The 72,089-nt window shown below is 39.5% G+C and overlaps 1 long non-coding RNA gene across 2 annotated transcripts; it reads right to left on the bottom strand.

The window, feature by feature from the left end:
- Positions 1–31,888: 31,888 nt before the first annotated feature.
- Positions 31,889–56,967, bottom strand: LOC140707990 (uncharacterized). Of its 2 annotated transcripts, XR_012088117.2 has the most exons (3): positions 56,846–56,957; positions 53,057–53,192; positions 31,889–31,996 (listed from the first exon to the last, which is right to left on the bottom strand). It is a non-coding gene; the product is annotated as an uncharacterized LOC140707990 (long non-coding RNA). The 2 variants fall into 2 exon arrangements; XR_013537193.1 differs by lacking the exon at positions 31,889–31,996 and having other exon boundaries at positions 44,214–53,192; positions 56,846–56,967.
- Between the last annotated feature and the right edge of the window lie 15,122 nt (positions 56,968–72,089).

Below are 72,089 nucleotides of genomic sequence, written 5' to 3'. Positions count from 1 at the left end.
ATCATTACCAGCTCCTTTCTCTTGCCATCAGTAGAACTTGGCACAGAAAAGAATCTAGACCTTCTATTTATTTATTTATTTATTTATTTATTTATTTATTTATTTATTTGTGTGTGCTGTCTGGATGAAAACCCTGGTGCCTCCAGATCAAAGAAGGCCGATGAACTGCCAAAACCAGTAACCTACATGTAAAACATGTGCTTCATTTATTACCACAATTTGAAAAGTTTCCTGCTACCGCAGAAGTGCAGGCTTCATTAATTTATGATCCAGTGCTGCGGAATATTGGGAAGTTTTTCCAATGAAATCTATTTTATTTGTTACAAGGGAAAAAAACAATTCTGGGCTGGTTGTTTTTTTTTTTATGCTTCCTTTTTAGCTTCAATATGTGCCTTCACATAGTGTATGGTTTTCTCTTATTTGGCAGAGCATGTATGTAAATAAGGATGCAAGAATATTCTGATATCTGTCCCAGCACTTCAGGACTTAGGCCAATGTGTAATCCTTGCTTTCAGCATAACAGATTCAAAGTACTATTTAGACAAGCCTTTCTTTCCAGGGTGTGTTCCATATTGTTTCCTTACTTCCCCAACCAGCAGAAAGTTCCAGGGCGGAATTACAGGGTCAGTTTGCTTTGGGGAATTAATTCCTTGAGATGTAAATAGTGTTTTGTAACACCTTGCTGCCTTCACCAAAACAAGTTGAATAGATGCGGCGTAAACAGACACAAAGTACTCCATATTAAATTCCTGTAGCTGCACAGCAGAAGTGCATGGACTCAGAGCAAAATAGGTTCAAGTTCCCCAATTTAGTTTATCCCTCCCCCCCCCTTTTTAACTGGCACTCTGAGACATTTGAAGTAGAAAGCATAAAAAGGTTTTAGTTACAGTGAAGAGATATCAGCAAGCTATAAGCATGACTGTTTTGAGCAACAGGCCCCAACAGGCTTCTGACGGTTAGCAAATAACAGAGGGGGGAAAGGCTAGTGCTGGACATAGTAACAATCACTGCACCGAAAGGTCCCTCCCAGCCACCCCTACTAAAGGGTGCATGCAAGTTGTAAAAACTCCAACACAAAGATAGTAGAGATGCCAGTTGAATTCTCCTTAGTCTGGCTTTCAGAGAAACAGAGGCGGCCTCCCAAAATGACAGATCTTGTTTGAAAGCCTTCAAATTCTTCATAGACTGACAAAAATTGAAGTCATAGAAGAATTTGCAGTTCCCTCTTCCATCTATTTTCATCATTATTTCTCATCCCATCATTAACTCTCATTAATTCATTGAGGGTGCACACCAGAAAGGACCTCTTGAAGAGGAGCAAGTTCCCCTAAAGAGGCCCCTCCATCTGCCAGAGAATGGCTCCAAGAAGCTGTAGAGCATTTCATGTTCTTTTACTGGAAGAGAGATTTTCCAGAAGATACCAATGATGATGAGCCCCTTAAAGCTCAGAAGAAGTCAGTGTGAAAGACAAGCCTGCATGACCCAGTCACCCTAAGTCTCAAAGCCTAGGTTTCATTGGTTCTTAACACTAAGGTTCCTTTTTTGTCTGAACCAAACCTATAGGTGTATCTTGACTTGGACTGAGCAGAGGGTTTGAGCTCAATAGCCTTATAGGCTCCTCCCATCTCCATTATTCTATGATACTTTGAAATATGTTGGGCTGTTTTAAACCCATACAATATTTTTACATTATCCTGAGACTTCATGTGTGATCAGACATCTGGAACAGTGAGCAGCTGATCACACGAGAAAGGTGTGCACCTGATCACACCTATAACAACACTTCTGTCTACTAGGAAACTGCTTTAGCCCAGCCCCCAAAAAGCAATAGCTCTAAAGCTGGAGCAAAAAGGCTGGAGTGCAATACCCCAAATGGCATGTACAGTGGTGCCTCACTTAACGAGTAGAACGACGAATCCGCATAGCGAGGAGGTTTCAGCGATCGCATACCGATGGCCCCTATGGCCGAAAATCGCTTTGCGATGATCGGTAAGCGTTTTGCTTACCGATCTTCGCAAAGCGATGCCGCGGATCAGCTGTTCGGCGGCTCCAAAATGGCCGCCGGAAGTCCCGAAATGGCCGCACGCAGCGTTTTCGCCCCCCGCCCTCGCTTACCGAGGGCGCAAAAATGGCTGCCGGCTATGGACAAACTTCGCTGAACGGTGAGTTTTGGAGCCTATTGGAACGCATTAAACTAAGTTTAATGCATTCCAATGGCTTTCCCCGTTCCGTACAGCGATGTTTTCACATAGCGAGGGTTAATCCGGAACCGATTAACCTCGCTATGCAAGGCACCACTGTAATTGCCAGGACACTGAGCCCACTCGATTGCTCCACAAGCAGTCTGAAATGTGATCTACAGTATTTCCTGATACAGTTGCATCCTTTGTCTTTCCTTCACATTTGGGTCCAGTGGACATTTCAAGGTCCTTTTGATCTTTCTTGTGTTTTAGTAACAACCACACACAATCAACACGATACCATGGAATGCATAATTAGGCTCTAGGAATGGTTACTATCTCTCCAAACAATTTTTGTTCAGACGAGTTAAAATAGTTTTGAGAATGTAATCAGGTACTGTACGGTATTTGGGACAAAGCAACATTTGCATTTTATGGTTCACTTTTCTGAATCCATTACTTCTGGATTGGAATCTATTTCTAATCCCAAGTCAAAGATACAGTGTCTGAGCATGTAGTTTCAGTAGGTGAGCAGGTGATGAAGGGAAATCACAGACCAAACAAGCTTCTGTATTTTTCTTCCTGTCGTGTGCACCCCAGCTGCTCTTTCAAACAGACTACAACAAAAACAAGTTCAGAAGCACGCTATCTTAAAATTTAAATATTCTATATACACGGCCAGCTGGACTGCATTCAGATATTTGATACTTCCTCTGAGTTCGGCCTTTTGGGGAATGATTACTTGTTTTGCATTAATGTAAAGGGAAGCTATTTGATCTCAAAGCTGCTGGACACAGGGCAGGAAAATACTCAAAGAAAATTGTTGTCATGATTGTCAGGGAAAACATGCATCTGGTGCAATTGGAACAAGATATGCATAATAAATTAAAGTATTTTGTGTTTGCAGCAGCAACGAAAACACTTCTTATATGCCAATTGGCTGAAGTGATGGGCTGTCATAGCAAGTTCACAAACATTCTACTGAGGGAATGAAACTGCCAGCAAGAAAATATTAACCCATTAATTAGCTTACTTTGAGTGAGTCATTTAGGCTATTAAAAGTCATTAACACTGAAAACATGATTAGGACTAGCAGCCTGTGCTGCAGGGTCAGAAGACCAAGCAGTCGTAAGATCAAATCCACGTGACGGAGTGAGCGCCCGTCACTTGTCCCAGCTCCCGCCAACCTAACGGTTCGAAAGCATGCAAATGCAAGTAGATTAATAGGGACCACCTTGGTAGGAAGATAACAGCGTTCCGTGTCTAAGTTGCATTGGCCATGTGACCACGGAAGATTGTCTTCGGACAAAACGCTGGCTCTATGGCTTAGAAACGGGGATGAGCACCGCCCCCTAGAGTCGAACACGACTGGACAAAAATTGTCAAGGGAAACCTTTACCTTTACTGTAGTACATTCTGGGAGATGGACAAATAGACAGGTGATAAGCCAAGAAGCAAGGAACAGAGGAAAGCAGGCAATGAATTGAGAAAGGGAAATATACAATATACTACAGCAGTGGTTCCCATATTGTGTCCCCAGATGTTCTTGGAATACCAGAAATCCTGGCCAACATAGTTAGTGGTGGAGGCTTCTGGGAGCTTTAGTCCAAGAGCATCTAGGGACCCAATGTTGGGAAGTGCTGCACTATGGCAAAACACAAGACATAGATGAAAAGGAATTTTTGAATAGAAGGATAATTCCTCTATAATAAGAATATAGCAAGAGATTCTGTTTCAGATGTACCTGAAAATGAACTCTGGTATATAGTCAATATGGCTATCATCATGAAGATATCACCCATTGTTCTGTAAAATACAGAGTGCCTGTATACACAATATTTAAAATACTTATTTCCAAAGATGGTTGTTTTATAATTTAGAAACTTCACTGACAGCCTGAACTAATGGATGGTTACTTAGAATTCAGTTCCAGTGGTCTCAGTGAGATTTCTTCCCATGGACGGTAAATATAATCTCACAAGTTTGTACTCATTTCTTTCAAAGTCATTTCAATCCCCCCAAAGAAGACTGGTCACAGTGAATGCATGTGTGCACGTGCAAGAGAGGGCAGAAAAATATTACACAATGCACTTGGTGTCGGTGAGGAATCTTTTATTCATGGAACCGCTTATATGCCATATAAGTCATAATAATTCAAGGATCTCCCCCTCCCCTCCCCACTTCTCCTGGAATAATGGCTTTGAAAGAGAAACCACATTCTCACAGGAAGTCCTGGTGTTTCCCAGCACAGTCTTCCCCAGTGGTCTTCTCATTCATCAGAAGAGACCAGCAGAGATGACAGGAAGAAATTATTTCTCTGAGATCATGGTGCAGTATCATGGGGTGCACCAGATCCCCATATCAGTATATGGTTGCTGAAATGAGCAGTGTTCTCTCCTCTCTTGCCACCTCATATATCTATAGTTTCTGATTAGATGAGACCCAAATCTTATAGGGTTTAGTAAAAAAATATCTTTCTCTCTGCTTGAAAGGAAAGGGAGGGGGAAGAGAAAGAGTAAGAGAGACAGAATCCGCTCTGTGAGTGTGTAATTCCGTCAAGCAGTGCTAGTGACCTTGTAAACCAGGAAAGGAAGCATTGATTTTAATGGCAGCCACAAATCCCTTGCATCACTTTGAAAAATACACAGGTTCGTTTGATATTGTAACAGGGATTCCAGATTTCACCCTGTCAATTTGCTTTGCTTTCTTCTCCAGAAATGCCTACATGGAATACAAGCCTTTGAAGCAAATAAAATACTGTGGTAGAAAACCAGCTTGCTCTCTGCTAAACCAAGGGAAACGTAGAAAGTGAAAAAAAATTAGCAAGTTTGAGTTTGTTTATTTGAGGTTTCTTTTTTGAAGGTAAAACACTATTACACTGGAATCAGTTAGCTCAAGCAAGTAAAGAAAACAGTAAGGTGGTCAAAACATAAAGGAAAGCAAAAGAGATGAGGAAAGTTCTGACATAAAGAAAAGAAGGTGGGGGCGGTATGCCCTGACGACTGTGAGGCAAAAAATGGAAAATATTCATCAAAAGGCAGAATTGTCTAGAAGACAACACACAGATCATGGATGAAAATTATACCAGAAGCATTGTTTTTCAATTCATGCATTATGGATCCCCCTATATTTGGGCAAGTTACATGTCTGTTTATGATAATGTTTGATTTTACAGTGGCTACTCTAACTCAATATGTCAATTGAAAGCATAGCCTTCTCCACTTTCAAGGCTAATGTTTGTAGGCATTCCTAATGTTCTGTACATATACATATACATATGCATATACGTGTGTGTGTGTGTGTGTGTGTGTGTGTGTGTGTGTGTGTGTGTACATGTATATATGTATATATGTATATATGTATACAAATATATATGTACACACATGTGTGTGCGTGCGTGCTGTTTCCTATTGACTTGCACTGGAAAACTGAAACAGCTCTTCCTTTGTTTTTGCACTAATGAATATAAAGTTTGTTGACAGGATACATCCTGAAGAGAGGAATAACCCTGCCAAATTTCAAACAGACACCTTCAGGCACCTATAAATTTTACTTTAACTTAAGAAAAAGGCTAGAACAATTTATGTCTCTATCTGATTCCGTTTCTATTCTGGACACATATCAATCTGGAAATTTGTATTGCTTGACCCTGCAACCCAGTCTGCCTGTTTGGTTTTGATCCAGACCTCACACAAATCAGTTCAAAAATAACTTGGTTGGTGATTTGCATTTCTTCTTAATCCACTGCACAGACCAAATAAAGAACTTCCTAGTTTGCACAAGAGGAGGTTGAGGGCGCAGAGGTGGCATACATAAGATGTTCTAGGGAGGTAGAATTGGGTTTATAGCTTGCCAGGACTGATTCAAGCATCAGAGCAACTGTTTGTTTAGCCAACAATACTGCGGTTTCTTCACATGGTGATATTAATTAACACTGTCATAGAATGCTAAACTGAGCTGTTAATGCATGCTTAGGGAAGTGGCTCTGTTCTGTTGTTCCAACCCTTTTGGCATAGATGGAAACAATAGGCAGAGTTGAGCATGTGTTCTATGAAATAGTCTAGTCCAAATAGAGTCACCATCCACAGATGTTTAGCTACAGGGAGTTAAAATGAATCAAGCAAACAGCCCTGAACTATGAAGAGTAGTTCAGCAGTGGAGCAAGATGATTAGCGAAATGAAAATATTTTGCACTTTGGAAGAAAAAAGTCTGCAAGCGTATTCGGGACAAGAAATATTGCATTAGGGGAAGTTGTCCATTTTGAATCTTCCAACTAGTGTCAGTGCCAACCACCAGAATGTTTCCTTTACATATTTTAATCCTTTTCTGCCTCTGTGGCTGTTCTTCTTGCATTTCAAAAGACCACATTTTTATTAATGACTTGGATGAGGGATGGGAGGGAATACTTATCAAAGTGGTGGTTGAGACATAATTGGGTGGAATAGCTAATGCCTTGAAAGACAAAAACAGAATTCAAAAATATCTTGATGGGCTCAAACACTGGGCTGAAAACAACAGAATAAAATTTAACAGGGATAAGTGCAAAGTTCTATACCTAGGGAAATAAAACCAAATTCACAGTTACAAGAACGGGGATATTTGGCTCAGAAATACTGCCTGCGAGAAGCACCTTGTAAATGTTGTAAAACACAAGGTGAATATGAGCCAACAGTGCAATGTGGCTGCAAAAAAAGCAATTTATATTTTAGGATGCATTAAGAGAAATGTAGTCCCTAAATCTCATGAGGTACTATTTCCCCCTCTATTCTGCACTGGTTAGGTCTCATCTTGAGTACTGTGTCCAGTACTCAAGATGGCCACCGCACTTTAAGAATGATGCCTACAAACAAGGATGATCATCGGAAACGAAGCCCTATGAGGAAAGACTGAAAGGACTGGGCATGTTTAACACTGAGAAGACTGAGGAGAGATATAATAGCACTTTTCAGATGCTTGAAGGATTGTCATACAGAGAAGGGGCAGGATCTGCTCTTGATCATTGCATAGTTCAGGACACGTAATAATGGGCTCAAGTTAGAGGAAGTCAGATTTTGGCTGAAAATCAGGAAAAATGTCCTAACTGTTAGAGCAGTATGACAATGGAACAAATTACCTCTGGAAGTGGCGAGTGCTCCAATGCTGGAAGCACTGAAGAGAAAATTAGACAACCATCTGTCAGATCTGCTTTGCTTTGCTTTTTTTAATGAGCAGGGAGTTGGACTCTGTGGCCTTATAGGCCTCTTCCAACTCCATTATTCTATGATTCTGTGATTTAGCATGAGGCAAGTTCTTATAACACAACAGTGTAGAAAGGCAGAGCAGCATTTGGGTGGAGATATTTTTATAGTCTTATTATGTGCATCTCATCCAAATCACAGGCCTACTCTCATTTTTATACATGCGCTGTATCTGTTTAAAAGATCGCATGGATTCTTATACATTTGTGCATGAACTGGTTTTTCTTTCTCTCTTTCTCTGTGACCTGCATAGCTGGTAATGTTCACTCCTCACCAATGTTTCATTGAGTCACCTGCACTGTGCTGACGTAGCTCATGGACTGGGAAGGTGACTTTCCTTACCTCAGCTTCTTAGGGAGAGGCCTCCCTAACACAGTCCTTGGTACAGTTGGTTTTTAGACTACGGTTCCAAGAATGCTAAGAGATTCTGGAAAGTGGACTTCAGTAAGTTCTGGTGATCTTGCCCCCATCAGCACAGTAAGCTGTAATGTGGTGGCAAAGCCTTGGAGATGTGGAGGCTCCAGATCAGTTGTACCTTTGAACTTTAGAGGGCTGTGCTTAGGTAACTTTGCATTGTGCTCTCAGTGACTGTATCCAATTTCTGCAGAAGCCAGAAACAGCATGGATTATTGTTGGTTTTGGAAGGTGGGGGTGGGGGTGGCATACTTTCTTTAAGAAGCTTTACAGTTATTGCATCCATCATGTCTACTATTCTCCAGGGACACATACTAGGCCTGGATTGGGATCAAGGAAACCAGTACAAACCAAAGCAAGCATGGATTACTGTATAATATGAAATGTTCCATTGATTGAATAGTAAGAGCCTTTATGAGAAAGCCAAATTTCAGGCACATGCTTGGTTTTCAAAGGGTTAAAAGGATTTTCTGCCACTTTACTTATGAGAATTCTGAACCATGGAGGGAAATGTATTCTACCAAAGAGAGAGAGAGAGAGAGAGAGAGAAAGACAAAAGCTTTTTCACTCTCCCAAATAATCTCATAAAAAAGATTAATAGCTTTGGAGTAGATGTACATTTTTTGAACTTCCTTTTTGGAAGTTGCACAAAGGAACAACTGGGTTGTTTGTGGTTGTAGAAGATTCAGAGGTAGGTTTATAGAAGAAATGCAGGTAGCTGCCAGAGACGTGCAATAAAATAAAATAACATTATACAATATCTTTGCTCCCTCTGCTTTTTTTTCCTTTCCTCCTTTCCATATTTTTTATTATGAAGCTGTTGGTGTTTTTTCTGACCTCCCTCCCCATAATGTGCAACATCAAATCAGCACAGATTTAAATCATATTTAGAAGAGAAGAGAAAAGGAAAAAAACACAACCAAAGGGCATCTGATGTTTTACAGACATTCCAACACCTTCAAGGAAATTTGAACTCGCACCAAAGAATCTGATATTCATTTGGATCTCCATCTGCAGGGAAGCACATGTGCACACACAATACACATTGAACCACTACGCTGGAAAAAATGGGGGAAGAAAACCCTCCCTTGTCTTAAATTATAGCAGCCATCTACCATTCTTGGGCAACCGCACAAAAGGTTCGGTAATTTCAGACATCACACAACAGCATGCATTAATTTGGTCACAGAACCCTGTTTTCCCACAGGGATCTCTCTCTTTTTTTTGTCACCAACAAACATACACACAGACAAAGGAAAACAAAATCCTACTGTCCTGGGTAAGCTGTGGTGAGACAGATGCCAAACTGCACATTCTCAGCATGAAGTTAGGTTGAGAAGAAAGTACAGGGACCGGCTTGTGAGACATCTCCCTAGAGATACACTCAACCTCTGAAAAGTTGCCTGCTGTTCAAATTTAAATCTAAAATGTAGACTGATTGCAATCAGCCTGTCAGTCTTTGCTTGGCTTTGTGACAGAGACGGTCAATCACCAAAGGTTTTGGCACGTTCCCATCCTTGGACCTTGGAGGGCTCAATCATCGCTGCTGTCATGTTCACCCTAAAATTTAGATGGGTCGGTGGGTATTAGAGGGGGTTTTGAATGGATTGTTGCATTCTGTTGTCTTTAAATGTGTTTTAGTATTGATTTTATTTACTGTTTTTAATATAATATTTGTTTAATCCACCTTTTTAAATATTTGCGTCCTTACTGTTTTTAGCATTTAAATATTGTCTGCTGATTGTTGTAAGCTGCCTTGGTTCCTTTTAAGGAGAAAGGCAGGGTTAACATATTTAAAATAAATGATTAATAATAGTATATCTAAAAATATTCCCTGCTATTTTGCATTTCTATAAGCCACTTTGCAAACGTATTTCTCAAACTCTGCCTTTGAAGACTTGGAAAATAAATTCAAATGGCGGCGTGTGAGCTGTGCTAAGTTCTCCAGCTTTGAGGTGCATTATTGTCATATGTAGAACAGCCTACCAAAATGAATGGAACATTCATATTTTAGGCTTAAAATAATTCCTCTTCCAACTCCTCCTACCTCCAGTTCCATATGATGCAGTTTTTTTTGTTTCTATTCAAATCTTGCTTTTTTTTCCCCGTGGGAAGGAAATTGCTTTGTAATTGAACATTGCAGAAGTATGGAATTCCTCGACTTGTTAAAATGACCAAGCCCTTCTGTGTTGAAAAGCTCGTCCTCAAGGCACTAAATTTTCCATTGCAGATTTTCATGCAGATGCACTGTCTCATCATCCCATGGAAAGAATCTATTCTACAACTCTCAAAAATAAGTTTTAAAAATGCAAAGGAAAGCACATTCCTTCCTTATACATAGGAGCTGAAGAAACTGAGGTGTGGATGATCATGGAACAAAGGAAGGCTAATCACCTTAGAACAAAGGCGCCTTACGGCAACGCCCTGAGAGCTCTTTTTATTAACTTAGCATGAGGTACATAGTATGTTGTCAGAATTAAGATAGGATACTAGTTACCTAATCACAACTAGGATTGGCTGAAATAACTCTTTGATCTTATGCTCTACCTCTAAGCGAAAGGGCAGAATAAGGGGTAACCCTGCCTGCTTGCAGTTGCCACTTCCTGCCAGGAGTGTATGCACGTCACTGAAACAGAATGCAGCTACAACCTTTAAGCCAAAGTTTCCCACACTGAGGTCTCATGGAATTATGTGGACTGTGAAGAAATTCATGTAGATGCATAAATCTCTTTGTTCATATATACACATGTCTACTTGTTTATTTGTATAAACTTGTTCATATGTACAGTATATACATATATTCGCATATATATGCACACACACACTGTTAACTCTTGTTATCACTTTAAATGCAGTTAATAATTTGATGCTTTTGAACTGTGGTGCTGGAGGAGGCTCTTGAGAGTCCCCTGGACTGCAAAGACAACAAACCTATCCATTCTGAAGGAAATCAACCCTGGGTGCTCACTGGAAGGACAGAGCCTGAAGCTGAGGCTCCAATATTTTGGCCATCTCATGAGAAGACTCCCTGGAAAAGACTCTGATGTTGGGGAAGAGTGAAGGCAAGAGGAGAAGGGGACGACAGAGGACAAGATGGTTGGACGGTGTCATTGAAACTCCCAACATGAATTTGACCCAACTCCAGGAGGCAGTGAAAGACAGGAGGGCATTGTGTGCTCTGGTCCATGGGGTCACGAAGAGTCGGACATGACTTAATGACTAAAAACAACAAAATAGTTAGCACATGGGTTAGTTAGTCAGTCAGTTAGTTAGCTAGCAAATTTACAAGCTAATTTGTTAGCTAGTTTACCATTGTGGGCCGAAAAGTCCTTAGATCAATGGAAGGGCTGCTTTTATGTATTATCACCTTTACCATCCAGTTTTCCAGACCTACCTGTAGCTCATCCTCCCTTCACAAGAGAGTAGAGATTGGAATCTGTCCCAGATGTGAAATGATGTGACTACTGTGAGTGAAGGAATAACTCCCTTGAACAGACAGACAGACACATAAACAGAAAGACACACAGAATGAGTGAGTGAGTGAGAGAGTGAATGAGTGAGAGAGAAAAAGAGACAGAGACCTTTACTCCATCTTTTGTAGATTGCAGAATGTGAGATTTTTTCAAATATGGGCAGATATATAATTGGAAGGAGCAAGGCAATAATGGCGTCAGAAGCAGCATTCCTTCAATTCTTTTCAGACCACTCTCCCCACCCAGCAATATTGCAGCTTTCCATATATCTGTCAGACGTTTGTAGGGACTGTCAGCCTGAGGCAACAAGAAGTGGCTGCATTTTTGAACAATGCGGCTTTGTCACAGCATTTTTCTGTGGTTCTTTCTTCTTTTTAAAAAATCTGTAGAGAGTTCTGTTTCATAACTTATATTGTGTTATTTTAAAGAGCTGCGTACCAGATTTTGGCATTCAGCCGCCCTTCCCCATTCCAAATTTATTTCAAAGGCTTTACATGTGTTGAGATTTTAATTGTTGCAGACCACTTTGAACCCCATCTTGGCTGAAAAAACAACAGGCTATATATAAACGTGTTTGAAAATGTATCTATCTTCAAAAAATGACAGTTAATTTTTCTTGAATATAGCAAACAATTGATGGATAGCACAGCACTTGCTCAGCTGTAATGAATGCACTTATATAATATTAGTAACAGCAACATATATGATATTCTAGGAACTCTCCAGCACAAGTTCCACTGAGGAGAAAGGAACATAAGTTGAAGAACACAAACACTTCGCGAACTTTCCCCCAACAAAACTGTGTCAGTCACTGTCGCTCCCCTCATGGGTCTATCTGTATAAGAATGAAATGTAAATTCAGGCCACATGTGTTTTACCGTAAATGTCCTTTAAGAATCAGGGATTTGAAATATCATGAACTGATTTTTGTAAGTCAGATGATATTCTAAGCATGTCACCTTTCATATTTTTCTTCCTCAGCACCTCACGTACCTCTGCCAAGCACAATTGCTGTTAACCTTTCTTTTCTGCCAAGTGCAGAATAGCTTATAGAGGAGGGATACATGAATTTTTCACCACATTTCTTAATAACACTTCCCTGTTACATTTGTCTGATAAAAGAATGAGGAAGAAGCAAATATAAACAACTGGAAAATAGAGAGGAGAACTTACTTTTTACTTAGGTCTACTTTTTTAATCATGGATTTTGCCTTATGTTACTTGCGCTTTGTTCCAAATTAGAAGATGCAGAATGACTGACCCTCCACCCTTCCTGCAGCTGTGTAGCCGTTATAACTTAAAATAATACTTTACAGCTGAGGCAAAGGGCTGGAAAGAGTACATATGGTTAGTTATATATGGTATCTTTCGGGCCCAACACTTGCCTGCTATTTTCTAGGAAGTGCAAATATTGATGTTCATAGCACAAAATGCCTTCCAAAAGTACACATCTTCTGTTATTCATGCTGCCACACCAATGGGGTTGTGACTCAGCAGAGCTACCAGCATAGGCTGCATGTTTCTACACTCTGCCTGGTCAAGTGACCACATTCTTGCTTTGTACAGTTCTGGACCCAACAATTCTAGATCCATTTTAGTTTATAATATCACTTTGTAAGGCACTAATCTATATCAACCAAGATAATCCCTTGTGGGCGGGATAATGCTGTTCAAGTGACTAGACATCTCACTTCAAAGGATTCTGTTTAGTGTCACGTCAGCAACCAGTGGGACCTCCGTTGCAGTGTGAAGAGCACCCATTTAGTAATCTAGCTTGGCAGCCAATCTTACCATTTTCTGGAGCATTCCATTCCATTCCTGTCTCCAAACATGATTTTTGAATGTCATCTCTTTACAAGAATTGGTCAACATTCCATGGCCGTTGACTATGCTCAGTTCTCACTAGGTTGTTTAAGGGTTTTCCATATTTTTTTTAATGCTTCTGTAAACCTTGGGTTTCTTCCAAGGCAACTGATACATCCCTCCTGTGTAAACATGGTTCAGTTTGGGCTGCACACAGCCCATGTTTAGAGACAAAATTTGCCATTCTCTGAGGAATAAAGGATTAGGGATATAAATAGTAGAAGACAATTTTCAGCAACAGAATTTCTGAAATTTCTCACCATGACTTTCATAATCTAGTATAAGTTCAGTAACTTCCACATCAGTACTTTGGTAAAATTATTAAAGGTATCATTTATAGCCTGGTTAAAAAGAACATAAACAGAAAAGTGAAATCTACAGGAAACATAACCAATATATAATATGAATTGCTAAATGGCTGGTTTATTTGGTGTCTTTAAGTGTTTTCAGAAGTTGTTTCAGGACATATGAAACTACAGTAGAAATGGACACTGCTTATTAATTATATATGGCACGTAATGAAAAAGTTATGAAACAAACACTTTAAAGTTTGACAACTAAAGCAGATTTTTAAAATCCCACTTCTAATTTTAGTATTCAGAAGCAGAATCGTTAAACAGGGGGCAGATATTATAAAGGTCAATAGAAAAAGTGGTTTGGAGATTATAATTCATGGTCTTTTTCAATCCCTCATTTTCCTTCAGGTTTAAGAAAGGACATTACTCAGAAAGATGAAGCCACCACTTCTGTGTTTTGTTCAGTAATAATTACTATATTACTCAGATCAAATGCATTCTGATGCTCTCAGTGACATATACTCTTGGAAAAGTTGAGAAGTTGATGACTTTTTAACAAGCAGATTACTGAAGCTGACAAAAGATAAATAGCTATCCATATATTAAGGCAAGCAGTCAACATATTTTTGACCACTATGTAATTTCTTGATTCTGGATATGCCATGGTTAACAGGCAGTTAGTGGAAGATAAGCATTTTTAGACCATATTGAGTTCACAAGTTCTGTTATAAAAGAAATATTGGCTGAAATTGTGTACCATGGGGATGACCTCAGCAGCAGCAGTAAATTGTCCCTGATTAAAGGCTGGCTATTTTGGAGAGCGTGCAACTTCATTACATTGTATACAAGTTGTATGCATCCTGGAATTGTCTTTAATCGGGGGCAATTTGCTGCTGCTGCTATGTCAACCTTGTTGCACATATGGAGCTGTGCAACAGGATTTCAGACATTATATGGCAACAAAATCCAAAAGCTGCCTAGAGTGGTCGAAATGACTAGATAGGCGGGGTATAAATACAATAAATAAATAAATAAAATAAAATAAAATAAATTTTGAAAGAAAAAAACATCCTAAGGCTAATTGTTGCGTGCTTAAATTAATACTCACTAATGTAAAACGTACACTTAAAATCATTCACTTTTTTGCAATAATTCATTGAAAACACAAAAGTAATCAATGGTATATAAACACCTAGATTAACAATATAGATTATTAGGATAAAATTGTTGCCCTGCAAGAGACGAGATTGCCAGACTCGGGATCTGTCAAAGAAAAAAAACTTATCATTCTTCTGGCAGGGAAAATAATTGAATGAGACCAGGGAACATGGTGTTGGCTTTGCGGTCAGAAATGCTCTGCTCTGGTCCATTGTTCCACCTACTGAATGACGGTCATGGAAAATGATGGGAAAGGGAGTGGGAAGGGGAGTGTCATCAATCAAAAGGAGGACAAATTAAAGTGATCCAAAGGCTTTTCTGGATCCTTCTCATGGGAGAAAAGAAGTCAATCAGTGTGGATAGAAGGATCACTCAAGTGAGAGATAAAATATATTGCATTAAGGATAAGAATACTTCTTCTTCTTGGACGAATAGAATTAGAAGGATGTTGATTTAAACAAGCCTCGTTAGGGGTCTGGTTATCTTGTGTGTGAACATTTCATTCTACATGGCTTAACATTTTTAATATTTTACAGTTATTGCAAGTCCAGGCCTGCGATTAGGCATATTAATATAGCTGTCTGGGTAGAAAATTTTGGATGTTATGAAAGAGAAACTAATTCCTAATCATTTAATGTATTGTTACTGTTATTGTCATTCTGGTACTACTGTCAAGAACAGAGAAAAGGAATTCTTGGATTTTCTGGCTTATTCACCATAATTATTTGGGTTGACCTGAGTGCCTGAGGAATGTTATTTGATGTTCTGCCTCAGGCAGCAGAATGCCTTGGGCTAGCCCCGAACCAATGAGAATAATTGAGAAATGTTAAAATCAAGCTGTGTTCTCCATTTTGTGTTTTGTCTGAAAGGATATATAAAGAATGAAGAATAATAAATAGGTAAACAGCTAACACAAAATGTATTACATATGTAATCTACATGTTAAATATAGTTTAAAACCTGGAGGCAGTTCTTGAAAAGAACAGGCGTTTTTCCATGGTTTCTCCCCTTTTCCCTCTCCTTTAGACCTGATAGTGCACAATTCTCCATTTTCAAAGATCTGGAAGGGGCCACTAGAGGTTAAGGAATGAATAATTGATGTGGATAGGCCCAGGTTGAAAGTATTTCCTGCATATTTAAAAGGAATCTATCAAATTAAAACTAGTCTTCATCAGGGCTTCAAATTTTGTTTTTATTGGACACAGAACAATTATTCAAATCTAGTTGTTGAAAAGACCCCATTTAGTATCTAGTGGAAGCAAAAGCATCACAAAATATAATAGTCCCAGTATAAGATTGAAGCCTATCCCTTGTACCACGTGTACTTGCTACTTGAATAATTTGAGTTTCTCTCAAGTTGAAAAGTATCTCTCTCTCTCTGTCTCTCTAACTGTTCTCTGCTTATAGTACAACCAGATTTTAGCTGATTTGCATAGTTCTTGTGAGGGATATTAAATGGCAAGCAGAGCAGTTTTGGTGGCTGGGGTTTTTACTTCCCTATTGAGTAAGCTTGGGTTCACATGGGATTTGCATATGGAAGGAAAGGAGGGCAGAATGGGATGGAACACCTGAATATAAGTGTGTGTTGGGCTCTATAATGAAATATTGGAAGGAGAGAGAATACCAGATTCTTGGAAATATTCATAAATAACTCTTATCCCAAAGCCTAATAAAGACCTAACAGGCCCAAGTTCATATAGACCTATTTCACTATTAAATCAAGATGCAAAGATATTTACTGCAATACTTGTAAATAGAATTAATTAAATTTATTACAAAATATATTAAAGAGGATCAGAATGATTTTTTAAAGGGCAGGCAAATGGAAAATTTAACTAGGAGGGTCTTGAATATTATATATAATATAGAAAAAGATAAATTGAAGGCAGGCATTTTATCATTAGATATATTCAAGGCATTTGATTGCGTGGAATGGCCAACATTAAAGATTTTGTTAAAGGGTTGGGGTTTTGGAAATAAGTTTAGGGGGATAATAGATCAATTGTATTTAGAGAATACCTCTGTAGTAATAGTTAATGACGGGATGACAGAACAAATAGCTCTAGGCCGAGGCACTAGACAAGGTTGCCCTCTTTCTCCAGTTCTGTTTTGCTTGGTTATTGAAATGTTGGCAAATGTAATAAGGAACGATGACTTAATTTAAGGTATGGGAGAAAGGAAGAAAACAAAGATTAATTTATTCGCTGATGATTCCTTCTTGACAGTGAAAAATCCGTTAAAATGCATAGATTAAATTAGAATTCACTTAGAAAAATTTGGAAAAATAACTGGATTATGTATAAATTGGCAAAAATCCGAATTAATGTTGTTTAACCATAGTAGAGTGGAACAAGAAAGGTTTGTTGAAAAATATGATTTTAAAATATGTAAATCAATTAAATATTTAGGAATAGATCTAGCAAGAAATATCCAAAAATAAAGGAATATAACTATAATAAACTAAAGGAAGTGATTAAAAAGAAATTACAGGAATATGGTAATCTTAAACTATCCTGGTTTGGAAAGATTGCATTGATAAAAATGTTGGAAGGATGCAGACTTACCCACTGGTATTGCTGAAGGAAGAGCACAAACTGTCCTGAGCACACATATTGCTTCCAGCTTCTTCTCTCTGGGCAGAAAGAAATGCAAAATCAGTGAGCTTCTCATGGATTCCAAATGGCCAACACACACTTATTTTTTTAAAGTATTTTTATTTTCTATAACTATAACATAAACAAAAACATATACATATAACAAAATGCCTTTGAAAAATGGATGCTTTGGATAAAAGACTTGGTCACCCCACCTTAGCTGTAGTTCTGATGGCAAGGAACCTGGAGAGGGCTGTTCTGCATTCCCCGGATCTGTGCTGGAGATGTGTGCAAATAGTGGTCCACAAAAACCAAACTGGCTTCCTCGCTACCCTCCATTTGTCCTTGGCTCCAGTTGCAACTTGCCTTCCAAGCACTTCCGTGTTCACAATAGGACAGCCTCAGGCAGAACAGAGAACCAAGACCTGTCTCTAAACCGCTATGTAAGTGAGAAGAAATTCTGATACTGGTTGTTGTGAGTTTTTCAGGATCGTTGGCCGTGTTCTGAAGGTTGTTCTTCCTAACGTTTCGCCAGTCTCTGTGGCCGGCATCTTCAGAGGACAGCACTCAGAGGACAGTCACACCAGAGCACAGAGTGCTGTCCTCTGAAGATGCCGGCCACAGAGACTGGCGAAACATTAGGAAGAACAACTTTCAGAACACGACCAAAGAGCCTGAAAAACCCACAACAACCATTAGATCCCGGCCGTGAAAGCCTTCGCGAATAAATTCTGATACTCTTCCAAGATTTTCAGAAAGATAGACATTCTAAAGAAAAGCAAAACCTTGTCCTCTTGATGGCAGGGGACACCTCCCCCCACCTTGAAGTTGGGAAAACAGTTGTCTGTCTGTCTGTCTGTCTGTCTGTCTGTCTGTCTGTCTGTCTATTTATTTATTTATTTATTTATTTATTTATTTATTTATTTATTTATTTATTTATTTATTTATTTATTTATTTATTTATTTATTTATTTATTTATTTCACCCTTCTCCTTAGATGAAAGATGGCTTACATGGGTAAAAGACAATATTTAAAAGCTAAAAACTGTAAGTATACACATATTTTTAAATATTATATTAAACATGGTAGACAAAATCAACACCAAAGACACATTCAAAACAGCAAGGCATGACAATCCATTTAAAAATCTCTCTCAGACCAACCACGACCAAGGGAAAGTCTGCCTGAAGAGAAAGGTTTTTGTAGGCTTGCAGAAAGACAGCGAAAATAGAACTCCAGTGGGAGGGTGTTCCCAGTATGTAGGAGCAGCAACAGAGAAGGCCCTCGCCAATGTCGACACCAAATGCACCTGTGGAGGTGGTGGGACTGAGAGACCTTGGGATGAGACAAGGTGACCATGGCCAAGCTGTGGGAGAGAAACCTGTCAGTGCCACCACAATATACCTGCTCAGTTGTAGATGATGGGTGTGCTCGTGATGGGCTGGCCTAGCACAACTCAGACAGTAGTGGATGGCAATAAGGTTGCCAGGTCAGTAATGCCCCTTTCCATGTCCTTACAGCTGCTAGATTAGCATGGGCACAAGTATGGAAGGAGGGAGACCCACCAAAAGGCGAAGTGATTATCAAAAAAATATTAGAGTGCGCTGAAATGGATAGACTTACAAAGAGACTAAAAGGGCAAGAAAAGTCAACTTACTATGAAAGCTGGAACATGTTCTACGAATGGTGGAAAGCAAAAACTTTGTAATAAATAGAAAATGACCAAAAGGAAAAATGAGGAGAAGACATTGCTGAAAGAAATGTGTTATTATACAAAAGGCTTGTAGGCTAAGCTCTACAGTATGTATCGTTTGTAGATAGAGATGCCCCAGCCACAATGCATTTAGCAAAAGCCCACATATATGTCTTTTTCTAACTGACTAGGAATTATGACAAAACTAATGCTTCTCACCTTAACAGGGGTATGCAAAAATAAAACTAAGTCATAAAAGGGTTTTTTTTTTCATTGCCCCATCTCCCCCCCCCCCAAAAAAAAGTAATGCCCCTTTCACCAAGATTCAGGGCTAAAATGTGAGATCAGAGGATGGAATCTGTCATGCCACAGGAATGGAGTGTTGTGACTTTACAGCTGCAACATGGCCTCGGGACTACACAGACCATATGATTCCAACTACTCATACATGCAAATTTAAGCAGCAGAGGCAGCAGTTAGGTATGAAGAGAGATTGCATCAGACTTGGAACTCCACATCAGGCAAACAAACTAATAAGCAAATAAACAAACAAAACCCTCATTTCTCAGAATAATGACGAACTTGGAAAATGAACCTAAGGAGGATGAAGCAGGCTCAGTGACCAAAGAGGACACACTGACAGTTGCGGAGGGGGAGACAAAAACATAATGGGGTGAGACAGATGCTATGGAATAGGTGCAACCCTGATCAGGAGCACTGTACTTAGGGGTGTGTGTGTTGGAATTCCAAAAGTAAATCAGCATTAGAACAAAAAAGCCCACACCAGTCTGACTGCTTGAGGTGGGATAACGTGGGGCAAAAAATTCTCCTGAAGTTTCAAATGGATAGATACCTCTCTGCCCCACATCATTCCCTGGGCTCATGTAGCATCATTCCCAGGGGCCTTAGCAACTTTAGCTCCTAAGCACACCAAGCATGGGCCAGCAATTCTTTTTAAAAAGTAAAGTTGAAAAGGAAAAATAAAAAGTAAACAGCCTTCAGAGCACCTTTTAAAACATTTGAACTCTCCCTACAATTTAAAAATCAGACCATGTTTGCCCAGTTCTATTGAATCCCTTCAAGTTCCAGTCTGACCTTTTGATACAAAGTTCTGGGGAAAGTGGGAGAATGATTTTTATGCTCACATCACCTGTGACCTCCCATTCCCTATTAGCCAATAGGAACCAAACATCCACTGACATGCAATAAAAATGCATGAGAATCTTAGCAATTTGCCCATGGAAACTCGATCTCTTGTTGATCTATCAAGGCTTCCTCTTCATGGTGTCATCAAAAAGTGGGAGTAGGGGAGTTTCATCTGTGTTACAATACAATCTTCATATTAAAGAGCTTAGTTAAATCACAGAGGTTTCCATGACCTCATTCAATCATTCTCTTATGACTGCTACAGATATCCATTCTTTATTTGGGGGAATTTATAAAAGAAAAGGGCTTTACATTTCAAGATTACTTTGGCAAAGACATTAAAACCAATTATTACTCTTGGATATACTATTCCTGTGAGTAGTATTGATATAATCAGTAATTTTGTTTATATAATAATTGTGGATAGATGTTATCCTCAGTTGGTTGTGGTTTTCCAAATGTATTTGTTTTATTTTGGATCTGCTTACTTTGACCAGTTACTGTTTACATGAAAAATAGTAATTGTGGTCAGAGATTTTGAATAAGAAACCTTAAAGTGTAAGGTTAAGGCAGAGCTTGAAACATTATTTTTAAATAGGAATGCACTGCTTTATTCTTTACTTTGTGGCAGTCCGGTTGTCAGTATCACTCACTATGCTCCATTTTTTAAAATTAATACCCTTGCCTTGCATGTTATTAATTTATTGCATTTAGTTTATTTTTATTTATTCAAAATATTTTTACCATGCCTTTCTCCTTAAAAAAAAAACCCAGAGTGGCATACACCAATAAAACACAATATTTAAAAGCAAAAACAGCTAAGTATACAAATATTAAACAGGAATGAAACAAATATTATATTAAAAACAGTAAATAAAATGAATACTAAAAATGCGTTTAAAAGCAACAAATAACAATCCATTTAAAAAACCCTCTCAATGGAAAGAGACGGGGCGCATTATATAAACTAAAAGAAAACATATTGATGAGAATATAGTTTATATTCCCGATGGTGGTGGGTTACATTGTATATTTGAGTTGTGATTGTATTTGTCACTTATGTTTTTGTTATATTTTGTTAGATTAAATAAAATGAAATAGAATACTCGCTCAAATAGTCAATTACTGTGGGAAGGCTTGCTTGAGGAGGAAGGTTTTCATCTGCTTGCAGAATGACAGCAGAGATGAGGCCAGCCTGACCTCCAGTGGGAGGGAGTTCCAAAGTCTTGGAGTAGCAACAGAGAAGGCCCTTTCCTGTGTCCCTACAAAATTTACCAGTGATGGCGGTGGGACTGATAGGAAGGCTTCCCTTAATGATCTCAACAACTGGGCAGGGAGACGGGATCCTTAAGATAGCTTGAACCCAAGCCATTCAGGGCTTAATACGAGGCTAGAACCAGCACCTTGAATTGTGCCTAGAATCTCAAAAGTGTTTATAAATTTTTGTGCCTCAGAGGCTGGCCCAATAACAGGATGATCACCAAACAGCCTTTTAATTTTTCCCTTCTTTTAAACCATGTGGCGACTTGTGCTTTTTGGACGGTTTGCAGAAAGGCAGGCTGATTAACCATCAGGCAGCCCTTCTGTGCTCACAGTACATGTGTGTATTGTTAAATGGTGGAAGAAGAAATTCATTGCAAGTTTCCAGTCTAATAGGGCATTTTACTATGTCATCACAGAAACTTCAAGAGATCTCAGTAAAATCTTTATGTAAACGGAAGAGGAAGAAGGGGAAGTGGGGAGAGACGCCCACCACCACCAGAACTTGAACAGATCATGAAGTGATGACATGGCCGGCTTGCCAAGCATCCAGACTTGGCATGGGTATGCTCACCCTACATTTCAGCACACTTTCCCCATCGTGTCAATCTTAAAAAACATAAGGTAAGCAAAGCGGCCATTTCTCCTGACTTCCTCTGTAAGCAGGAGTCTGATTGACCAAGTATCAGTTGAAAGGAAACACAAACATAGCCCTAGCAAACCTTTCCTTGGCATTTGGGCTGAAAAAAACAACACAACGCAACCAGGCTTTCCAGTCCTTAATCCTCAAATTAAAGTGGCTGCGAATAACTGCATTCGGTCAAGCTCCAAACAAATCAAAAGTATCACCTTACCGACTTTGTTACAAAAGGAGGCTGAAATATTTTCAGCTCATATTTAAAGTTCATGCCAAGATCTTAATGTCAGTCTGTTGCAATATATATGGCAAATATTCCAAGAGCTAAGATGAAAATTGCCCCCTTTTTTGCTGTCTAATTTCCACAGAAGGAAACAATCTTCCTTAAAAGAAATCCCTGTTTCCGATTTGTTATTTACATCCTTTAGTAACTGATCATTTGAGGCAAGCGCTGTAAGCCAGGAGGGGATGTTAAACATTTATGATGGATGATGCTGGTGTAACAACACGTCTACTTCCTGTAGGGGCCAATGAATATGATATCCTAACACCTCAGTAGATAATGTTTTAAAAAATTAAAACTGGGACAATGCAATTAACTCACTCCATTTTCATGTTTGGAACTGCAAGGCTGTTCAACAGTGTAATCTGATTTCTATTTCAGGTGAAAACAATATTTAATAAGGTTGGAGTGGGAAGATAAATAAAGCAGTCCCTGCACACAGACCTAAATACTTATTCAGCTTGATCCCATCTCTGCCAAGGGGGGCTGGATCAAGAATGATCAGGCCACCTGAGTGGTCACCTCCTTTAACTATAAGTAGGGCCAGCCCATTTCTGCCGTATAACCCATTGGCAATATGCAGGTATATGTGGAAATAGAGAGGTGCTATTTCGTACAGGCATAGGATTTCACAAAATATTTTAACATTTATGTATTATCGTACACTTTTGTTAGACTCAGTCTGATATGACTAGTGTTTCTACATCAGTAGGCCTAAGGCAACCAACTAGCCTTTGATCACTGCATAATTGCTTTCCATTGTGCCAACTTTTTCAACTTGCTATTCAGTGGCCTTGGATATGATTTTGGCTTGTGTGATGAAAATGTTAGACATCTTTGTTCACATGTAATAGTGACAAGTTCTAAATCAAAACTCAAACTATCCTATAATCTGATACAGCTGGAAGCTACCTTAGACCAAAGCAGACCTTTGGGTCCTCTTACACAGTTTTGTCAACACTGACCAGCAGCAATTATCTATGGTTTCAAGCAGGTGTCCTTCCAGCTCTACTAGGAGATAATAGAGATTAAACACGGGATCTTTTGCATGTAAAACATTGGCTCTACCTGTCAGCTACAACTTCTCCAAAGCAATCAGTTGTGTAATGATGTTGGAAGAGAAAGGAAAGTGGTACAAACTATAGATATACTAACCCACTCCCTCCCAAAAAAGAATTGTGGCACCTGTAAGACTAATAAATTCACTTTCCTGTGAACTTTCACAGATTGTAGTTCATTTTTTTAGCCACAGTGGCATCAAATGAAGCCACTTGTAATCCATGAATGGTCAAACAGAAATAAATGTGTTAATTTTTAAAATGCTGTTCTATTTTTGTTTTTATCACTGCTGAAACAGAGTAAAATGGCAACCTCTCTGAAAAAGAAAAGTAGGCATAAATACTATGGAGTTTCTGCATGTTCTTTGTCATACAGACATCTCTCAAATCACAATCTTATTCTTGGCCAAATCTTACACAATATGGTTACTGTGTGAAAAACAGTCCTTGAGTTTCTTGTGTGAAGGCAATATAAATATAAATGAGAAGTATGTTGTTAAGTCGTGTCCAACTCTTCATGACCCCATGGACCAGAGCATCCTGGGCCCTCCTGTCTTCCACTGCCTCCCAGAGGTTGGTCAAAGTCATGTAGATGACACTGACTTCGATGACACTGTCCAGCCATCTCATCCTCTGTCGTCCCCTTCTCCTCTTGCCCTCACACTTCCCCAACATCAGGGTTTTTTCCAGGGAGTCTTCTCTTCTCATGAGATGGCCAAAGTATTGGACCCTGAGCTTCAGGATCTGCCTTTCCAGTTGATTTCCTTCAAAATGGATAGGTTTGTTCTCTTTGCAATCCAGGGGACTCTCAAGAGTCTCCTCCAGCACCACAATTCAAAAGCATCAATTCTTCGGTGGTCAGCTCTCACTTTCATACATCACTACTGGAAAAACCATAACTTTGACTATGTGGACCTTTGTTGGCAAGGTGATGTCTCTGCTTTTTAAGATGCTGTCTAGGGTTGTCATTGCTTTCCTCCCAAGAAGCAGGCTTTTTTTAAATTTTGTGGCTGCTGTCACCATCTGCAATGATCATGGAGCCCAAGAAAGTACATTCTGTCACTGCCTCCATATCTTCCTCTTCTATTTGCCAGGAGGTGATGGGTTTGGTGCCATGATCTTTGTTTTTTTGATGTTGAGCTTCAAACCATTTTTTGTGTTCTCTCTTTCACCCTCATTAAGGGGTTCTTTAATTCCTCCTCACTTTCTGCCATCAGAGTGTTATCATCTGCATATCGGAGGTTGTTGATATTTCTTCCGGCAATCTTAATTTCGGTTTGGGATTCATCCAGTCCAGCCTGATCCTTTAAAAACCAACAACCCAGAACACCAGCGTATAATCCAACAAAGCATCCAGATCTCAGCATTAAATGGAAACTTTTGGAGAAGATGATCAGCCATTTTCTTCATCGTTTCTGTGATTTCGTCTAGCTGAGGTAAATACAGACTTCACCTTTCTTCTCTCAGCAGCTGGGATGCATCAAGCACATTAATTCAGAGTCTATAAAAAGAAAAAGGCAGTAGCCAAATGGATGGAAAAAGATGTCATCAATAGAAGTAACGCTAATGTGGAGGACTGTATCCTTCACTGAATAGCTTCTGAATGACCTCACCTGCTGAACTAGCTGTTAGTGATTGAATTTCCTGTCACAAATATAAGGAAACAGTTCCTATTTCTTGATACAGGCAGAAGAGCAAATTATTTCTTTTCTTTCTTCTTTGTTTTTTATTTCCAAGGTTTTGAATGCTTCTTCTTGTGCAGTTTTGAGGAAACCAAAACACATGATAGGCCAGGTTTGTAATGCCATTTTGTACTTGTCTACTCAGAAGCAAATCTCATTGTTTACAATGAGGTTTACTTTTATGAAGTATACTTAGGACTACAGTTTTAATCATGAATCTGAGAAGGGATACAATCTACATAACAACAGATAATTTTGAGAAGCACACTCTAAGTAACCTTTCAGGCAGCAGGAGGCCCCGGTCTAAACTGGGCGGTGGCATGGTTCATCCTGCAGTAACTGGGTGAGGCATTTCCCCCATCAGTGCCTCAGACCGCAAGCTGCAAACCAACAGTACTTTCAGATGCATATGTTTTATACACAAAGAGAAAATGAAGCAATATGGGCCCTAGTTGACAGCAGCAAGAATTTGATGCAATTACATGGTTTATTTGTTTATCAATCACAGCTAATTCTTGGTGTGATGGGGTCAAGGCTGGATCATGTTTAGAGGTCTCATTTTAGATTTTAACAAATAGCATATGCAAATACATTCTATGGCTTACTCACTTGTCATCCCTTCATTCAAACATGGTCACAGTATTTTTGACTGTACCATTGTTGACCCTCTCAATGAATGTTGTTGTTGAACTCCCGTTCCAGTCAGTTCTAGCCAACCTCACCATTGGTGGCATACAATGGGAGAAGAGTGTTGCAGAATTTTCACTTTTTAGTTAAATACCTCTAGCTGTGCAGCTGAAGTGCAGGGATCCACAGAACAGAACAGCTTCAAGGTTAGTCCATTCTTTCTCTCATTAGCTGGCCCTTATAGTCTCAATAACTAATTCAGAGACATTTGTAAGAGAACAAATAAAAAAACATTCCATTTATTGAACAGATCAAATAGCAAACTGACAAACATGACTGCTTTCATGAACAGACTTCAACAGACTCTAGAAAGGGAAAAAGCACTGATCAGAGAGAGAGAGGGGGGGGGCTCTCTTTGAATTCAGAGGCAGAGAAGGACCAATTGCTTAGTGCTGGATAGATTGACAATCATCCCAGTGCAAGTAGGTCCCTCCCAGCAACACCCTCTCCAGGCAACATGTGAGGTTGTAAAAACTCCAACACAGAGTTCACCAGCACTGGGAAGGGTTACAATTCCTTGCCTTGGTCTAACTTATTTTTTTTTATCATGCAAGGCTGCAGTACTCTCACTATAATCTCTGACATTGTCATCTTCTGAACAGGTGACTCTATGGTCACCAACCACATCTGAGGGGAACAGGTTTGAAGCAGCCCATCCGGTTATTTTGAAATCCGAATTCTTATTCTGGAATGGGAGTCCAGATTTTTCAAGGTTCTGCTTCAGATGAGGTTCAGCACAGGCTGTCAAAGACTGGTTCGCATGTTGGGGAAAATATTGCAGGGGTAATAAAAATTCTGACTGTTTTCCACTAGAGATTAAGTTTTATTCTTTGTTTTTCATGGACATTTACAGAGGACAATCACCTGAGTAGATTTACAAGTATAGCTATGAGATTGTTTCCAGGACTTTTCTGTTCTGTATATAGAACCAACAGGAGGAGTTGAAAAGATTCTGGCAACAAAAATGCTTATGAAGCACCTCTGACCAAGAGCAACACTTTACACAAGACCACAGCAAAAGGTATAATTTTTGTTCCCATTGACAAAAACATAAATTTTCCAGGGGATGTGGAAGTCTTTGCTAATACCTCACACATTTCTATTTTTCTGCTCTAAGCTATGGGCAGTTTTATCTTTCATTCGCCTGCTGTGATTGCACCACATATTTATGTTTGCTTCCTCTTCTGAAAGCTGGCCAGCATGGAAACCTTTGTACCAATGTGGCAGAAAGCCAGTCAGCAGCAGATGTTTTTCAAGGGAAATGAATGGCTGCCATACTGTAATTCTGTGATATGAGGGTTTTTTCCCTCCCCATAAAGTCACTGGCAAATGGTAGATTCTTGTCCCAGCGCAGCATTAATCAAGCCAGCATTGAAGCTCCTTTGTGCTGAACTAAGTTTCATGATGCTTGATCAGAGAATTGGTGCCGGCACTTGTTTCTTCTCCTCTCTCATCCTTGTGGCAACTGTTCTTTGTGTTTTATATTTGCATCTTTGAGAGGGGTGATATCATCGTATCATCCGGACTTGGAAACTAAGTAGGGCTGGACTTGGTGAATGCTCAGATGAGAGATCACCTGATAGGATTAGTGAAGAAGCTTACCCGAAACCCTGGAGACCCACTTCTGGACAGGGTTTTTAATACAGTGCTGGATGGATCAATGATTTGACTCAGTATGCAGGAGCTTTCTGTGCCTCTATATTCCTACTTTCCAAGTATTATGTCAATTTATAAGGAAAACTGCAAATTGATCTTGAGTCCTCTGAGTTGTACTTGCCCTCATGTTGAGCACTTTGGTTTACCCTAAACTTTCGTATCTAGTCATAACTTGCCACTTGTACAAAGACTGTCAAGATCTGCAGCAGGAGAGCAGGGCAAGACGGAATGCACAACCTTGTTGTGCTCAACAATGAGGCAAGGGAGAATTGGCACAGCCACAGTACTAATCCAAGTGTGAACAGACCTTCTGTAGGAGACAATCAAGTTCCATTGAGCCTACAGATTGCAATGCTCAGATATTGATCTGATGTTCTCTCCTCCAGAGCTGAATAATGCTCTGGTGGGGCTTCTTTTCCCTCCTCTCCTGGTGGGCAGGTGAGAACACCAATAGGTGTTACCCACAAGGCTGGCAGAGGGTGGGACCAAATGTCATTTGTAAGGCCAGTCCGCACCCAACCAGCCCTCTTTCGCTTACCGCAACCTGCCCAGCTGCCCTGGCGCCAGTGTGGCTGTTGTGGTCACTTCAGAGCTGGATAGGAATTTGGGGCCTGTCTTATTTAATTGGCTTGAAAAGGTTGACAGGTGTATTTTCACCACACTGCTGTACCCATGGGACATTGCAGGTCTAATTGTAAGTGTTGCCATGTTTTAATAGGTCACAGTGGCGGATGTGCAGAATGGGAAGTGAATATTGTTGAGTTCTCAAGAGGCACAAGGGGGGCACAAGATGCCCCCAGCATCACAGCAACTAGGATACCGATGTTAACTTGATGGGGTGCATGGAGACCCAGCTCTGGACTCTAAGTTCAAGAGAATTGGATGGTGGGATGATGGGGAGGTTCCTCCAGTTTAGTCGGCTGGGTGGGACCTGTTCAGAGGATGGCTCTGATCAGGGGCTTGGGACTCGCCCATCTGGGGACAGGGAAGGAGTAAAAGATATCCCTGGTGCCTGCCCCAGTGATTCGCACTACGTTCAGGCCCCTCTGCAGGTTGAGGGAGGTTGAAAGTAAGAATTAATAAAGTGTGGCCCTAATTAACCCCATCACCTGTGCCCGTTTCTTTATTCTGTGAGTGGGAGGGGAATATTTATTTATTGTTTTTACCTCTCTCTCTCTCTCTCTCTCTCTCTCTCTCTCTCTCTCTCTCTCTCTCTCTCTCTCTCTCTCTCTCTCTCTCTCTCTCTCTCTCTCTTTTTTTCTTTGAAAGAGTTTAGGACAATGTCCATGATTCTCCTTCCTTCATTTTAGCCTCACAATGACCCTGTGACACTGGTTAGGCGGAGAGATGCTGACCAGGCCCCACAATCACCGAGACAACTTTGTGGTTGAGCACAGATTGAACCTGGGTTTCGTTGGACTTCATCTTCCCTGGCGCTAACCTAGCTGACACCTGTCATTGTCTCGCACTGACTTTCACTAACACTTTGCAGTGCTTTAGAGGGTTCAAAGAATTTCTCATCTGTTTGCTTTCCTATCCTCAGAGCAGCCCTGTAGGTTGGGCAGGATAATTATCTCCAACATGTAGAAAGAACTCACGCAAATTCATATAGTGAATTAATGACAGATGCAAGATTTGAACATCTCTCCCCCACTCCACGCAGTGTCTCTCCCAAAATGTGACAGAGTGGGAGCAAACCATAGAGGTGGGATGCTATGGCTGAAAATAACCAGAGCTTGAAAGCTACTTTGTAAAAAAAAGCATTTACTGTGACCCTCACACTAACATTTCCAAGACTGAAAGAAGAATATTTTTTTTACCTTTATAATTGCAGTTTTGAAAAACAATTCTCTACTTTCCCATTATTTAAAAATTCTGAACGCTTTTACTCTCTATAGCAAACTTAAAAATAATTCATGCTGCTTTTTTGTGATACAAAACATACCTACATGATGAGGTCATTATGCTATCAAAATAAAGAGAAAGTCAGAAAAGGAGTAAAACTGTACTTGATTGTGTTACAATCATGATTTTACACAACAATAATATAAGGGTCTTTTCAAAAAACAGACTTTATTGGCATTTTTCCCAATTGCCCGGCAACATTCTTTTTTTTTCTTGCCTAGTATTGTTCTTTTTTTTTTTTCCTTTCCCTGTGGAGATTTTTTTTGTCCCTCCCGAAAGCTATTTTTAGTATCTTTTTGTACCAGTGGGGCAGAGTAGAGCCCAATGGCTTTTCCCATCTGGCATTGATGCCTGTGGTGCCATGTCCCTGGGCAGAAGCTTTCAGCAAACATACAAAACAAATCAAAATGAAATAACTTGAGCAGATAAGTGGATTTCTTAAACATTTCTTAAACAACTTATAAATACAAGTGGGTTTCTCGAAGAAAAGAAAAGTAGATTTTTGAAGATAAAAGTTTGGATGCAAATCGTGGGAAGCCTAATGGTTTTTTTAGCACTAGGTGACACAAAAGCAAAGTAAAGTGTCCTGCATATATACCACCCCAGAGGGTTTAAAGCTCTCTCTGGGCAGCAGGTTAGGTACTCATTTTACCAGACTTGGAAGGATAGAAGGCAGAGGCAACCTCAAGCCAGCTACTTAAGCCCAAGGTTGAACTCAAGTCATGAGCAGAATCTTCACTGCAATAGTGCAGTTTAACTACTGTGCCACAAAGCTCCTCAAAGGCTGGTACAACAAATATAAGATCCCTTATTTATTGGGGATAAGAAGGTCTAGTTACACCAAACTCATTATTTATAACTGCTCAATTTTAAGCTAGAACTGTTGGATACAACACACCAAGGGAAGTTCATAGTAAAGAAGAAATGTAGATGGATTTAATTCAATCATATGTTGCTGTCATTTTTATAAAACAGTTTCTCCTCAATGAAGCTGAACCGCACATGATCTGATATGGTCAGTTTGCCATAATGTATTAACACATGAAACCCATCACTTTTCTTGGTAGCAAACAAGAACAGAAACTCAGAACAATTCAGCCATTGCAATTGAATTTTGGTTTGTTCAAGGATGGACTCTGAATGGATGTAAATCTGCCTCGTTCCAAACTGATTCATTCCAGGTGAATATCTGGCTGTGATTTTAAGTTAATTTGGACCTATAAATCAGAATGAATCTTGGTAGGTGTGAAACTTAAAAGGAAGCCAATACTTGAATAAATGTCTGTGACATGAAAACTATTCTATTGTTTCCCCATTTGAAAATATGCACAGACATGAAATATAAGTTTCTCGTGACTTACAATCTGCTCCTATGGATATCTACTTAGTAGCAAACCCCTTGGAGTGAAGTGTATACTGCTCAGCAAATGTACTTAGATGTCTCACCCATAGTCACATACTTGAATCCTTGGGCATGATTAAAGAAACCATTTACCTGAAGCAATATATAAACAAAATGAAAATATGACACTGGGAAATTACAAGGAAACACAGTGAAATTGTTATACAGTTGGGACATATGTTCATTGTTTTATTGTTTTGTCATGCAAGTTCAGCTGAGAAAAGCAAGCACTATAATTTGGACCATTTTGCAATTGAGATTAAAAGGGCCTTTGAACTTTTTTCCTATTTATAACATGTATAACATGTTGTTAGAATGAAGAAGAGCAACTGATAGTACTGTCTAATCAAGATTGCTTTTCAGCTGTATACACACAGTGTGAAAATACACAATGAACTGTACTGCTTGATATATAAGGAAAGTGTTGAGGGATACTGGAACACTATTTTTGAATCTTCCGTTGGTTATTTTTTAAGGGAGGAGGCATGTATGCATGTTTATGCGCTCACACAGAACACACATATACATTTGTACATTTCTATACCTTTCATCCCCCTCCCCTTGTCAGTTCTTTATGTCTGCTACATTACTTTACAGATCCCCGAGGTTTTATTTATTTATTATTTCGTTGGACATTATGTGTCCCTTGATATTACATCAAAGCCGGCTGGTAGAAACCTTGGAGCCAGTCACTCAGGGGTAGGAAAAGAGAGACCTCAAGTAACCAGGTGTGGCTATCAGGTGTAAGTCATTTTGTTCCTTCAAGAAGTGCGTTTTTATATGGTCTTGGTTTGGTTTTGTGTTTTTCCAAACCCCCCCAAAAGGGGAAATGGCTATGAATAGCTCAAGGTGGGGTTTAACGGATGTTTGTGTGTGTGCACAAGTGGGTTTAATGTAAAGATGCCATCTTTATGCATCACAAATATTGTGCTTTGTTTCAATCTAGTTTTGCACTCAAACAAGTATTACAGTACGCAGGATATATTTCTCTCCAATTTTAGTATATGTACTAAAAAGTAACTGGCATGACCCGTACCTTACCTGTCCCTCCACTATGTAGGCAGTAACAGATTCACTGTTTCCATATTTTAGAAGTAGTTAATTATAAGTAACTACGTCTTTGTAACAAAGAGAGAAAGGAAAAGCCACATGGTCCTTGTACACAGTCTGAAGGCAAAGGTGGTTGATAACTTTTTTTTAAAAGACTGCTAAAAAAAATCACAAACCATAGGCTAGCTGGTGAATCTGCATGGGTCTTTGTCAGGCTTGGCATCATACAGCTGGGTGTGGTACAGAAGAAAATTCCTTTTGTAGGATGTAGGCGACTAGTGCTGTAACTGTGATGGGGTGAATAACCCATGGAACCAAATCTAGAGGATACAAAATTCATCAGCTATTTATTCCTTGGTTTGGGTCACCAGACATTCACAAGCCTTTCACCTCTCAAGGAACCAAATACACTCACACTATGCCTCAGGCCCACAAACCACAAGATCAAACTGCTTGCCTGCCTGCCCGTCTCTTCTCCACCTGGCATGGCTCAGATGGAGTCTCCTGCAGGGACTGGAGGCAGGGTGCGCGCACAGGCATGTTTCACACTGCTTGCTCCCATGCTAAAATTGCTAGTTAAATGTGTGGAAGTGACTCTAAGGGGTAATGGATGTTCACACTATGTTTCTATTTAAAATGCGTAACAAAAATCCTTGCTCCTTTAGTAATGGTATTTATCACCCATTCAGTTTTCTTCTGGAACTGCTCCCATGTTTGAAGTTCAAGGACAGAATAGATTCAGTCTCAGCTCCTGCTCACAGGCTGCCCACCAAAACGTCACTTCAGAAACTTGAAGAATCTGTGGAGCAGCATGAGAGGTGGATTGGAAGCATAGGCAGCTGATGACTGAAGAGGGAGTTCCCTTGCCCGATTTTGTGAGGAGGTTCTCCCCCGCTTCTCAATTCATGAGATGCCCCCGGTCAGCCGGCGGAAGAAAGAGTTGACAGAAGGGATAATCTAGTTGTGTAGAACTGAGATGTCATTGAGGTGTCATTCAAATAAATTTGTGTTGTGAAAAAGTGTAATATTGATTTCATCGCTGATTTTCATTCCCTTAATGTGAGGAGGGAAACATCCCTGTCTTTGATGGTGGGCTGCTGCACCTCTCAACAGAAGTGGAAACCTTTCTCTCAGAAGAGGGTGCTTACTGCCAATACTCGAACAACCTGGCCCAGTTACCAAGGGTGAGTTTGTTAAAACATTCAACTAGGAGAGAAAAAGGGGAGAAATGGAGAAAGCTTCATTAAGGGATGAGTAAGCCTGGCTATACGTCACCCTTGTTGTAGCATCTCTGGCTTAGTGTATTTCGGAGGAATCTTTCAAGTTATGAATGAACATGAGATGGCTTCTTTGAAGTATTAACCCGGGAGGTCAGGAATGTACAGGAAGAATTGTCTGTAGAGGTAGAAAGTTCTATGTTTACAAATAAGTCCCTGTTATATGCCATCCCAGCTCAATAAACCCCTTTGTTACAAAGCACCTTCCATCTACAGCAGTGGGTCCCAACATTTTTGACACCAGGGATTGTTTTAGTTGAAGACCATTCTCCCAAGGACCGTGGGGGTGGCGGGTTTCCGTGCATCTGTGCAAGGGTGTGTTGTGTCTGTGTGTGCATGCAGGGTGGGAGGGAGGGGCATGCATGCATGCATGCGAGAGGTGTGCATGTGTCTCTATGTGCATGGGGATGTGTGTGCGCGCATATACATGCATGAGTGCAGGTGGGTGGGAGTATGCACACACATTCCTTCGGCCCTCGAAAATCTGTCTCGGTGGCCCAGTCCTTCTAAGGCCACAGACTGGTACCAGTCCATGGCCTGGGGGTTGGAGACCCCTTCTCTACAGTATCCTACTAAGGAAGAGTGGAGTATGGGATGGCTTGAGGCAGCCAGGGCCAATTCCTGCAATTAATATTCACACTTAAAATTGACAAATTGATTTTGCAAGCTGAATGATAAGCTACATTTGGAGAAGTAATATTCTGGCTCGAAATAAGAAAAAAAGAACAACCACCAAGATGTGTAGGAGCTAGGGGTCTGTGATGGAAGTTGTTGGGAAATTTGGTTATTACTTCACTGTCAAGTATTGTAGTAATAATCTCTTTTTCTGGCCTGTACATAGTATTTTAGGAGGTGTCGCAGAAAGGATCAACAGTTGAAAAGTTAATTTCCTGCCCAAATGGATGACACCTTTGAGCTAAAATAGGCATCTTAGAAGCACATGGGATCAAAATGTTTCTGTTTTATGGAGAATGCATTTTGTCTGTAAAGCAGAGCACTAGAAATTGATGCACTTAATAATTTGGGGGGGGGGAATAGCCATTTCTTCACATCAATTTTAGGAACAATTCACAGCAGGATGAGTGGGAGAAGGAGAGATGTTTCATTTTACTGGCACTCTGATGCTAAATATTTGCAGCAGGATATATCCTTGCAACAGCTTCCTTATGTCATCAACACATCACTTAAAAAAACATTGCAGTTTGGAATATTGGCAGTGATGGAGAAGTCCGTCTGCTCCATTTTCAGCAATTTATTTCTTGGCATAGTAGTCCTACAGTGGCACAATCCTATGCAAGTTTACCCAGAAGAAAGTTCCTATGCACGTGTGCATAGCCAAAGAGTGAGTTTTGGAACTTAAAGAATAATACAAGAAGGTCAGCCCATTCTTTCAAACAGAGGACTGTCCACCTTACATTTCACCCTCTTCCTTTGTTGAAAGTCATAGATCTACAACATTCCAAAGCAATTAGCTTATAGATATACCAAGCAGCCGGACCAAATTATGCACAGAAATATATGCTTTGCTAACGAAATAACTCTTCTGCCATTCATGGTTGAATAGCCCAATGCTGTGCATCAGCTATGCCAGAAGTTGGACAGATGTAGTGTTCCCCTAACCTGTGAGAAGTTGCATCCTCACCACTAAATTTGCAGTAAAATGCAGTGTTTTACTTTTAACGACACTGTTTACCTTAAAAGAAGATGCACATTCCCTTCACACCTTCTATAAAAATAGATTTTTTACTTCTGGGAAGCTTCTGCAAAAGTTCTTGTGAATAAGGCATATGGGGAAAGACCTTGTTTTAAAGGAGGAATGGTCCTTTTAACAGAGAAACATTACTTTTGTGCTGATAGCATAGAGAGCATGTACCATCTATCCCTCTTATTCACATTTATTATGAAGTAAATCCCATTTTGTCAATGAGTCTGAGTTCCAAGTAAACAATCCTTCAGGAGCATTAAGTTATTACATGCGGTTTGCAGAAGTCAGAAAGATTACATCAGTGTGACCTGCTTTTTCTCCTCATCATCATGTAGATTCTGAAGAAACGAAGCATCTTATTTTCATTACAAAAGAAAATTAAGTATGGATTCGTCATAGTAAATGACAGATAGTGCTGGCTAATTAAATACACAACTTGGCTCAGCTCAGTGGGAATGGGGCTTGACTAACCATGTTGTGAATGTTGATGTAAACAACAAAATATGGTTTCACAGGGCCCCAGTCAACCATCTGTTGTCCACTGTTGTTATCCAAGAATGTACCCGTTCTACCTAGAATGTGCCATGGTGAGTGAGTCAGTAGCCTTGTGGAAACCTAACAGGAATCTTTGTTACATTCTTGATTTAAGACTTGGGGAAAAATTGCAAGAAAGCCAAACCAAACATTTTTATGGGATTACTCAGATCCTATATCCACCTCATTTTGGAAAAAAGGTGGGGAGGATCTAAAGCATCATAGGTAGAACTGTTGAAACAAATATTTGTTATTATTCTACCTTGCTATGTTTTCATTAAATGTCATGTACAGCCAGTCACCTAAAAATGCATACAAAAGTGACAGACAGCTGCTTAGATTTCCCACCATGGTACTGACAGGCAGTCTACTGTCAGAAAAAAAAAGTAGCAGGCTGACTGGCTTTCCAACAAGTGACTTGTCAGTCTGTGGGAAAGTAGGAAGGTGCCTCATATTTAGTCAGATCACTGGACTAGGAATGGGCATCCCAGTTCATCCCAGTTCGTAAGAGCAGCAGCACAGGTGCTTCTGCTCCCCTCCCCTGCCTCCTCGGGCTCAATCATCTACTCACCAGGCCCAGCAAGGTAGCTTCCTGCACCTCCTCGGTTGATCTTCCATCCCACCAACAGCTCAAGCTTCTCTGCCCTGCCCTCTTGAATGATCTCCCATGTGAGGAAATCAGATGGGACATGTACCTCTCCAGTCTGTTACAGGTGGTGTTTTATCTGCATAAGAAAGAAGATGTATTTTGCTATGCTCCAGATTGCTTCAAGGACATGCCAGGCAGAGCCTAAACACTCCATTCCATTCCTAATTGCTTGTCACCAGAGGTTTTTATGGGAACTGAGGGGAGGGGTTGAAAGAAGTTACATTATGAGAGTGAAATTAATGATTAAAGGACTTGAGTTTGATTGGATAACACCATTCTGGGGGAACAGGGATTTTAGATCTAGCAAGGAATTAGTTAGAGTCTTTGAATACTGCTGCTCTCTGCCTGCAGATGATGGATCAGGCCTAGAAGTGATGTTGTAGAGACTCAGTCATGAGTACTTAACTGGAAAATAGTTTTACTTAGTAGTCAGCTTTTATTATTTGATGCCGTTTGCTTTCACATAGGGCTCATTTAATTATCTGAATATGAATTTCTTGATGATTTTGCATTGTTTTGAAGCTGTACAACTGCCTTTTAAAATCCTTTTGCTTTTTAAAATAATGTTTAATAAACTTTTAAATATTTTACCAAGGTGAGATCCTTGGGAGAAAAGAGGCTGAGTGTCTAAAGAAGGTGCCTAGTCAAACAGCCCCATTCACTACATCTAAGTACTGTATTTTGGATGGTCTACCTTGTCAGGTTAGTGTACTAGGTACAAAGTGTACAATCAGGAGAATTTCTGTCTTGGCTAAGGGGCTGAAAAACTAGGTTAGAAGCTTACCCACAGTACTAATTCATGCATCCTCTGGGCTTCACCCAGCCTGGAATTGAAAGGATGGTGAGTATAGTACTATAGAAGCTCCTTCGCCTAATGGAAAACGCTTCAAGGCAATTCCTTATATCTCACTCAGACAAAAGGGCAGGGCAGTGAAGATCTTGCTCATGACTGGGAGAGTAGCCAGGGAGATGGAAAAAGCAAGCAAGCTGGGCCTGGTGAGTGGCTGATCAGCTGATGAGGCAGGGGGGGAGCAGCGGCACTTGAACTGGGATGAACCAGTTTGTGCCCATTTCTATACTGGACCATCTAGTCCAGTTTTGTCAATCCTGACTGGTAAGCCATTTCCCCCCCTGGCTCTGCCTAGAGATCTTGAGTGCTGGTTCATCTCCAATTCAAATACTAACTAGATCTAATCTTGTTTAGTTTCTGAAATTAAAAGTGATGTAACATGTTGAATGATGGCCATCAATGATATGTGTCAACATGTGGAAATTTTAGCAACAAAGTTAGCATGGACATTTGTTGTCACACACTTAGTCTGATGACTGCTGTATGACAAGCAATGCCTACATTTTAACTTTCAGCAATTTGCTGTCAACTATTTAACTCATATAAAATAACTTTAAAATGGCCTGCTTACTTTCAGCACATAAAGAAGGTGCAGTTACTATTTTAGCTTTGGCCTGGTTCACTTACATGAGAATCTAAGAGCTTGTCCACCCTGGCACAAAAAATTGATATATGGATCATTGATGGCATGATTTGGATCGGGGGGGGGGGGGAGAGTTTGTCCACAAGTGTTTCTACCTAGAATGATCCATCCTTCCCCTTTAAGAGCTGTTGTAAACTCTTCTGGCCCAGCAAGAGGGAATGCATTCTTTTTGGCATGCCCATGGTTTAGCCTGGAGAGAGCAGCCTCCAGCAGCCTCTGCCATTATGGCTGCATATTTCAAGGGAGGAGAGAGAAAGGGAGGAGAGGGAGAATGACAGAAGGGGAGGGGGAGGGAGAAAACGGGATGACACCAACAGAGAGAGGGAACAGCAAAACAAAACAAAAATGGGAGAAGTGGTAAAAATATGGGGAAGGGACTTTATTGTGCAGTGGTTAAACTGCAGCAATGCAGCCAAAAGTCTGCTCACAATCCAGTTTCAATCTCAAGTAGCCGACTTGAGGTTCACTCAGCCTTCCTTTTCTCTGTGATTGATAAATTGAGTACCTGGCTTGCTGCTGGGTCTCTCTCTCTCTCTCTCTCTCTCTCTCTCTCTCTCTCTCTCTCTCTCTCTCTGTGTGTGTGTGTGTGTGTGTGTGTGTGAGAGAGAGAGAGAGAGAGAGAATGTGTAGCCTGCATACTTAAATTCGAAACAACCCAAAAAGTGCTTCAAGTGCTATAGAGTAGTATATAAGCACACTTTTTTTTCTTTTCTTACTTTTTATGTTTTGGCTTAATTGACGGCTGATCAGGCTACAAGCAATTGTTTGCTGTTTGAATGGGATGAGCATGCCAAATGGCACATTGCTCTTCCTTCCAATCTCAACAGACCCTTTGTTGACTGGTCCAACCCACTCCCATAATGGTCAGTCTGGACAGGCACTAACAAGCTTTCCCCGCACTCCCAAGTGATGTCACAATGTAGACATAAGAAAGCAGCTACATGCATGGGGCATCTTGATCATGCTGGGGACCCTGATTGTTTGGCATCACCTTGATTAACTAACCAGAAAAGATAAAGCAGCAGAAAAGGTAGGTGTGTTGGGTTATAAGCAGCAGCCGAGTGTATTGTGGGGACAGAGTAAGACTGGAAATGGTGAAGATTATCACCAAGCATTCTGGCAAAAACATTTCTCTCCATTACTGCTATTTTTGGCCTGCTGGAAAATAGCAAATATTTGACACAGCCTTCATTTTCATACGGAGCTGCAATATTTTAAATGTGCATGTGGCATATAGTGGTGACAGTGGGGAACCAAGCTGATTTTCCTGGATGCATGATTGGAGGCCCTGATGTGCTTGGTATAAGCAGCCTTCCTGGAGTGTTTTACACCAACAATACCTTCTTGATTGCTTTTGAAGTCTTCAGTCCACAACTGCTTAAGGGCTCCTGGAATTGTTAAAGCCTCATTTTGTTCCTTCAAAGTGGAAAGAAGCCTGGCCTAAATTAAGGTTGGAGTGCTTTTCCCAAGGCATATCGAGCTTTATGGGAACTTCAGGCACAGTATTTCAAACTGTTAATTCCGAAGTAAGGGGAAAAGAAATTGCCACTACACTATGGCTCTGTCTAAACAATTCAGTATGTTTTCTTTCAGTGCAAATGTGATGCAGCTGCTTTTAGAGCGATATTTACAGTTGAGATCCTTTGTAAGGAAACCAAGACAATAAAACTACATAGTCATAATAATTGATGGGTGTTGATTTACTAAATTTAGAATTTTAAAGATGACTTTATTAATTAAAGTCAATGAACTGTCCAGATAATGATAACTCAATAATGGTCTAAAATTATAGGTCAAGTTTCTTTCAAGGCCAGGATCTAGAGAGCAATGGGACTTTTCCAATGAGAGCCACAGGGAACTTTAGACTTGCATTTCTCTAACCAGAAACAAACAGCGAGTGACAAAGGACCAGCATCCTTAAACACTCCTGCAGGGCCCAGCAATGATGTCTGTCCTGTAAACAGGGAACCCTGTTCTCTATTTAAAGAGCTGTCTAGTCAGAGTGCAGTTTAAGGATATGGAACCATATGGGAAAGCAGGGGATTTCACATTAACTAGGAACAGTTAGCACTAGAATAGCAGACTGAGCCACCATTTACATAGGTCAACTATGATATACTGCATTTCTCTGTAAATTATAGCACTTATTTTAAAGTTTGAATTTATGCCTACAAATCACCATCAAACACATTTCTGCAGATCTGTGTCTGCTTATATGGTGCTGCATTTCTTTCTCTCTCCCATTTCCTTTTTTTCTCGCAACTCTCGCTCATGCAAAAATGCCTCCCCCTGCCACACACTACCCAGATGTTAATATAGTTTCCACAAAGAGCTTGCATGGTGCCAGGCGGCTGAGTATAGATTGCATTTTGGTTTTCAAGAATGCCCACAGAGATGCCACTTTGCAGGCATGGTACAGCATTTAAATATCTGAGAGATCTCACTGCCTGGTATTGCTACTGACTTGCAGTTTATGCTATTTGCATCTTGTGATAATTACTACTTTTTTCCATATAAGCCTCTTTTTTTCTTGTAAGAATTGTCATTTGATCAGTTGCAGATGAATAATAGCTCCAACGTACATCTATCAAACAAACTGGAACTCATTTACCGTCTAGTGGAAACGATTGAAACTAGGTAAGTCCAATATCAGAGAAGAAAATAATTCTTTAGCTTCCATCTCAGAGTATCTCAGAACATTTTTATTTTTCACATCCAGCCACATCATATAAGGCATGCCTTAGTGTGTTGATCTTTATCATAAAAAAGAAGAAATCACCATTTTTGTGACTTTTAACAGCTTTGATCCAACTGCCTAGATCTTCTGCATCAGTTCAAAGCATTTTCCCTTAAGACAAATGATATTCTCAAGCAAAGCCATATGTCCTTCAAGCAATGCATTATCTCTCGTCTAATTCTGAATACAAGTTAATGTTTGGATTCAGATACTTGGAACTGAGCAGGTTCCAGAATCCATTTAAGATTGTCCTAATGAAGTTCAGTGGTATGATGATCATTTTTTAATAAACACTTAAAATATGATGTATTCCAACATTTACTAAGTATAACTTTCATCACTATGAGTATTTCCACATTCCATTTTTTAAAAAAAAAATACAATTTTTACATTTGGTTTGCACTCTGTAAAAGGAACCATTATAAGATGAAGTTTCCATTTGGGGTTGAGTAAGTGCTGTTTAATTTGCAACTTCTCAGAGGATTAATTACAGCAAACAAGAGAAACGTAAGGATGAAAAATGGAATGGTTTGTTTATCTAGATTGGTTTAAAAATAAGCATCATCATGTGTCGGGCCAACTGCCCGTCCGTTCCAGCGGGTACTCAGGGACACAAAAATAATACATGTTGAGTCTTACTTTTTCTGACATGTCTGGAGAACTTTCAGCTAACATCTGTACATAAGAGGGGAATTCAATTTATTTTAAGACAGAGTTGCACACTTCATACTTAGAGACTGGTGGAACTTTAGAATCAAAGTCTCCTCACATAAGAAGTTAGCTGTGAGAAATGTATGTTACTCCTGGGATTATAACCAGTGGCCATGTGAGTTGAAGGATTCTGAGATCTGCAGTGCGCCAAAATAATGCTTCCAAGCTATGGTTTGGTCATAAGTATAGGCTCTCTGAAGGAGACAAAAACAGACCATTATAAATATCCAGACTTTTATCCAAATATTAAAAAGCAATGGAATGCATTGCTTTTTAAACTATATTTCCCAAAATATCTCAATCTGGCTGGGGTATTCTGGGAATTGTAGTCCAAAAAAGTAACTTTCTTCATGACTGCATAAAATAATAGTACAGTGTTTGAGGATCCAGTGGCTCCTCCTCTTTCTCATTATTTATAACTACTCTAGTACTGAATGTTGTGTTCAGTTGCACAAAAATTCCACGCCTTGTTGCTCACTGAGAAATTACAAATGCCCAGCTCCACTGAAATTCTTCACCCAAATGAGTAGGATTCTAGCTTACTGAAGAAGCTAATGAACTGGCCACGCCAAATGCATGAATCAAAGATGGCAAACGATCAGCACTGGTTATTTTCTGGTATAGATGGCAGGCGAAGACATCTGCAGTCCAGATAAAGAAAACAGGGTAGTGTGCTTCCTCCAAGTTACAGGATAAATTATGTCACTTTAATGTGTCACAAACAGCATTTCAGGCAGGTTATAGTTCACCTGGGGATTCAGTGCTTGCTTATATGGAATGTTGGATACCATCACAATTGTTCCAAAAGTGAGAGAGTTCATTGAAATAAACTTTTGGGGAGATCATCATGGCATGTTAATGATTTGTTCTGCTTCCTTCCTTACAGTTAAAATAGTGGATTAGCCCTTACCCCAACTGTCTCTTAGCCACTTATCAATTCATGAATATCAGGGATAGAAAACCCAGCCTGTTTCAGGTCCACATCAGTTTGTCAATTCCAGATACATTTTAAAAATGATGTTTATTGTGGTATCCAATTTCATTAAATTATACCATATTATATTACCATTTTGTTATGGGAATTGCTGCACAAAATTTTAAAAAGTATGAAGTCCAAAAATTAAATAAATCTGGAATCAAATCAACATAGCAGGGGAGGAATTTTGAATCAGGCTGGCTGAATTAAAATCCAGACCGGATTAAATTTGCCATACCGAAGTCCTTCTTAAATGCGCACATCCACACACTTTACTGTGATGAGGCTATATAAATTATTTGTAATTTAAGAAAAAAAACCTATTTGATAATTTTTAAACCGTTAATAGAAAGGAAGACAATGAGAAGGCCAAACTTCAAAATGCCTTCAGTACAAGATAGATGCTAGAATCCAAAGAGCTTCTTACACACCCAGAAAGGATTGTGTTAGCTCAGCGGTCTTTGCTTTGTATCTTTCAACAGCTGACTTTTGTGCCATGTTATAAACAGTTTGTCATGGGACATGGTTGGCTATTGTTTAAACAAAACAAGCCTAAAGCCTTCCCTTGGATTCACAGACTAGTTTTGTGGTTCCGTAGCCAAAGGTTAGAAACACAAGATAAAAAACTGACCAATGTTGTATTCAAGAAATTAGGAAACGAACAGATGCTTATAGGCATACTGTTTGTCCATCCGCCCCAGCACAACATAATCTGACTGGTGGCAGCTCCCCAGAGTCACATGAATAGGTCTTACCTGCTCTTGTTAATTGGAGATGCCAATCAGACCTAGGGCTTCAACATCCAAAACACTGGCTGGAATCCAATTGAAAAAAATAGGCTGATATAACTCCAGTTACATAAATTCCCACTACGAATTGCTTGAAGTTAAGGAGTCAGTGTAGGCCTTGTTTGTTATACACAGAGTCACCTAACTGGTGCGTAACAACAAATGCCTACAATGACTTCTTAACCTGTGGCAATTCACAGCTGTGATTTATATTTATCGAAGGCATAACTAATAGGATTCTGATCATGGTTAGCCACTGAGCTCTGGTGTATAAGCAGTTAATTCTTTTGCATATTTAATACTTAATGGGCAAAAGGGGGAATAAACTGAAAGGTAGAAAGGAGACAATAAACAAAATCAGTCTTGTAAATTGATAGGTGGTTTGTGCCTTGAAATTGTTGAGAATATAGAAATGAAATAAATAGGCATTGCAGAATGTACTGGTATCTGCTGTGTTAGTTTCCTTAGTATGTCAGTTTTCTAGATTCTTTCATTGACAAGAGATATGGATATACTTTCAATGCAAGTCGTTGTGGAGAAACAACCAGATTTTTGCATCAAAGAACTTCCTATGGTGTACAGACGACAGTTCTTATGATTTAGGAAGTACAGCACAGATGCTAAAATGTCTTATATGTTTCAACCTTGTTCCTCAGTTCTATTCTTCCTTTGTGGGCTTTTAACCACTTCTTTTCATCCCCAGCTGTTGTTCAGCTGAACATTTAAAATCTCTTAATTTATAATATTATGGCGGTCATCACTTTTCTCTTCATAATTATCACAACGGAGTTGCCAGATCTCCTGGTGCTGGTTATTCTTTCACGGAACCACTATCCCTCACTGGAGTTCCAAGACAAATCTGAAGGCATGCAGCACTGGAGGGGGGAGGTCTGCTCTGTGTGTGTGTGTGTGTGTGTGTGTGTGTGTGCGCGCGTGTGTGTGTGTGTGTGAAGGAGCTTTTCTTAAAAAAAACACCTGATACACTCTCCATCCATTTCCTGCTGGTTCCAGGTATTTGTATGTGGCTCTAGGTATTTGTGTGTGGCATTTGTGCTAAGCCAGTGCATATTACTGCCAAAATCAGTGAACCAAAAAGCAGGGGACAGGGCCAGCACCAGGGACGGTTTATGTCATTGTGGTAGAGTTGATAAAGGTTGGGAACAGGAGCCAAAAGCACCCCCAATTTTGTGCCACTGCTCCAAGGGCTTGTGAAATGAGGTTTATGAGTTGTGATGATGGTGCCCCACTCCCTACCTTGCTCCATATGTCATAATGGACCTAAGGTTAGTATACGAAAAAACTAGTAGGAAAAATTGGTCTTTTGTGAGAGAGCTGCTGGGTGCATGCGTTTGAGCCCATTGTGCAATTTAGAGCAACTTCACACTTTGAGCCACGAGATCTAGGTGGAGATGGGTATTCAGGCTTTGAAACCGTCTTACACACAAAAATCAAAGTATTCTCTCTTCAAGTACTGCTTCCCTTGAGATTTCTCTCCATGCTTGGAAATCTAGAGAAGCAAAGGATTTCCTGAGATTTTGACCACAGCCTTGATACCCGACAACTCTACATTTGCAACACTGCTCTTTTGGGTCAGACCCTGGTTGGAGCACCACTCTTTCGGCTCGTCTTATGACCAGGGGAATGGCTTTATTTCAAGTGAGCTTTCTGTATCTGTGGAAACATCACACACAGGGCCACAAAATGTTTCAATAAATATGTTGTATGTTTATTAATTATATTATGCAGATTGATAAAATGTGCAGAACTGAGGGGAAATGCATGTGTGTTATAGAAGGGGGAATAATTAAATAAAGGAGTATACACGTTAGGAAAAATGCAGAAATGAAATGCTCACAACTGTGTGGAACAGTCCCATGAAAAATTCTTACAAGCCAGTACAAAACAAGGACAGGAAGAAAATGCGTCTTCAGTGTAGTTTGGAGCTATGCTGCAAGATCAAATTTGAGAATGCATAAAAAGTATGTGTCTCTCCACCCCTTCCTCCCCGCATGCTTCCCCTGTAGGATGCATGGCCAATACAAGGCCACCTGACATGATGAACCAGCTACCAAAATCTACAATATAGCACACAAAACCACAATTGCAACGGTATGACTTTCTAAATTACAGCAGCATTCCAAGAACTAAATACTCCCAAATGATCTCTGACTGAATCCAGAGCATAGTGTGAAGTCTGACATAAATAATAAATAGTAAACCTGAGCCTCAGAGGTGTTATAAGTTCTTTAGTTTCAGTGGACGTTATAAGTGGCACTTCCATAGATCAGGCTGAATGTGCCATTCTCTAATAGATTTATAAGCTATATGTGGTTGCTTTTCTGAAGGATATCTAGAGCTCCAAACCCATGGAAACCAAATCAGACTTCCTGAACCTTTCTCTGAGGTCCGGACAGAGAAACAGAATCGGTGATCATTTCCTTTCTCAGTCTCACTTTTTAGAAAATGATTTTCTCCTCAGGGATTTATGGATATAACCCAGATTCTCAGCGCTGAAATCCAAATGGTGAAGTAATATCATTGTGAACTTGCACACAGTTCACCTCTTTGTTTTATTAATTTTACATTTTAATGGGGCAATATTATTTTTTCTGAGCCTTTTTTTAAAAAAGTGTTTTATAAAGTTTGTAACTGGAGTAGTGAAATTGCTGCCCTGGGACAGCAATACTGGACATTATTCAGCATCTTCCATATATTTAACAATATTGCATTTTCCATGTTTGTCACTATATTATTTTGTCCTTTTGGGCTATACCAGTTATGTCTAGCTGTCTTGACAAACTTGAAATTGTGGATCTGTAAGAAATTCTGCACTTATGTTTCCCTGACTATACATAAGAATACATACGCTAATAATGTGTAGCATTTTGTCTATTGCATGAGGTAGCAGTTATATTATTTTTATTTTTTCCTGATGGCCTGAAGTACTACTGTATTCGCTGAAAATCACAAGGAAAAAGTCAGAAATTGTTGCTTTTTCTGCTTCCTATATGTTCCTGAGAGCAGTAGCAAAAGCTTAAGTTTTTGTTTTCCAGAGAAAAGAAAGGTTTTAACCTTTTATATTTAGTAAATGACTAAAAACTTTGCCTAAGCATATAAACAGAACCACTAGTGTGGCAAAAAAAGTCATTGATCTTAAGAATAGGTACTGAGTGGCCTCTTTCAACAGATATGGCCCAAGATGGAACAGAATGTAACAGAAATTTTTCCCCACCCACCCTTGCCAGAGAGGAGTATCATGCAAAATGAGTCAGGTTATTTGGTATAGAAACTAAAAAGTCCCACAACCATTTATCCTCCTGCTCGGCAAGTCTATCATTTGATAGCTGTTTCTGGAGCTCCCTGTACCCTCATTTCCACTTTGTCACATGTCCTTGAACCTGTGAGGAGCAAGTTGTTAAAAGTGAAAGCTAGCAAGTTCTCTTGGGAAGTATAAGATCCTCAGGCACTGCCTTAGGGCTCTTTCACATTAAGCAAAAGTTCAAACCCTTTGAATTGGTAGATAGCCAGTATTCATGTCCAAACTTCCCTGAATTTTTTTTTTTACTTATCTTCTGTCCAAAAAAGAAAAAAAAAAGGAGGGAGCAAACCTTTCTGTTTAGGACAAGTCTTTTAGAAGTGGTACAAAACTCAATTTCTCTGATCGAGTTTGTTTTCTGGAGATTCCCATCCCATTCCTAAACTGAAAGCTTCCAACCAAGAGGTGCTCACTAGATCATTTTCAAACAACAGGAAGTAATATGTATAACACTAAATTCAGCCGCCAGCACAAAGCGAAAGATACTAACAAAAAAGAACAAAAATACCCCATCAGGGGCAGAAAGTCCCAGAAATTCATAGGAAACATCACCAGATGAACCAAGACAAAAGTTACATTTTCTGGTTAATTCAAATATAATCCCAAACAACAAACAAACAAACATCACCCCGCTAGCAAAACAAAAATGCAAAAACAAAAGAGAGACCCCTAATCAAAGACAAACCAAATACTTTCACCAAAATAAATTATCTAACTGGATAAGCCCTTAGGAAACTGTCTTATAACTTGTCAGATGCCCATCTAATATCTACACTTTGTCATAAGCTTTGTCATACACTTTGACAATGTAAAGGGCTTTAACCAAGGACCTTTTGTATGCAAAATATACAAAATTTAACAACTCCTAGCAGGAAGATTAGGATTGTTTATTTGGTTTTGAACCTATGATTCCAAATGCCAAATCTACCAGGTCAGGTCAATTTGTTAAGCCTTCTATTGATTGGAAGTTGATAAACACTGGAGATGAAGGCCACAATCATCCACAAAAAAATAAAAATGTTTGCAATGTGGTTCTGTAGAAGATACCCTGAACTGCCAGTAAATTGAGCAAGTGGGTCCAAAAGCAAATCAAGCTTGAACTATCTTGAGAGGCAAAAATGTTGAAGCTGAGGTTGTTCTACTTTGGGCACATCATGGGAAGGCAAAATTTTCTCGAAAAGACAATAATGCTGGGAAAGGTTGAAAGCAGAAGGAAAAGAGAAGGGCCAGATGTGAGATGGATTAACTCGCTAAAGAAACCACAGGTTGGACTTTGCAAGAGCTGAGTGGGACTGTTGAGGACAGGACATTTTGGAGATTGCTCATTCATGGGGTCCCCATATATTGGGAGTGAACTAATGGCATACAACATTAACAAAAGCAGCAGCAGCAACAACAAAATACTGAAAAACTGAAATAGCTATATTGCTGGTTTGCTTGTTTTTGCAATGCTCTTTATGGAATTTAGATATGTGATAGACCCTAAAGAGGGGGGTACACATGTCAAATTTTAGATAGCGACCTTCAGAGGTTTACATACTAAATAACTTTGCAACTTATGTAGATTGAAGTACCAGGCTTTAAGGACCGCTAACCAGTGCACAGTCCTAAACTGAAGTAATACAGAAGGTCAGAGAACACACTCAAACTCAACTACATGTTCTCAATTTTTGATCTGAGAACTACAGAATCGCCAGGACCCAGTGCCAAGATTGATAATGTTCAGTAATGAGCTGACCCAATTCAGTTGTTACACCTGTCCATCCAAAATTTTATTAAAACCTTTGTTTTCATCATTCTCTCATTCAACATAGTTATATATTTCTGATACAGTGGGGTCTCGACTTACGAACTTAATCCGCATTGGAAGGCAGTTCTCAGGTCGAAAAGTTCTTAAGTCGAATCTGCATTTCCCATAGGAATGCATTGAAAACCATTTAATCCGTATCTGCTCTTTTCGTCCATAGAAACTAATGGGAAGCTGCTATTCCGCCTTCTGCCACTAGAAGGGGATATTTTTTTTCTTTTTTCTTTTAACCTAAGATGACTTAGCTTTAAAAAAAGGGAAAAAAGAGTTTGTAACTCAAATCTAAGTTCGTAAGTCGAGTCCATGTATTCCTATGAGAGCGGTTCGTAAGTCGAAACGTTCGTATGTCGAGCCGTTCGTAAGTCGAGACCCCACTGTATTAAAAAGATCAGTGTATTCTGTCATTCTGTTTTATATCTTATTGACACTCGTGTGCTAGGGCATTCTCTGTGGCTCCAATTCTGTTTTTTTAGAGATTCATTAAAAAAACCCCTGAGACTCAAAGCTATAAATGTACTTCATTTGTACCTTCTACCTTATTAGGCTTCTCATATATCAGCAAATCAAAAACATGTCTTATTCTTTTTAAAGCCAATAAAGGATATCTATTACACATTGATTTCCTTTGGTCACTTGTGCCATTTTAAACTTTTGGATCTCTTTCATGGTTAGGGCTATCTTTATGAGAAGGGCAAAAAAGCAGGGTGGGGCAGGAAGTATTTGAATTGTTTTCATTTTCTAAGACAATGCCAAGGGACGGGAGAAAAACAGGTGGTGACTCCATAAATATGGAATTTGAAGGTCACAAACAGGAATTTGGACAACAAACGGGAGTGTTCAGGAATGTACACTATAAAATATAAATCAATCAAATATCCTCTCTCCTCTTCTCCACCATCCTTTGAAGAGACAAGGAATGCAGATGCATTGAAATGTAAGGTTTTCCTGATGATGTTTGTGTGGCACACTTCCTCTTCAGATGCTGTGCCTACGAATAATGTCTATGCGTAACTTTCAGAAGTTATTTCTGCCCTGAGAGCAGAAGCAGTCTTGGGAGATTCAGCTCATAAATACATGAATAAAAACCCTTGGTTCAAGAAATGCTTTTGAAAGTTAAGATTCCCTCACACTAGTCATCCTGGTCTAGTTTATTCTGGTCGGAGATCTTGATTTGTCTGAAATTTCACATGATACAAGAGAAGTTACTTAATCTCTCTAGGAAGCAACCGGGTATAGCAATGGTTAAAAAGACTGCTGAAATCTTTATGACAGGAATCTTTGGCCATAGAATGATTAGACTGTAACAGGGTTTGGGACTGCATTTCTTGAATAGTGTTTTGTCTCTTCAATCTTACTTTATTAGATGCTCTTTTGATGAAAAAATAGGGGCCTTCTGTTGGTTGTGCTGCTCTACCTATTTGTCCCACCACTCCCCGGCTGTTTTCTCCAGATGGCGGAGTCTCTTGGCTATTTTTACTCAATGTCACTCTCTGCTTCTTTTTCACCGGCAATCCTCCTAAAAGCTCGGCAGCAGAGAAAATAACAGCTGTGTTTGCCTAAAACGTATGACTATGGTGGAAACCTTAATGAAACAGGCATCAGGTGTCAAAAAGTTAGGGGGAAAAAAACCAAAACATTCTGATCAACGTTGATTAAGGAGACCTGCTCCAAACAAATCCATTGATCATCAGAAATGGTGCTGATGAGCAGTGGGAGCTGAGATTAGGATGTTGACGACAATTTTGACTTTCTTTCTCTCCTTTCTTTTTCTTTTTTTACTTATCCTTGCATTCCAGGAAGAAAATGCAAGGGCATGTTCACGCCAGCTCCAATCTCCCACTAATACTGTTGTTTTATATACTCGGTGATATTTGTAACATATATATATATATATTGCCACAATCAGTCTGTTAGCCCTCTTCTTCTTCTCACCCCCCTAAACATATGGTTTGTTTGTTTGCTTGCTTACTTGCTTATCCAAAAGCCTTCCCCCTGTCCAGACAGAACTGTCAGCCTGGGTTCACTCGCCTTTTACCAGCTCCTTGGTTCCTGCTGTTTGGTAAATGCTGCAGATGTCGGCCTCCACAGGAAACCCTTCCCCCTTCCTTAATGGAACTCGTGGGAATGCAGAGATCCTGGAACTGAAGCCCTCCTTCCCTTCCAAACCTCCTCTCTTAAACCCCTGTTGAATAAAATGGGCGGGGAGGGGGAGAAGAGAGAGAAAGAAATATCCCCACATCCCTGGAAACAGTTTTGCCAGCCTATTTTTCAGTATATCCTTCAAATTAACCACTTCACTCCTGATTATAAGAAAGATTTGTAATTTAAACAGCTTCTCTTTAATGTCCTGAATCATTTCCACCCACTTTCTGAAGTTCTCCATTTGGGTTGAATTACAGCATCCCACTTCCATTATGTAATAATGTTTAATAAATGAAACCAGGTTTGAATTCTACGACAATTTTCAGTGTTTAGGACAGCCTCTGTCCACCTCCTTTACTTATAAGCTTTAAAAAGTCATACAAATACTTCACTTAAAAGCCCAAAACATTTTTTAAAAATCTCCTTTAAATTTGTCTTCCAGTTTCACGGGATTGCTACAAGCTCGTATTTCCAGTTCTTTTGCTCTTTCCTTGGTGCAATTATTGTAGTTGTCTGGATTAATGTTTTTCACAAAAGGAGTTAAACCAGTGTGTACCAAGACTGCTGTATTGCATGCAGGTGTGAGGTGTGTCTTATAAAGCGAGTCTTTATATTGGCTTAGATACACTTAAGAAATTCTGTTTACATATCATGGTTTCTGCTGAGGAGGGATACTACACTGAATGAATTTAGTGGGGCTCAATGAAATTACATAGTATAAATGTCTAAACCTTGCAGAGTACTAGCAAATCATGGAGCAATCCAAGTTCAGAATACAAATTTAATTGTATTGTCCCCACCACCACCACTGCTTTAGATGATATTATTTCACCGGAGAAATTCTTTTTTGGGATTACAGTTCCTAGAATCCTTATTAGATTCTGGCAGGCGTACTCTAACTTTTCAAAGCTCTGTATTTCCCATGGCAGTAAGTTTGCCCTGCGATGGCTGGAGACCTTCTTGTTTTTCCCACTGAAACTTTGCCCCAGTATCCTCGCCTTATAGCACCATTTGTTGCTAATCGGGGACAAATTTGTTTCCAAAATGAAGAGACAAATAAAATACAGCTCTAATTTGTAATTCATACTCAGGTAGGTAGCACTGAGGGTTACGACATAGTCTTTATTTATCCTGCTTGAGATGACTATATTTAATCTGTGACGGTAAGATTTCTGGTGATAGTGAACAGAAAATAGAAATAAAATAAAATACTAGATACAGTTAAATGCAGACATTTGAGTATATATGGTACATACAAAGAATCCTGTTCCTGTAACTTTGCACTGTGGAAACTGATGGCATCATCAGCTCATGCCCTTAACATTTATTTGAAATTAATTAAATGCTTCCTACTCACCCAACCATTTTAGTTTCTGAGGCTCTCTAAGATTCAGTTTTGTCTTGGGGGAGCTTTTGAGAGTCTTGGGGGAGGAGCCTTTAATTGCCAAAAATCACCACTAGTGGTCTTGATTCCGGTGGCGGCAATCCAGAAGTAATTTTTATTGATTAAAGATTATCCTTCCCCTTCTCCTGCGGCTCCCAAAGGCTTCCCTAGGACAAAAAGGAGGCCTTGGAAACCAAAATGGGAGGATGGGAAGCATGTAATTGATTTAAAGTATATTTTAGCAGAGCAAGCGATGGCCTCATCAGCTTCTGCTTGCAAAGTTACACAAACAGGATTTGATCCATTATTTATTCTTTAATCCTTACTTACCGGGTCAGGAGATGTAGAACAAGACCCACAGATAAAACTCAAAGACTTACAACATTTACAACTGAAGAGTTGTAAAGAAGTATGTGAGTTCAGCCACTTGCCTTTTCAGGCACTTAAAAAAAAATATTTTGTTTTCATAGGGAAAAAAAACAGCTGGGAAATTAAAATGCCGCACAATAAATTGCAACATTGATGTTTGCCACTGGGTACTCTTTTCGTCTCAGACAATGTATTGGAATAAAATGTACTGGAATAAAAAAAATGTCTCACATTCTTTTTCAGCAAGCACTGATGCAAAGAAATTGACATGACATATCTTACTGGTCAGAAGACTAGCTCTATTTTGGAGGGAAACTCGAATTCTTCATGGATTTAGGAAAAACAAGACATGTAAGTTTAACTGTAACCACACTGCTAATTACAACCGGTATCCTGTGCAATATTTATCCACACAGAATTCCACCTATGCAAACTGTCAGAGCAGCACAAATAGATTACATGAGCAGCCTCACAGCCTCACAACCATCATATTACTGAAGCAGCTTCCACACACACAACAATTGCATGGGATACTGGCCAGAGGATCTAAATGTTTATTTATTTTGTTTTGACAGGTATGAATGAAAAATTTCAGAAGTTTTCTTTCCACTTGGTGAGATTGCAAGTGTTTTTGTGCATTTTTCACATTAGAAGACTTGTTTGTGTAACATTAGACAAAGTGTTGTAGTTTTGTTAATTTTTTAAAAATTGCATTTGGGGGCAAATTTATGATCCTTTAAAATATTATATATATTGAAAAAATACCATTCCTGCTAATGCTTCTGTTCATGGAAAAAAGTTCTGGGTTTTTCCCCCCACTTTCATAGAGGACCAAAAAAAACTTGCAGTGGATTATCAGTTTTTGAAAGATAACAGAATGTTTGCAAACATTCATTAGATCCTTACCACTGTTTATACTGCTGCTAATCCTCAGTACATTGGAGTTCCAATGGGGTGAGTAACAGTCCAAAAGATCCTCAATATATATTTTTGAATTCTGATGGATGAGGATTAAGGAGTTCTGAGACAAATTTTTGGGTAGACTTTCTGTTTGCTTCAATATGTAGATTTTTCACAATGCTTAAGTACTATATAAGGACAACTGAGTAAACATTTTATTTAAGAAGAAATATTAAATGCTGAAACAATATGATTCAATTTAGTGCTTATACTACCATGTTCAGGTGGAAATTCAGCGGTCTTCCTCTTCCTTAAGACTCAGAAAGCCCCTTCCTGACTTCACTACATCCACATAGCAAGGAGCAGGAGCAGATCATTCTGGATGGAGTTCCATTTGTGAAACATGTTCCACTTGAGAAGCTAACAAAGTTGGAACATGAATATTGTTTCTGCTGGCTGTCAAAAACTTTGAGTTCTAGTAGTATTAGTGACTATGTGTCAAATTGCATGACACATTTAGCATGTTTTTAGAAGAGGTGCTCCCTCAAGTGGTGAAAAGCATTGGCTCATCATACCATTTTATTTTCCTCACCTATGTATTTTTCATTTAGCAAGGTACATATCTGAAGAAATCCTCATATGGGACTGATGACACCTCACAACTGGGATGGCGTATGCCTCCCCGAAATGTGGGACTGAGATGCTTCCTCTGGTCCATGAGCCACATTCTGTGGAGAGAGAAAAATTTTAATCACAGGGAATATGGATTTTCTTTATTGTCTAGCTTCTCTGCAAAACGCATGTTATGGGGCATGATAATCAGCATCTGATGAGGTATTCCATAAGCCTGGGAGAGGACCCTTGGCTTGTTTTTGAAGTCGTTTTCTAGAAATAATGTTCCTAACTCATTTATGGGATTTTCTGTCAGTATCTTAGATTAGTCTAAAATTAGCTGAGGTGACCTCATGTAGGCCTATCAACCTGCTTGCCAGTCACAATGTCTATATGGAACCCCCATGATCAGATACTTTATGCATCTTTTTCCTAGTTGTTAAATTAAAAACAACATGAGAGAGCTTCTTTGTTTAGGTGTGGCAAGAGGCATCTGGTTCACAACTGTGCAAAAAAAAAAAGATGCTGGACGTAAACCGTGATTTAGCAGAGCTTTTATTGTATTTTAACAAGTAATTCTTAGTTTGTCATGTGTCCTACTTTTCAGAGGACAGCCTTCTGTTTAAAGGACCTTCTGCAAAGAGTCCTCTATAAGAAAGGCTCTCTATTCCAAGTCTGATTTGAAGAACCATAAAGAGGAGAGCAGGGACTTTGCTGTTGACCCTCAACAATTAAAAGACCAGGCCACTGGCTAAGCAAGCGGCCGGGTGCAACTCTCCTCACATGTCGACAGTCTTCCTCACTCTGCTGAGTGGCATTTTTATTTTAATAATAGTAAGTATATTCAATAGGGATGTGGTGGCACTGTGGGTTAAATTGCAGAAGCCTCTGTGCTGCAAGGTCAGAAGACCAGCAGTTGTAAGATCAAATCCACATGACGGAGTGAGCTCCCGTCGCTTCTCCCAGCTCCTGCCAACCTAGCAGTTTGAAAGCATGTAAAAATGCAGGTAGATAAATAGGAGCCACCTTAGTGGGAAGGTAATGGCATTCCGTGTCTAGTCGCACTGGCCACGTAACCACGGAAACTGTCTATGGACAAACGCTGGTTCTACGGCCTGGAGACAGAGATGAGCACTGCGCCCTAGAGTCGAACACGACTGGACTAAATGTCAAGGGGAATCTTTACCTTTACCTTAAGTATATTCAGCTTTGCAGTTAAATTAGTAAATGGTATACAAAACTTTTAAACTGTTTTTGGGGGGATGCATTTCCTCCATCTCCCTGCAGTGATGCTCATCCCATAACATATCTTAAGTTGCTTTCTAAACTAAGGAATGATTTTTAAAAATCCTTTGTCATCGTGCCTGAGGGCCAGTTGTTCAACGATAACAGGTTAAACATCCCACTGGGATAGCAGGGCTTTTTGACGACTCATCCTGTTGTGTTATTTTTCTTTCTTTCTTTTTGTAATGGAGACTAATGTATGTTATTGATGTTTATTGGACAGGGCTTTAGTGTCACTACACCAAATTACTTAATTTGGCCTTCCTTGTTAAGGCAGGGTATGTGTCTTTGCAGGGGGGGGGGATAGGAATTTGAATGGCTTGAATGAGACTAAATGAAATGAAATGTAAGTTTTGTACATTTGGGAAAACTGCCTTGTAGGTGTTCTATCAAAAAAGTTCCTTGTCCAAGTCCACTGAAAAGAAGTGCTTTCTTAACCACATGCAAACTTCATATGCATATGGCTTTGCATTTTCTTCACACCTACTGTATATTATATTTATATTAATATATATATATTGTGTGTGTGTGCGTGCACACATACTGGGTGTGTATATATATAGTAGGTGTGAAGAAAATGCCAAGCCAGCTAGCATTCCTCAAAGTGGAATGTCTTAACATAGAAAAGCATGTATAATATATGTTCAAAACCTGAAGAAACACTACAACCCACCTCACTGCTTTCAGTATAAAACTATCAAGAGGGACTGAAGAATGGAAGAATGTCTGCATGGGTGCCAGCTTCTCTTAATGACGGTTTGCAAAGCCAGTTAACATTTCAAATAAAATCTGAATGAAGACGTAAAAAATACTGCTGAACTTCTTAAAATGGATGGCATCACACCGCGAGGTCTTTACTTTAACTTCGCTTGCTGCCAAGAGGGCTGAGATTCAAAATACCGCCAGAAGTGGAGAGTTTCCAAAACTCCATCTGTGTATGTAATTGCTAAGGAATCTTTAGAAACACTTACTAGTGTATGAGAAGGCTCAACAATGGCTGCAGTGGGTAATTCTGAAAGCAATTTACTTACTCCACACTCAGCCCACAAATACAAGTAAGGAGAGGGTACTTTTGAGACAGATCGCAGGGCAGTGCCAGTGAAATGGACAGAAAGGGTAACTAAAAATAGCAGTTACGGAATGAAGGAAATGGGCAACATTGTCCTGCCAAATATGAAGTGTATAATCAACCCACTAATAAGAAATAAGTGATGAGTGATGTCACTGTGCAGTCTTCTTGTCAAATGGTCAAATGTTTGGGCTTTGTGGTTTTTCAAAGGCAGATTTATTGCCCAAGATGAGGGGAAAGTTCTCCAAAATCCACTCCATTAAAAAAAAATAGCATGATCTCATTCATTATGACTTTTACTGTACAGCAGAGAGCAAAGTAATCAGAGCAGAGATATTTGAAAGTGGTATACAGCTAAAGCTTTGCTGCACTATATAAATAAAGGCACACGAACTGCATTTTAGAGGGGGAAAGGCATGTTGCTCTGGAAGTGCTTTAAATGTCTCTGTGCGTAATAGTTCTGCAGAAGCCTTGCTTGCTAATGACAGAGCCCGTTGCATCGAGCTGAAAAGGGGAAATCCATTTCCATACGCCGCCTGCCTCCAAGTCCATTAAGAAATAATGGTGGTGAGATGAAAGTCTCGTTAGGTTTCAGTGAAAGTGTTTGGCATGCGAGGACGAAAAGTCAACAATCAGCTTTTAACAGGATACACTGAAAAAACATTGGTCAAAAATGCCACTGAAAAGAATATTAATTCTACTTAATAGCAGGATTCAGCACCACCTTTTATAGTTCTGATCCATGCTATAAATCTTACTGTGACAAAGGGATACTCCAACTTTAGCACATTGGCAGGAACATTAGTTTATTAAAAAAGGCAATTCTTTTCTGAGTCTTCGTAACCCAACAAAAGGCCAAGTCCTTTGCTTGGAAATGAAGGGAAAGGAAGCACAAAACAATTGCAGTCCGTATGTGAAGTAATTACTTTCCTCGAAGTTTAGTGTTTTTTTAAAAGAAAGTGAATGAACAGCTGCTTTTAAACATTTAACCTTAGCAACTATAGATTCTCATGGCAAAAATATATAAACAATATTTAAACATTAATCTAAGGAAAGCAAATAAGGTTACTGACTTGTATATACTTCATTGGGTAATGCAAAGCTGTCTTTTTTTATTAATGAAAATGTTACTGTGAGCAAAAACTGAAATTCATCCATGTGTGTGTTAAATTTCTCTAGGAATTTCCTACATTTCTCTAAGGATTGGATTAGAGATATTGGAGTTCCCAGGAATTTCAAAGTATACATTATGTTTCCCACTTTTGTATCTGTTCTTTATGGGAGAAATTCAGAGGAGTCTGAATTTCAAAGGATAAGTGAATTTTTGTCCATGTATTGGCTTGAAAAATACAACATTAAGTAAGTTTGCATTACAGTGCAAACTAAACAAATTTCTGCTCCATTCTATCATGATACCTTTTTATGCTGAGATACTATAGCATCTTCTGTCACATTACCCATCCAGTTGGCTTTTGAACATGGAATAGAAGAAAATGCCATCTTATCCTTCATTCAGGCATCAAAATGTCTTGGGCTAGCTGTGAACAGTTATGAGAAAGGCAACATAGGGAGAAAAACAATGTTTTACTTTAGAATCAACAGTGAAATCCCAAGTAGTATCATCATACTGATTACTTTCAATTAAACAAAACATTAAGGAGAATGCATATTACCTATTATTTAACATTTTCCATTCGCAACAGAATTTCCTCAGAGACTTATGCCTCATCAATCAAACTTGCAAATGTGGCTTCTGTTCACCTTCTAATGGCCAGTCACAAAACAAAGCACATTAAATGTAAGATAAATAGGTGCATAAAATCATGGATATGACAAGCAGATATCATTTGCCACCACAACTCTACTAAAAATATGTTCTTTGACTTCAGTTGTTTAATTTCAGCGATTAGCAGCAGGCTAAAGAGCACTTTCATGAGGGAACCTGCTTTGGGGGGCTAACTTGGATGTCCCAAATCCAAGCTTCACCAAACGTGGAGGCAGTGGGGAGGAGAGTCATCTGAAGACTCACACAGAGTTTGGGATCTCTAACTCACACAGGGGGTCAATCTAGTAGTCCTGAATTGTACAAACCACAAAATAGTTCATTTTGCTGGGAAGTTTGTGAAAGTTCATGGCTCACGGTTCATGAATAGCAACGCACCATGCATCATGAACTGCCATTTTCCCCCTTCATGCATCTCTACATTTCCCATGTAGATTGCTTTGCTTCTACAATAATAATCCTTTGTAGCCAGACCTTTCACAATTAATAGGTATGGAAATATTCCAACAGATTGTGTATGTATTTTGTATTTTAGTTTCTGAACAGTGAAGATGAGATTTCCCATTTCTTACTTCTTTGTTTTTATTTTTCATTGGGTGGAGTGAAGCCGGCTCTTTTATTAATGAAAATGGAAGTCTGAGCCAAAACGAAATAAAACTTTTCTTTGTTTTGGTGTGTTTCTTCCTTGCATTCAGCTGACAAGAAAGGCTTCTGGTTGCATTATGGGGACAGGGCAGAAATCCAAAACAGAACATACGGGCAAAATACAGGGCAAAAAGTTGGAGCGAAAGAAAGGAATATAACAGGCACAATTTTTGGCATTCCCTCAGGAAATGTTTCTCATACACATGTTTTTAGGTGTTTCTTGGTGTCAGATCTTCAATCACGGATTGGAATGTTTGTGCCTCTGTGGCACACTCTGATGTCAAAAGTCTTCCAGCTATGGCAGTCCTACACCTATGGCATCATTTCATCTCATTGGGACTTTAACTATGAAAGAAACAAAGGAAATTAAATGATAAAAATGAATAAGAAAAACGCTGAGATTTCTACTATGAAACTTCCCTCATTTTGCCTAAGTAATTCGGCCCATATGGTATTTCACTCAGCCTAGCCCAAGAATCTCAGTCTCTCTCTTACGATGCCTGGCAATAGGCTCAGTGCAGAATTTCCTTCTGATATGAATTTAGCTTCATTACAGCATCATTTATGGCTTTCTTTGAATTACGCTGAGGAGATGAAGAGGACAGGATTTGCTGTAAAGCTCCATGGAACTGGCAGAACACAAAAACAAGAACACCGGTTTGGACCAGCTTAGCTCAGTGTCATCAATATCAAGATGAAGAATGTATGATCCTCTTGTTGTTGTTGGATTGCAGCTTCCATTGTCCATTATGGCTATGCTGGTTAGGGATAACAGGAACTGTGCTCTGGAGGACATTCCTCACTCCAGGTCACTATGATTAGCAACAGTTCTCTTACGGCTTTTGAGCATTTCCCAGTCCATTCTCAAGATACTAGAGAAAATCTTATGCCAAGATGGGTATAAATGTAAACAATAAATATATGCTGGCACTACAGAAACAAATAATTTACAGTCTAAATTCTAATTAAGTATTTTATTTATTTATTTATTTATTTATTTATTTATTTGATTTATATCCCGCCCATCTAGTATATTCTACCACTCTAGAAAGGTATTGATCTGAGATCTTTGAGGGCTAATGTACTGGAACGCCTGCATGGTCATATTGGATAGACTAGGTAAAAGCCAGAATAGATCAAAATAAGGTGGAATGGGGACTTCGTAATTAAAAACTATGCCAAAATTAGTGAGATGCAATTGACAAACATCAGAACATATATGAGTGTTGATTGGGAGATCCAGGTTCAAGAACCCCACTGAGTCATGAATGTTACTGGGTGACTCTAAGCCACTAACTTTTCAATCTCTGTGTAGGATTTAGTGAGAATCCTAGGGTGGCTCCAATGTTGGCCCCACTGGAAGAAAAAGAAAATATGTGGCATAAATTAAAAGCAGCCCCACTGAATTCAACAAACAGTATCATACAACTGCTTTTTCTCCCTACTTACCCTTCATGACTACAGCTTCTTTCTTTCGTTATATGTATGAAGTGGGGTGACCTCATGTCAAAAAGGCAGCAGGGTTACAAAACATGAGTGATCTGAACATGTGTCGATGTGCAAAGGGAATAGAGAAATAAATAGCCCAGGTGGTTCCCTCCCCCCCATTGTGTTTCCTAAATCTGTGTTTAGGTTGTTATTCTCTGGCTCTTTTCTTTTCCTCTCAGAGGTAATTTCCTGCTTTTTCTTTTTCCTCCTCCTCCACTGTACCTGTACAGAGCACCAGGCCTGCAGGTATGGAAGCCAGATCAAAGGGATTCTGTAATTAAGAAATTTCCTCCCGCACAATCCTCAATGGTTTTCCTGACTTTATAAAACAGAAATTTCCCTACTTTCAGTTTCCAGAGTGATTATTTCTTCTCTTCAGTCCTCACCAGCTCAAAACTAAACTAAGGCACTCAACAAATTACCATTTGACAGTAATGCTACCATCCTACAACAACATTCACATACTGTGTGTGTACTTTGAACAGTTGAAGCCTATGTGTATAGGTACATGTCTACATGCTCTGGAAAACTACATCATTTAATTACTGTACAGTACAGTGTATTGGAGTGGGCGATGGCTTTTCAGCTCCAGGAGTTCCTGAATGAAATGGATTATCTGGATCCATTTCAATCCAGCTTCAGGCCTTATGGGATGGAGACAGCTTTGGTTCATTGGTGGACAACCAACACTGGGAACTAAAAAGTGGGAATGTTGGTTCTATTGGACCTCTCATATACTTTGTATGCTATCAAGCCTGATAGAGTGGCTCATCTGAGATGTGATACAGAGGCACTGTTTTGAAGTAGCTTCAGTTCTTCCTGGAGGAGTAAACAAAAAAAGTTTGGCTGAGGGATTCCTATTCTATGTCTTTGGTCCGTGGTGTCCCTCAGAGCCATGCCCCTTTGTTTCTACTTGTGGAGCCCTGTGGGTAATGAATGAATCACTCAGGGTATACCATCAGAATTACTAAAAGCCCTAGCTTGGGGCTTTTCCATTAACCAATATGTTTCAGCTTCGTTCCTTGGATAATGTTAAAGAAAAAGACTTTAAAAAAAACCTTCAATGTATTACATGAAATGCCTTTGGAATGAGCTGTTCACTTTATTTTCTCCATTCCTCTTCTGCATATGAATACACACACACACACACACACACACACACACACACACGCACACACACACACACACACACACACACACACACTCTAAAGGCATATTTGCATTTTAAAATCGCTTTGTGGCACAGACAAATGTGTTTCTCACATGGGTGTCGAAAATACTTCCAATATCTAGCTATCTTTAATGCCTGTCTTTAATGCATATCTATAATATGTGGCAAAGGACGCAATAAACAAATTGACTGAATGTCTTCATGAACTGAGCCTTGCCCAGCATCTTTTATCTCTTGACTAGACAAGACCAATACCTTTCTATTTTATATTGAGGGGAAAATCATGCCAAGTGATATGAAATGATTTGTACAAGACCACACAGATTCAAGAGCCCAAAAAGGCCAGCCTGCAAAGCATGGTATCTATTTTGGGAAACATCAAGAAAATAATGCCTATAAAAAGGATGAACTGAAATGATCAATTGAAGGGGCAGATGTGATACTTGAATCATCAAAACTGGATGTGGAGTACCATGTGAAGAAAATGTTCAAATGTTTTACATTCTTTTAGCACATCTAAAGAGCCTCTTTGCAGATGAGTTTCTGCAGGAGTGAGAAAGCTGAAGAATGAAAGGTTCTCACTAGTATTTTGGAATTTTCAGGAAAAATGCTATTGCCTTCGGGGTACATTTCAGCACTTCTTAGTTACACACAATATCTTGAAGTCTCACTGGTGTTGGGATTATATCAATGTGACTGTGACACAATAAGTCATCCCTGATTAACTTGGCTGGGTTTTCTCGTGCAGCCAAACCAAGAAGGGAGAGGAGACCGTTACAAAAATGATATGGCACCACAGAATTCTTGATGTCTTCCTTAGCTAAAACACAGAAAAGTAGAAATAGACTCATGTCTCACAAAACTATTAGGCAGAATACAGCCAGCATATTTTGCCTTATAAATTAAGTTCAACAAGGGCTAATTCTTAATTCTTAAAATGCAAAGATGCATAGAACTAGTGTGATATAATAAATAACATTTGTGCTATGGCAGTAAATAACAATTTCCTCCCCAGCCAGACAGTATATAGGAACACAAGTTGTCTTTGGACAGATGTGCAAAACCAGCCCATATCAGGGTGTGATTCGAAGGCAATCATGGGGAGGAGCAACATCACAATGGCTCCATCGTATTCATTTCAGTATATTGTAGGGTTTAATAAATTGGAATGGGATTGCTACTCGTACACAGTATATATTCTTTTTTTTAAAAAATTCTCTCACACAGTTTAGTTTATGAAACAAAATATTATTACAGTATTAGGATTGTGTGGGGGTGACTATGGAAGGATGGCTGTTGTATGGGCTTTGAGTGGACAGGCCACAGAGTTAGGAAGTTAAATCTGTCTTTCTTTCCCTTATGTTACATTTTTCTTCTCTTTCCCCCCATTTTTTTTGCTGTAGTCATGAAAATAACAACCATCGCCTGCTGGTCTGAGCACCAAAACATTCCTGGACCTTACATGTGAGAAGGTGCATGTCACAAGATCAGCACCTTATTAATTACTGGCAATTTGCTACTGTGACTTACATGATTTCATTTGCAGTAGTGTAAATTCTCAATAGGATTCTGACTTCAGTGTTTAAGGTCTACCACATCACTCCCCATGATATATCTACTCTCTTTCCTCTGATTCTCAGAATTTATTTTGTTTTTGGTTGTTGTGGGTTTTTCGGGCTCTTTGGCCATGTTCTGAAGGTTGTTCTTCCTAACGTTTCACCAGTCTCTGTGGCTGGCATCTTCAGAGGACAGCACTGTCCTCTGAAGATGCCAGCCACAGAGACTGGGCGAAACGTTAGGAAGAACACAGCCAAAGAGCCCGAAAACCCCACAACAACCATTAGATCCTGCTGTGAAAGCCTTCGCGAATACATTATTTTGTTTTTAATGGAAGTCCAGGGATACACAGATAATATCATGGATCTGGGGGTGAAGCAGGTCAGAATGTCCCCAAAAGGGTAAAGAGCAGTTTTAATCTGTATACCTTTTATTCAGGTATGTAGCAAGTCTTCCACATACCAGTAATGTGTAATACTGCCATTTACAACTGGATGCTGAAAAATTCTCACATTATCTTCTGCTAGTTTCAGTAGTCTGAGCATCTGTCCTGCTTTCATTCTGCAGTTGTGTTTTTGTTTCATTTGCATTTTTTTTTCAGAATTGTTAAAAATGGAAAGAAAGATGGGTCATGCCTTGGAAAATCTGACTGTCTATGCTCAGAGTACTCAAAGACTCAGAAACTAAGGTTTTCTTCCTCTTCTGTGCTGGCTGCAAATGCCCACTGTCAAGGATTACTGGATTAAATGGCTCACTGATACAGTATAGCAGCTCCTCAGGTGTTTTGCCCATACAGGTCTTTCGCCAGACAAAACCCCTCTGGAATACAGGCTTGTTCAAATTGCTCTCTGTACTGGATTCTTTCCAAATGCTGCATTGTGTCTGGAATTTCAGCTCCCAGCCTTTTGCTCCAGTCCACTGGCATTTGTCTTGATTTTTTTTTTAAAAAAAAATGTTCATATTTTGCTTTGACATGGTGCTAACACGATGTGCTCGGGATGGACGAAAATATCAAAGACTTCTTTTGTTGTTTAAAAATATTTGAAGCCCAATCTAAACTCTTCTGATAGCTGAGCGCTTTCTTTTTTCATGATTGTTGGAGCAGATAGTGAGTTTATCCAAACTATTTATCCTAATCAGGAGTTGGAGAAGAAGAATGTTAAATAAACTATTTGATTGAGATTCCTTATTTCTGGATGTTTACCCCTCTGCTGAAAAGGCCAGAGAATGTTTAATGTCGTAGGAGGGTAACTTGAAACGGAAGTCGGGATCCTTTACATTTGCTGTTATTAAAGGGCAATAAAAGTTAAATGATGACAGGCCTCTTCTTGATGCCCAGTCTGATTCACCAAATGTGTCATGTTCTGTGTCAAAAGTTCAAATTCCCACATGCAAATATGTAACATCCTCTGGCAAGATCAGATCAAACGGAGAGCTATCCCAGTAACTCCAATCCAAAACAATTTTGCTGCCTACTTTTGAGCAATGAATGGCACCCTTCAATTGGTTTGACTCCAAGCTATCTAAAGAACCGCAACACATCTCCAACTATGAGCCTGCCTGGGCATTAAAATTAACAAAGGAGGCCTTTCTCTCCATCCACCACCCTCACAAGCATGCTTGGTAGGGACACAAGAGAGGGCTTTCTCTGTTGCTGCTCCTAGACTCTGGAACTCCCTCCCAGGGGAAGTCAGGCTAGCCCCATCTTTGCTGTCCTTTCACAAGCAGACAAACATTGTTCTCTTCAGGCAGGCTTTCCCTTACTGGCTGGCTATCTGAGACCCAGATTGGATCAGCACCTTATTAATTCAAAGGGTCTACCATAGTTTGATCTTCCAACCAGACAGAGGTTTACGATTAAAGGACTGAATCGATTAAATCTCAAACATAATAGTTCCTTTATTATAATATTGTATTAGTTTATTTTATTGGTAGATAATGTATTTCACAAACTCATTCTTGGTTTATTTTGTATTCCAGCTTCTGATTAATTTGTAACTGACAAAATCTGGTGTGTGTGTGTGTGTGTGTGTGTGTGTGTGTGTGTGTGTGTGTGTGTGTGTGTGTGTGTGTGTGTGTGTGTGTGTGTGTGTGTGTGTGTGTGTGTGTGTGTGTGTGTGTGTGTGTTATAATTCAGACTGAATCAAGAGATATGCTATTCATATCCCTATTGTATGTTGTGTTGCTGTTCAAGATGAGGAGTTTGAGTGTCTTGATATTCAAGACATGCTTGAATATTTGAGTGACAAGTCTAATTCAGCACTTCAGATATTCAAACTTTTCTGTCAATTTTACATTTTTCTGCATTTGATTGCCTCTCCTAGTCTCTAGGTCTTGGCCATCCTGTTTATGAAGAAATAGCAATTTTTGGCAAGTTATAGGGGGAAAGGACAAATAAAAATTCTTTCTCCTCCTTCCCCACCCCCACCCCAGCTCAATAAGGCTGCTATCACAGCTGTGGCTTCACCTTTTGCCTATCTTGTTCTGTTCCATTGGTTGGAGGATCTGAAGAGGGAAAGCATCCAAGCAAAGCTGCTTTCACTGTCAACTTGGCAAGGGGTGGCAAAGAGTCTCTAAATAGGACCACAAGTACATCCAAATGAAAAGGAATTATCCAATGAGAATCAAGATGTTTTATCAGCCACATTTATGGTTATTCTTTCTATCAGTAATCTCAAAGTGGCACACATTTCTCCTACATACAATATCCTCTTTCTTTTCTCACAACACTCCTGTGAGGCGAGACAGACAGAGAAAGAAACTGGACTTGTGTATCAGTGAGGATATGAAACTTATCGCCCAAGTCAACATCCAGGATTCAAATCAGAGCACTCCAGTGGCTTTCTGTGATGTTCAGAAGGCACCTTCTATTTTCATTGCCACAGTCTCAGCCAGACAATATGGTTAGTTCTCATGTGATCCACTCTCACTTGTGGCTGGTAAGAGAACATGTAATATAATCCACAATCCACAATATTCATTTGAACATGTTGTCTTGCTAGTGCTGCAACAGCCTAACTTTGCCATACACAGTGATGGACAGATTTGGATTTGTGGTGAGTTTTTCAGTGATCTGAGGTATATCAAAAAAATCTCCTTACTCTCAGCTATTTAGCAATCACCACAATGTAATAACACCCGCTGTGATTTATCAGACTGTGGTGATGAAAACTTGAGATAACTAAGAGTTAGGGTTTTTTTTTTTTTTTTTTTTTTTTGGCATGGAAGTGATTTCTGTTGTCTTCTAGCATTCACATTTCCTCCAGCTCAAGATACTTTTGCATGCACCTCCAGTGAGCAAATTCAGTGCGAACACTGGCAAAATGCATCCTTACAAAGTCTATTCAGTTTTCATTTCTTTAAAAGTCTGTATTTCAGCCATTTCTAAAACTGGTGCAGCCATGGGGGGAGTGGCTTAATTTTGACCATTTTGACCATTTGACCTCAAACCATGCCCACCCAAAATCTAGGTATTCCAAGAAGAATCTTAATTTTAATCTTAGAACTGCAGAGCTGGAAGGGACCCTATGCTTCATCGAGTCCAAGAATAATGGGTACCAAATAGTGACATGGGTTAGAAAGATACTATTGAGCTAAAATAGATGTGGATACATCTTTCCATAGGCTGGACTTTGTGCTAATCAACAGACATCATGCAATTATAATTTCAGAATGAACTAAAATAACACAGGAGTAGCTGGAGATACAGTGGGGTCTTGACTTGAAAACTTAATCCGTATTGGAAGGCGGTTCTCAAGTCAAAAAGTTTGCAGGTCAAATCTGCATTTCCCATAGGAATGCATTGAAAACCATTTGATCCGTATCTGCTCTTTTCCGTCCATAGAAACTAATGGGAAGCTGCTATTCTGCCTTCGACCACTAGAGGGGGATATTTTGTTTCTTTTTTTTCTTAGGTCAAGAAAGGTTCAGGGAAGGCAGGGAAAAGACAGTCCAGGCAGGACAGTACCAGGCAGTCTGAAGACTGTCTCCCAATCCACGCTCTAAACGCTGGGAGGAGTGAGGAAGCAGACAGGCACCGTTTTCACTGGCCAACAGTTAACTGAAAGTTCACATTTTGCACTTTCCCTGCCTCCCACATGGGTTTTTTTCAGTTCTTAAATCTAAGTATGTAAGTCAAGTCAATATTTTCCTATGAGAGTGGCTCTTAAGTCAAAATGTTCTTAACTCGAGCCGTTCTTAAGTCAAGACCCCACTGTACCTCTGAAAGGTAATTCATATTTCTTCTATCAGTGTTGAAAGGAAGGGACAAAAGTGAAATTAAAAAAAATAGAGATGGACATTTCTAAAATGTAACAAAAATAACACAAACGGCATTTTTACAAAGGGCCAAACTATACGTTACAGACAGCCAGTCATTAGAAGCTGTCATTAGCACCTCAGAGATGTGATTCAAGCATGCCTTCATCACAGAGCAATTATATTTGCAAACAAAGCCTTGCAATCAGAAAACCAAGTGAGCTAATGTGCAAACTGTATGGAGATGTGAAAAACTCTCGCTATAACAATCAGATATTGTCTGCACTTTAGAAATTACCTCTTCTCACCACAGATTATCTATAGCATGTAATTTTTTCTACACTTTGCTTTATTGGATGCTTTTCATTTCCAGGTTTGGGGACTACAAAGCAGGCTATAGATATGTCTTAATTAACTCAAAATATTTAAAAATATCATGGACATTTCACTTAAAGAAAAACAGAAAAAACGTTTATCGAATTCAAGCAGTTATGAATTTCTCCATGATCTGCACTGATTATATTCTGGAGAAAATAAAACATGAAATAAAGCAGACATGGCCAATGTAGTTATGGAAGTATGGAAACATTACTATGAGCAATGTTCTCAGAACTAGAGATGGGCACAAACCACATTTTGGCATCTGCCAAAGTGTGGCATCTGCACAGCAGTTCTGCAGACACCACACGCTTCCTTCTCCCACTTCGTTTGCACATTTGCTCACTCCCCAACTAAGTGTCCTCCAGACATGTTGGACTACAATTTGTATCATCCTTAATGAGCTTGTTCATAGACCTGCAAGTTGGAGTGATGGGAGCTGTTGTTATTGTTGTTGTTGAGTTGTTAAGTCCTGTCTGACTCTTTGTGACTCCAAGGACCAGAGCACACCAGGCCCTCCTGTCTTCCACTGCCTCCCAGGGTTTGGTGAAATTCATGTTGGTAGTAGTCAAACACTATTGGAAAGTGCCAGATTGAAGAAAGCTATGGTAGGGCATTGGAAGCTTATTTTCTCCAAAATGTGGACTGTGCATGGGGACATCATTGTGGTATTTATGGCATTATATGATTATTGCTGTGCTCCATACTTGGCCAGCATTGCTGTTATGCAGTGACAGGTTTGGTATGCAGTGGTGAAGGGGCTAAGAATGCCATGGATATTTGTCTGTCTTGCTACACTGTTTATAGAGCCATTCTTTTGATTTATACTTGGCTAGAAAGAAAGCATATAATCATTATATCACAGCTGTGTTGTAGTGTAACAATCACCAGTAAAGTGGGACTAGCCTGCCCCAAAGGTAAACGTTGAGACATCAACAAGAAATAAACAGAAGCATGTTCAACCATAAAGAGATAACAGGGGAGAAAGGAATATGGAAGGTTTGTTGCAGAGTTGAGTGCAGCATATTATTATAATATGAAAAAATTGCTTCTTAAGGCAGGGAAAGAAGGAGCCAATTCAGACAGGTTTGGTTTCAGACAAATAGCTTTCCAAATGTTGTACACTCAAAGAGTTCCAATGTTTCATTCCTTATAAACAGTGTACACATGGAGGCGATATGTGTGGAGGTATTTATAGAATGAAGCATTGCCCCTCTTTTAATCAACCACTGAGCATATCAGAATGATACACCCCCAAAGTGTTCCTCTTTGCTTGTCCAAGTATTATTTAGGATTATTCTTTTATTTTTATATTAATCACCATTGCTTTTCTAGAGAATGAAACACACTGTAATTGAAGCAATGTGTGTGTGGTCTGAGTTTGGGTTTGGTAGAACAAAGACTTTTAGAATGCTGCCAAACTGTGTAACGTTTTGGTGGTCTGACGATGTGGATTGTTTCTTATTTTCTCATTTCACAACAACAACGGCTTTTCCTTGAGCATTTCAAACCTGGCAGTTATTACTGTTTATAACTGAGCTGTCCATAAAACAAGATGGATCAACACATTTGGCACAGACAATGCAGCAGAACAAATTAAGAGTGTTAATCATGCAAGTGGAATTCATTTGTCCAGAGAAAACCCCCGTCTGACAACAAGTCATTGGTCCCTAAAATTGCATGTACTTCTCACTCACCACCGCAACCCTCAAAGTCATTTTTCTGGACAGCCTGTTTCCCCCTAAATGCTATGTTAGGCTTGATTTCATATGTCTTTCATAGCTCATGCCATTTCTGCAGAGAAGCCAACCTCCTGACAACAACTCCTCTGAAGAAATTAATAGGGTAAAGTGCAGGCGGGTAATGATACAAAAGGCATTCCTCTTGATTCCACATAATGGATCATTTTTTCAAATATTTTGCCACCCTGGTTTTTCTTTTTCTTTTCTTTTTTAATAAAAGTGTACTGTTCATGGACCTAGAAATCTTTTACTATTCTCATAAATAATGCAAGTTACTCCCAGCTCAAAAACAACAACAACAACAACAACAACAACAACAAAAGGGGGCTCTGTGCAATTTATGGTTTATTATAAGGCTCATGTTGTACATTATTGACCCCATATGTTGTTTACTCAATGTTGGCAAGGTTCTCATAGCAATGGCGGGGAATGTCTTCACACCAGTATCTGACACAGTCATTGGGGGTCTGCAATCTTGTTCTGAAGAAGCCCTCTGAGGGTACAGGAGGGTTACCTTAAAATGTGAAGCACAATACAGAGGCCCCATCCTGCCATGCGATACGCTGTCATTCAGAAGAGCTGCTTGGCTGCCTCCATATGGGTGCCATAACGGATGAAGCCCCCTCCAGGGCATTTCCCCAAACATCTGTTCTCTTGACTTGATTCCAAATTCAGCATCTTCACATGAGAAGCTAGAGCTTGCTGGAAATAATAGATGTGTACTATGTGGGAAGATTCCTTGACATCTATTACTTTTCTGTAGTGCAATTTCTGTCTTTCCACAAGAGTCATAAAAATATGGAATATGACATTTTGTTAGCATATCCTTGAAATATAAATGAGTCGTCGTAACCAGGAAGAAATAACAGCTCCCCCCCCACCTTCCTACCTGCACCTTTCTAGGTCCTTGTCAGGAGCTCCTATTTTTTTCGGTGTGAGTAGGATTGCTCTTTTTGGTTCATTTCAAGTATGTGTGCCTTCTGGACATGAACCAAAGCAAGCCTGCTACTGTCAATTCCACAATATTTTTAAGTGGCTTAAGAAGAGAGCTTAGCCATTTCATGATATTGGAGCATTAAGGACTGCCTCTGTTTCGTGGAGGGGCAAAGGAAGTAAAAAAAAAAAACCTACTATGACAGTGCTAATGGACTGCATCACTTCAAAAAAACAAAAGAAAAAAAAATGAAATCTTCCTCTCAGAAATGAGAGGAAACTGGTGGTGGGGGGATTTTTGACACAGCAACACAACACATACTGTATTGAATATGCAAATTAAAAACATCCTTTCTTTGCTGATGTGGGAAGAGACAGAAGGAGGCAAGGAGGAGGATTGTTGTTCTTTTGCACAGATAGGGGGACAAAATAAGGTCATGTGAGCTTAGTATGCTATTTGGATTCAAGGATGACACCAAATGGCATATCGGACCTCCACACAACCCTACTTAGCCTCGACCAGGCTCATCCAAATGATCTTGTGTAGACGAACCTTAAGCTAAAAATTTGATTACAGCCAAATTGGTAGCCATACCCAGTGGACAGAAGGAAACAGAATCTCACTGACATTCAGTCTCATGGAAAAGCCTCTTCTCATGGCAGAAACATATCCTTCTATTTTGCTGATCTCACTTCATGTTTTTGTGCCACAAGCCTACCAACAGATCTGTGTGGCTTTGCCTATGGCAAGCAGCAAAACCATGAAGTGGGCAGGGAGGACAAGTTGGCCTTTTTTTCTGCAGAAGCAGGAGGAATTGATACTTTTGTCATCTCTATGTCATGTGGAAGCTACACCCCATTTTACTTTGGCAGTTTGGCTTCATGGGCCACAGATGTGATATTTTCCCAAATTTTCTGCTATTTGCCTTAACTCTATGCTTGGTGCCATCTTGGTCTGATTAAAAGTATTGGAGAGTTTAAATTGGCCACTTATTTCTACCTTTTTAGTTATCCAATAAAAGTGGCCTGGTTGCCAGATGGTATGGGGTATAAATCCAATAAATAAATAAATATTGCCGAGCCTCTGATTCTGTTTCAACAAATAGATAATGTAGTAGTAGTAGTAGTCGTCGTCATCATCATCATCATCATCATCATCATCATCATCATCATCATCGTTGTTGTTGTTGTTGTTGTTGTTGTTGTTGTTGTTATTTTCTGTAGTCTTAAGATTTTTTCAAGCATCCTCATTTGTCTCTAGAAGGATGTTGCATTTAAATCAGGAAAATCTGCCAATAAGGCTCTATGTCAGCTTTTCCTTACCTACCACCCCTCCCAGTCAACAAGGCCATAGGAACTCTATTCCAGCCAGAGCTTGGAAACATTAGGTTTTTTGTATTCTAGCTCACCAGTCTCCCAGCCAGCATAGCCAATGGGAAGATTCAAACCTGGAATACCAACACATTTGAAAGGCATCAGGTCTAGAAAGGCTGTTTTAGATCTTCTTGGTTCTATGCTCATTGCTTACTTGCTTATTTGCAGCTGATAATTAAAAAATGTCAGAGAAAGGCTAGTTTATACTCTGGTTCTCCTTAGCTTAGTTTGGAAGATATTATTCTGGCATGCTAAATGAGTCCTAGTGATCTGGCAATGAGTCTGGGTTCTCCTTACTTCCTCTAATAAGATTGGTGAGCCAGGAAAATATGATGTATTCTCCTTCCTCCCGCTAGTCTTTAGAGATTCCTTTCTCTTCCCCTGCAGTCATTCAAATAGTGCATTTGTGTGCGTTTTTAAAAATGATCTGTACTCCTTAGCTTCCTGCCTGACTAAAGGTTCTATCACCTTCTCTCTACTTTACTTGACCAGAAGGTCAGGAAAAGGTTGTTGGCTAACACAGTTGCTTCCTGTAATCCTCATTCTTTCCATTTGAATTCATTTAATCTTATATTAGATTTCTGGGATTTTGCTGTTGTTAGTATTATTTATGAGTTATCATTCTACCTGTTATTCTGTAATATGTACAATCACATGCTTCAACAAACTGAAAGAAAGAATAGAAATTAAAACACTGCATAGGAGCAAAATTTTAATTTAAAATGTGTTAGCCCTAGATCACATTCAGCCTTGATTTTCTAGACTCTCCCTCTCCCAACAGAGATGGCTTAAAGTATCCCTCTGAAAAAAGGCTTGGGTCCAAATCTGAAATCAGTCATGAAAGCACAGGGCTTATGGCACCTTAAAGATTACCAAATTAACCGTGGCAAAACCTCTTCATGTTATATAATTCATCTTATGCATGGAATGTCATTCTTAGTTGACATGTATGTATTCCCATAAGTATAAGAAGATGGATGGATATATGATCACTGAGGCTACAGAGGGGACTTGCAAAACAAATTAAACATTGATGATTTCATTAAAAATTGCTTGTATATTTTGTTTAAAAAGCAATTACTGTTTATAAAGTAGTTTTGATAACTATCCTGCCATTGGTAAGTGCCACTGAGCCATAAAATATATGGTCCGAATCCTTAGGCATTGCGTGTCTGTGTCTTTCTCTCTCTCTCTGTGTGATATGTATCTGTACAGGTAAATACAGACACAAATATACAGATAGATACATTTTCTATGTAAATTCAGAAAAATATGTATTTCAAGGACAGACCAAGCTTGCCTTCCCACATGTGGTGGGAAGCAAACAACACC

The sequence above is a fragment of the Pogona vitticeps genome, chromosome 6, assembly GCF_051106095.1.
Source record: "Pogona vitticeps strain Pit_001003342236 chromosome 6, PviZW2.1, whole genome shotgun sequence".
NCBI classification, from domain to species: domain Eukaryota; kingdom Metazoa; phylum Chordata; class Lepidosauria; order Squamata; family Agamidae; genus Pogona; species Pogona vitticeps.
The sequence above is the reverse complement of the archived record's forward strand: the minus strand, read 5'-3'. Positions and strand labels throughout refer to the sequence as shown.